The following is a 72,089-nucleotide window of genomic DNA, read 5'->3' on the forward strand; positions in this document are numbered from 1 at the left end:
ATTTGGTTGGGCCATGTTTCGATGAATGTGCACAGTTCTTGTTGCCACACTAGAGGAAGGATGTAGAATTTTTGAAGAGGCTGCAAGAGAGATTCACCAGGATTAGAGCATTTCACTATATATTTCAATGTAAACATGAAAAGTAAACTTGAATCTTCAATTCCTTCTGTCACCAACACTGTAAAATACACATGTAAATAATTTCTGACCTTGTGTTTTGGGAAAGTTCAGTCCAAACTATGCCATAGCTCTTCATAGTCAAACTACTGCGGTCACTGGGTGGAACGATATTGGACTCACCCTGGTATTAGTACTCACTGCTGCAGCCTCACTCACCTTATCTGGAAGCAGAAGAGAGAACAAGCAAGGCAGCCCACTTTCACAAAAACATAACAAATGAGCAGAAACAAGGGCCTACTGTCCTTCAAACCGACTCCACCATTCAACATGGTCATGTCTACTCCAAGGTTCAAAGGTTCATTTATTATCAAAGTATACAACTCTGAAATTCTTCTATTCTCTGAGTAGCCACAAAACCAAGAAAGAAAAGAAAGGCAGCACGATCTTCAACGCCGAAATCCCACCTCCCACACAAAAAAAATGAACAAAACAGATCAGGCACATCGACCTCCAAATCCTCCTCCCCCCACGAAACACAAGAACAGCAGCCAGGCTCTCCCCTCTCTGGTACAGGCAGCCAGCGCTCACCCTCTGCACTTGCTGCGATTCTTCAATCCCCTTTGTCACTTTAATCGGCAAGCAATGGGAGCTTCAATCAGCAAAATGGAGCCAAACATCTCCTTGGAGAATCTCACAGACTGAAGAGTGCCAGAACACACAAACGATCTCCAAACTGCTTGTCTCAATTTTGTTTTGGTACCAATTCCCCATAGCTCTCAGTTTCTTCATCTTTCAAATATTTATCTATCTCCAATTTAAATACTTAGCATGTCATGGCCTCCCCCACCCTTGAGACAGAGTAGTCCAGAGATTCACTATGTTCTGGAAGAAGACATTTCTATACGCCTCAGGTTTATAAAATTATGAGGGGTATACTTCAGATAGGGATAATGCAAGCCATTTTTTTCAACCCAGATTGGGTGAGGCTAGAATTAGAGGTCATAGATTAAGGGTGATAGCTGAAATGTTTAAGGGGAATATGAGGGGGTCCTTCTTCACTCAGAGGGTGATGCAAGTGTGGAACAAGCTGCTCACTGAAGTGTTGGGTGCAGGTTCAATTTCAACATTTCAGAGAAATTTTGCTAAGTGCATGGATGGGAGGAGGTATAAGACCATAAGACATAGACCAGAATCAGACCATTCAGCCCATCGAGTCTGTTCTGTCATTCCATCATGGCTGATTTATTAATCCTTCTCCACATAATCTTTGATGACTTAACAAACCTGTCTGAGATATTGGATTTATCATTAGTGACGATTTCAACATTTAAGAGAAATTTGGACAGGCTCATGAATGGGAGGGATGTGGAGGACTATGGTCGGTGGAACTAACCACAACAACAATTCAACATGGATCAGATGGGCCGAAGGATCAGTTTCTGTTTACATCACCAAGTCATCTGACACCCTTAAAGGAGACTTCTGTGATGGCCAGTACTCACCTGCTCTATCTCTGGATAGTAGTGACTGTCATTGGCAAGAAACAAAGTTGGGGCAATTCTTAAATCCTATCAAGATTACAACATAAAACCAGAAGGCATTTGGCCCCTCAAGTCTGCTCTGCCATTCCATCATGACTGATTTATTTTCCCCTCTCAAGCCCATTCTCCTGCCTTTTTCCTGTAATACTTTACACTCTGGCTAATCAAGAAATTGTCAACCTCCGCCTCCATTGCTAAAGACACCTCCACAGCTATCTGTGGCAATGAGTCCCACAGATTCACCACCCTCTGGCTAAAGAAATTCCTCCTCATCTCAGTTTAAAAGGGACATCTCTCTATTCTGAGGCTGTGCCCTCTTGTATCTGGACTCACCCACTATAGGAAACATGCTCTTCTTCTCTGTTTTATTTAGGTCTTTCAATATTCAACAAGTTTCAGTGGGATTCCTCTCATTCTTCTAAATTCCAGAGACTACAGGCCCAAATGCTCCTCATACGTTATTCTATTCATTCCCAGGATCATTTTCCTGAATCTCCTCCGGAAACTCTCCAATACCAGAATATGCTTTCTTATATAAGGGGCCCAAACCAGCTCAAGATACTTCAAGTGCAGTCTGATCAATGCCTTATAAAGCCTCAATATTGTTTAGAATTTGTTGCATCTTGATCACATCTTTAATTTAAAACAACACAAACATTAAAAAAGTAATAGTTTTACTATATTTTAATGTTTCTAATACACTTCTTTCATCCCACTCTCTTTGCATCCAGCCCCATTTAAATAAATGGAATTCTGACCCTAACTTTGCCTAACACCAAAGATTTCCTTCAGAGTTCTGGCACCTCTCGGCTTCCGATTTGGACATGAGGTTGGCAACTGTCACTCGGCTTATCTGGGACTTCCAGATGGTCGATGTGAATACAAGGTTTACTCACCTGGGGACAGCTGAATGCCAGCACCTCCCTCTGGAACAATTCAGTGTCTTGTTGATGGAATCTGTTATTCAAGTTTATGCTCTCAAACCTTCACTAAAGTATCATTGAAATATCATCCAATTTAAGAACCAAAACTTAAGTGAAATAAAATGCTGCTTTGAGCTATATGACAAATTTCTCTTTGTCAGGTTTTAGTTTCATTTTAAGCTTGTAAAAGCGTATCACTATGAATGAGATTTCTGTCCTATTTATTAACAATGGCAAAACAGCCTGCATAAGTCATTTGCTTGACAATGTTTCTTCTAAGTGAGTATGATAGAGAAAGAGATGTCAAAATGTGAATCAGGTTTATTATCACTGACATATTTTGTGAAATTTGTTATTTTGCGGCAGCAATGCACTGCAATAAAATACATTACAAATTACACACACAGTGGCCACTTTATTAGGTACACCTGTACGCCAGCTCATTAATGCAAATATCTAATCAACCAATCATGTGGCAGCAACTCAATACATAAAATCATGCACACATGGACAAGAGGTTCAGTTGTTGTTGAGGCCAAACATTAGAATGGGGAAAAATGTGATCTAAGTGACTTTCACCATGGAATGATTGTTGGTGCCAGATGGGGTGGTTTGAGTATCTCAGAAGCTGCTGATCTCCTGGGATTTTCGTGCTCAGCTGTCTCTAGAGATTACAGAGAATGGTGTGAACAACAAAAAAAAAATCATCCAAGGATCGATAGTCTGTGGGTGAAAGCATCTCATTAATGAGAGGTGACAGGAAGGCAACAGTAACTCAAATAACCATGCATTACAACAGTGGTGTGCAGAAGAGCATCTCTGACTGCACAACATGTTGAACCTTGAAGTGTATGGGCTACAGCAGCAGAAAACCATGAACATACACTCAGTGGCCTCACAATTAGGTGCGAGGGTACATAATAAAATGAGCACTGTGAGTATAAAAATAAATAAGTAGTGCAAAATGGAACAGCAATGATGAGATAACGTTCAATGGCAATTCAGAAATCTAATGGTGGAGGGGAAGAGGCTGTTCCTGAAATGTTGAGTGTGTGTGTGTGTGTGTGTGTGTGTGTGTGTGTGTGTGTGTGTGTGTGTGTGTGTGTGTGTGTGTGTGTGTGTGTGTGTGTGTGTGTGTGTGTGTGTGTGTGTGTGTGTGTGTGTGTTCTGGCTCTTGTGCCTCCTCTGTGATGGTAGTAATGAGAAGAGGGGACATCACACAGAAATCTACCCCAATCCTGCTAATCCATCTCCACTGGTATACCACGGCAGCAACCCATGGCCAACCTGACCAGTGTGTTTTGAGCCGTGCTTCTGTTCTGCAGTCCATATCATTGAGTGACGGTATCTGAATGGGTTTCACTATTCTTCATGCTACGGGGGGGTGATGTGGACAGACTGCACACAGAGAGAATGTACTGAAGATCTCAACCATAGAGATAACTTGGTTGGAACTCAAAAATATGAAAGGTGCAATTACACTGAAGGGATTATACTACAGCTCCCCTAACAGGCTGCAAGAGGTTAAGGGACAGATATGACCATAAAACACAGGAGCAGAATTAGGCCATTTGGCCCTCAGAGTCTACTGCAACATTCTATCACAGCTGATTTACTCTCTCTCTCAATCCCACTCTCCTGCCTTCTCTCCACAGCCTTTGAGACCCTGACTGATCAAGAACCTCTCAACCTCCACTTTAAATATGGCATTGTCATGGCCTCCACATCCTTCTGTGGCAATGATTTCCAGAGATTCATCACCTCAGAGATGGTTGCGAAGAAAAAGCATTTCAGGACATATATTGCATACATTTCTCTGACATTAAATGTACCTTAAACTTTTTCATTAAACTTTGAAACTCTGATTAAAGAAATCTCTGCTCAGCTCTGTTCTAAAGGGACATCCTTCTATTCCGAGGCTGTGCCCTGTGGTTCTTGACTCCCCCACTGTAGGAAACATCCTCTCCACATCTACACTACCTAGGCCTTTCAGTAAATTACTGGAGTTTGCAGGAAGGTACTAAAATGGAAGAGGCCAAATAATAGCAGGAGCAGAGGGGCACTGATTGATTGAGCACCCCACAGTCTTACATGTTAAAAACAAGAGTTCAAGATTGTCATGTTACGGGAAGAAGTAAGGACAATAATGATAACTTAAATTCAGATTCAAAATCAGGTATATTATCTCTGTTTTATATGTTTATATTTAAATTTGTTGATTTGTGGTGGCAGTATAGTGCAAACATGTTAAATTATTATAAATTATAAAATAAAATTAAATAAATAGTGCCAAAAAAGGAATAATGAAGCGCATTCGGATAGCAGATGTCTGGATGAAGAAACTGTTCCTGAGTGAGAGTCTTCAGGCTCCTGCGCCTCCACCCCCCCCCCCCCCCCCCGATTGGTAAGAGTCTCTAGCAATGAGTACCACCTTCTTGAGGGACTTCCTCTCGATGGTGAGGAAGGCTGTGCCCATAGTGGAGCTGACTATAGTCCCCTATAGTCTCTTGTGATCCTGTGCATTGGAGCTTCCTTACCTGACCTCAGGCCACCTTCCCCCTTTGGTCATCCTCCTGTGAAAGGCATTGTGGCTCTGTTAAAGTCAGGGCCAGGCTGGTATCCTCCAAATGACTGAACCACTGGGGGATAATGAAAACAAAGTGAGTCATGCAAACCTTCTGGGACATTTTCAGATTAAGCAGGAGCTAGCGTTGGGAGGTCTGAAAAACATTAAGGTGGATAAGTCCCTGCAACCTAATGGCTTATATACCAGAATTATGTAAGAAACAAGTGAGGAGATTTCTGTGACCTCACTAGAAACAAGGTCCTGGAGGAATGAAGGATACTAAATGTTGTGCCTTTGTTCAAAAAGGGAAATGGAGACATATCAGGTAATTATAGATTGCTGGGCTGAACATCCATGGTAGAGAGAACAGTGATAACGGTTGTAAGGCAGTGGGCAATTTCTGCATGGACCTTAGTAAGATATTTGACAAAAATTCAAAGTTCAAAGTAAGTTTATTATCAAAGTGTGTGTGTATATATATACATACATATACTGTATGTATGTGTGTGTGTGTGTGTGACCATATACAACCCAGAGATTCATTTCTTTGTGGGCATACTCAATAAATCAATAATAGAATCAATACACTAACTTGAGTTTTCAAATCATGTGCGAAAGATGATGAACCGTGTAAGTACAAAAAGAAAGAAATAATAGTAATAAATAAATAAATAATAAATATCAAGAATGTGAGATAAAGAGTCCTTGAAAATGAATCCATTGGCTGTGGGATCAGTTCAGTGATGGGGCGAGTGAAGTCGAGTGAAGATATCCCCTTTGGTCCAAGAGCCTGATGGTTGAGGGATAATAACTGTTCCTGAACCTGGTGGTGAGAGTTCTGAGGCTCTCGTACCTTCTTCCTGATGGCAGCAGTGAGGAGAGAGCATGTCCTGTGTGGTGGAGAGATGTTGTTTTCCTGCAATAGCACTCTGTGTAGATGTGCTCAATGGTGGGGAGGACTTTACCCATGATGGATTGTGCTGTGTCCACTACTTTTTGTAGGATTTTCTGTTGAAGGGCATTGGTGTTCCATACCAGGCTGTGACGCAGCCAGTCAATATACTCTCCACTTGTCAAGGTTTTAGATACATGCTGAAGCTTCACAATCTCCTAAGGAAGTAGAGGTGTCGTTGGGTTTTCTTACATGCTGGGCCCAGGACAGGTCCTCTGAAATAATAACACCAAGGAATTTAAAGTTGTTAACCCTCTCCACCCCTGACAAGCACTGGCTCATGGACATCTGGTTTCCTGTTCCTGAAGCCAATAATCAGCTCCTTGTTATTGCTGACATTGAGTAAGAGGCTACAGCATTATTTAACTAGTTTTTCAGTCTCCCTTCTATATGCTGATTCGTCATCACCTCTGATTCGCCCTACAACAGTGGTGTTAACAGCAAACTTAAACTTAACACTAGAGCCGTGCTTTGCCACACAGTCATCAGTGTAAAGCAAGTAGAGCAGGGGCTAAGCACACGGCCTTTTGATGCACCTGTGCTGCTGGAGAACATAGAGGAGACGTTACCAATCCCTGCTCTACTAGCTCTGCTATGGTAGATTGATTCTGAAAATAAAGAGGCATTGGATCTGAGGTGAATTGCAAGATTAGATTTGGAACTGGCTTGCTCATAGAATAGAGAAAAAAGGTGTGGAAGATTGTTATTCTAGTTGGGCATCCTTGAACAGTGCTTTTCTGTAAAGATCTGTGCTGGAACCTCTGTTCATGATATGTATCAACAATGCAGATGAAAATGTAAATGAAGGAGTTAGCAAGTTCGTGGATGACTCCAAGATTACCGAGTTGTGGACAGTGTAAAGGACTATCAAAGGATATAGCAGGAGATATCAGCAGGAAAGTGGCTGATGGAGTTTAATCTGTGCAAGTGTGAACTGCTGCACTTTGGGAGGTCAAAAGAAAAGAGAAAACATATAGTTAATGGTAGGCTTCTTAGTAGCATTGAATTACTGAGGGATGTTGGGGTCCGGGTCTGTAATTCATTGAAAGTGGCAATGTAAGTGGATAAGGTTATATAGCTTGCCTTTATTGGTTGGTGTGTTGAGTACAACTGGATGAAAGTCATGCTGCAGCTACATAAAACTTTAATCAGATTGTAGGAGTGTTGTATCCAGTTGTGGTCACCGCATTACAGGAATGATGTGGAGACTGTGGAAAGAGTTCAAGAGGATGCTACCTGGATTAGAGTGTATGAGCCACAAGGAGAGGTTGGACAACTTGGGTTGTTCTCCCAAGAGCAGAGGTTTCCAAGCTTTCTCATGCCAAGCACCAACACCATTAAGCAAGGGATCTGTTAGGAACTCCTGCCCTAGAGCATCAGAAGCTGAGGGGAACCTGACAGAGGTTTTCAAAATTATGAAAGGCATAGATAGAGTGAACAGACAGAATTTTTCCCTAGGGTGGAAATGTCAAACCTCAGAGGAAATGTTTTTAAGGATAAAGGGAGAAGTTCAAAGGAGATGAGTGTGATAAGATTTTTTTATGCAGAGGGTGGTAGATACCCCGGAATGGGTTACTAGGGGTAGTAGTGGAAGCAGATTTTGAGCAGGCTTGACAAATTCAAGATCAAGTTCAAGTGTAGCGTATATAACCAAACAAAATAACGTTCCTCCGGACCCACAAAGCATATATCACATACAGCACATAAAACAAAATATTACCACAAAAAGTTAATAAAGTAGAACCCAAAGTGCATGTAGCGTACATCACTGGTAAACAGTAAACAAAAAAACAATAAGTAGTACAGTAAACAATTCCTGTCTTTGAGACAAGACCTCAGTAGTGGCATGGTGTTCACTAGCCTCACAGTCTAAGGGGAGAAGCTGGTTCCCAGTCTGGTTGTCCTAGTCCTGATGTTCCTGCACCTCCTTCCTGATGGTAGCTGGTCAAAGCGATTGTGGGATGGGTGGTAGGGATTCTCAACAATGCTTCGGGCCATTCATGTACAGCTGTCCCTTCGTACACAGTAGCCCGGTGAATGTCACAGATATGGACGGGGAAGATCTCAATATCCTCTTGGCAGTTTTAATTATCCTCTGCAGGGTTTTGTAATCCAATACCTGGTGGCTTCCAATTCACACGATGATACAATCAGACTGGACATTCTCGCTGGTCCTCCTGTAGAAAGTGGTTAGAATGGGGACAGGGAGACTAGCATGCCTCCTACTGCTCAGAGTGTAGACACTGCTGTGCCTTTTTAACTAATGAGAAGGTTTTGGGGGTCCTGGTTATATGATCCATTATGCACACAGCAAGGAACGTTGTGCTCTTCACTCTCTCCACGGTAGAGCCGTTGATGTGCAATGGAGAATACACCTTCCTGAAGTCCAAAATCATCTCCTTTGTCTGGTGCACGTTGAGACTCAGGTTGTTGTTCTCACATCATGTGGCAAGCCTTTCTACCTCCTCTCTGTAGGCCGACTCATCATTGGTGCTGATGATGCCAACCACTGTCGTGTCATCAGTAAACATGAGGATGCAGTTTGAACTGGATCTGGCAGTGCAGTCTGAGTCAGCAGCAATGTTCCCTTAATTTGTAATAACCAGTGTGCGCAAAATCTTGTACTGCGCAATATTGTGCTCAGTGACAACAGCATGTACACACTGAATTTTTAAGAGGAAGTATATCTGAAGCTATTTTAAGGATAATAAATTATCAAGTCCAGTATGTTTTTCATTGTTTAAGGGAGATACAATAATACACATCGATGAGTCTTATTTCTCATACACGACACAACAGCATATAATAATATCAGTCTTTTCACATGTTAATAAAGTTGCTTGAAATGGTCAAACAACTTCTTCCCACTTGCAAATTCTCCAGCAACTTTTGCATCGTGACGAAACATGCTGGTAACACCAGTTTCTGTATAGTACATAGGAGACAATGGCACCTAATGGCGACTCCTTTGCTTGCATCTTCGGAAATCTTTGGTATCTTCAATACCAAAAATCGCAAATGCTCAAGTCCCTTATTTAACCTGTCTCAGTGTGGTGGTCTTTAGGACCCAGCGGAACCCCGGACTTTATTTAACCTGGCTCAGTGCGGTGGACTTTAGATCCTGGCGCAGCTCTGAATCCGCAGTGTTCCTGTTCACAAAAATAAATACGATCATGATTGAAAATAAGGTGGAAGTAATAAAGCGATCAGAAAGAGGTGAAGCACCATCGGTCATTGGAAAAGCGTTAGGCTACAGTCGGTCAATGATTGGAACAATTTTAATGGAGCATGTGAAAGGCCCTGCCCCAATGAAAGCAACGATTATTACTAAGCAACACAGTGGTATTGAAATACGTATGTTTCTTAAGTTTTATATGCATAGGTAAAATATATACTATATACTAAGAAAAATGTTTTACTAACTGACGCTAAATAATACTGGATGTACCTGTTCTGACTTCAAATCCAATTTAAAGATGGACTCAGGAACAGAACTCACTCATAACCCAGGGACTGTTAAATAATCTCTAGATTACTTATAATACCTAATACAATGTAAATTCTATGTAAATAGTTGTTATACTGTATTGTTTAGGGAATAATGACAAGAAAAAATAGTCTGTAAGTGCTCAAACAACGAGTGCTAGAGAGAGAACATCTGAGTTTTCCCAATCCGTGGTTGGTTGAATCCACGCATGCAGAAACCGCAGATAGGAGAACCGACTATATACATTTCTCTGACATTAAATGTACCTATTGACCTATTGAAGCATTTCTTGTAGCTGCACGTTCTTGACCTCATGAGCTTTCAGTGTAGCAGTTTCTACTGTTTCATTAAGCCATTCCGCTTTAAGACCATAAAACCATAAGACATAGGAGCAGAATTAGGCTATTTGGCCAGTCAAGCCTGTTTTGCCATTTAATCATGGCTGACACTTTTTCCCTTCTTCAGCCCCACTTCTCAGCCTTCTCCCCATAATCTTTGATGCCATGTCCAAACAAGAACCTATCAAGTTCTGTCTTAAATACACCCAATGAACTGACCTCCTCAGGAGCCTGTGGTAATAAATTCCACAAAGAGGATCTGCTGGAGCTTTTGGAAAGCATCACCAGGACCGGATGAGATGTACCCTAGGCTACTGGGGGAGGCGAGGGAGGAGAATGCTGAGCCTCTAGTGATGATCTTTACATCATCATTGGGGACAGGAGAGGTTCTGTAGGATTGGAGGGTTGCAGATGATGTTCCCTTATTCAAGAAAGGGAGTAGGGATAAGTTGATGGAAAAGGTCCTGAGAGGCAGGATTTATAAACATTTGGAGAGGCATAATATGATTAGGAATAGTCAGCATGGTTTGTCAAAGGCAGGACATGACTTACAAGCCTGATTGAATTTTTTGAGGATGTGACTAAACACATTGATGAAGGTAGAATAGTAGGTGTAGTGTATATGGATTTCAGCAAGACATTTGATGAGGTACCCCGTGCAAGGCTTATTGAGAAAGTAAGGAGGCATGGGATCCAAAGAGAAATTGCTTTGTGGATCCACAACTGGCTTGCCCACAGAAAGCAAAGAGTGGTTGTAGACAGGTCATTTTCTGCATGGAGATCGATGACCAGTGGTGTGCCTCGGGGATCTGTTCTGGAACCCCTTCTCTTCGTGATTTTATAAAAGACCTGGATGAAGAAGTTGAGGGATGAGTTTGTAAATTTGCTGATGACACAAAGGTTGGAGGTATTGTGGATAGTGTGGAGGGCTGTCAAAGGTTACAGCAGGACATCGATAAGATGCGAAACTGGGCTGAGGAGTGGCAGATAGAGTTCAACTCAGATAAGTGTGAGGTGGTTCATTTTGGTAGGTCAGATATGATGGCAAAATATAGTATAAATGGTAAGACTCTTGGCAGTGTGGAGGATCAGAGGGAACTTGGATCTGAGTCCATAGGACACTCAAAGCTGCTGCACAGGTGACTCTGTGGTTAAGAAGGCATACAGTGCATTGGCCTTCATCAACCATGGGATTGAGTTTAAGAGCCGAGAGGTAATGTTACAGCTATGTAGGACCCTGGTCAGACCCCACTTGGAGTACTGTGCTCAGTTCTGGTTGCCTCACTACAAGAAGGATATGAGGGCGCATAGAAAGGGCGCAGAGGAGATTTACAAGGATGTTGCCTGGATTGGGGAGCATGTCTTATGAGGATAGGTTGAGTGAGCTCCGCCTTTTCTCCTTGGAGCAACAGAGGATGAAAGGTGACCTGATAGAGTTGTATAAGATGATGAGAGGCATTGATTGTGTGGATAGTCAGAGGCTTTTTCCCAGGGCTGAAATGGCTAGTACGAGAAGGCACAGTCTTAAGGTGCTTGGAAGTAGGTACAGAGGAGATGTCAGGGGTAAGTTTTTTACGCAGAGAGTGGTGAGTGCGTGAAATGGGCTGTCGGTGATGGTGGTGGAGGCGGATACGATAGGGTCTTTTAAGAGTCTCCTAGATAGGTACGTGGAGCTTGGGAAAATAGAGGGCTATGTGTAACCCTAGGTAATTTCTAAAATAAGTACATGTTTAGCACAACATTGTGAGACGAAGGGCCTGAATTATGCCGTAGGTTTTCTATGTTTCTGTGTTTCTAAATTCACTACGCCCTGGCTAAATAAATTTCTCCACAACTCTATTATAAATGGATGCCCCTCTATCCTGAGGTTGAGCCCTCTTGTTCTAGACTCTCCCACCATGGATAGCATCCTTTCCATATCTACCCTGTCTAGGCCTTTCAACATTCAAAAAGCTTCAATGAGATCCTCCCTCATCCTTCTGAATTCCAGCGAGTACAGACCCAGAGCCATCAAACATTTGTTGTATGATCATTTCACTCCTGGAATCATCCTTGTGAATCTCCTCTGAACTCTCCCCAATGCCAGCACATCTTTCCTTAGATAAGAAGAGTTCATAATACTCAAGATGAGGCTTCATCAGTGCTTTATAAAGCTTTAGTGACACATGCCTGCTGTTTTATTCTAGACCTCTTGAAATGAATGCTAACATTGCATTTGCCTTCCTCACCACCGACTCAACCTACAAGTTAACCTTCAGGGTATTCTGCATAAGGACTCCCAAGTCCCTTTGCATCTCAGATTTTGGGATTTTCTCCCTGTTTAGAAAATAGTCTGCGCTTCAATTCACAGACCACTCCCATTCCGATATGTCTGTCCATGGCCTCCTCTACCGTCAAGATGAGGCCACACGCAGGTCAATGGAGCAATACCTTATCTCCCACCTAGGTAGCCTCCTACCTGCCGGCATGAACATTCAACTCACAGACCTCCGTTGATACCCCTGCCCCCCCTTACCCCATCCCTATCTATAATTTTAGTCTGGTTCTCTATCTCTCTCTCTTTTCCCCCCTCACTATAATCTCCCCCCAGCTCTACCTTTCTTTCTCTTTTATTTCCTATAATTCTCCACCTTCCCCCTAGCCTATTTCCCTCCAGCCTATCACTTCCCAGCTCTCTACTTCATCCCTCCCGCCACTTCTTATCCCCCCTCGACCATCCCATGTTACTTCACTCCTGATGAAGGGTTTTGGCCCAAAACGTCGTCACTACCTCCTCCCATAGATGCTGTCTGGCCTGCTGAGTTCTGCCAGCATTTTGAGTTTTTAGTGAATCAGTAACTTCTTCAATAAAAACAATATAAATAAGCCAGTTCTAAAATCTGCAGACAAATCATTGCAAACTCCAAGTTGTCAGCACTGTATGCATCAGAAACTGGGAAAGGAAATGTAATTGTGTACGATCGTGAAATATACTGAACATCAACGATGTAATGTTGAAACTAAAGCACTGGTGAGGTCTCACTTGGAGTATTCTGAACAGTTTTGGCCCCATATCTTCGAAAGGATGTGCTGAAACTGGAGAGGATTCAATGGAGGTTCACAAAAATGATTCCAGGATTGAACGGTTTGTCATATGAAGAGCATTTGATGGCTCTGGGCCTGTATTCACTAGAATTCAATTCATTGAAACCCATGAAATAGTGAAAGGCTTTGATTTAATGGATGTGTAAAGGATGTTTCCTATGCTTGGAGAGTCTAAGATCAGAGGACACAGCCACTGCAATCTCACAATTCCTCCATCTCTGCCACATCTGCTCTCAAGATGAGGCTTTTCATTCCAGGACGAAGGAGATGTCTTCCTTTTTTAAACAAAGGGGTTTCCCTTCTTCCACCATCAACTCTGCTCTCAAACGCATCTCTCCCATTTCCCGCACATCTGCCCTCACCCCATCCACCCGCCACCCCACTTGGGGTAGGGTTCTCCTTTTCCTCACCTACCACCCCACCAGCCTCCAGGTCCAACGTATAATTCTCCGTAACTTCCGCCACCTCCAACAGGATCCCACTACCAAGCACATCTTTCCCTCCCCCCTCTTTCTGCTTTCCACAGGGATCGCTCCCTACACGACTCCCTTGTCCACTCGTCCCCCCATCCCTTCCCACCGATCTCCCTCCTGGCACTTATCCTTGTAAGTGGAACAAGTGCTACACCTGCCCTTACACTTCCTCCCTTACCACCATTCAGGGCCCCAGACAGTCCTTCCAGGTGAGGCAACACTTCACCTGTGAGTCGGCTGGTGTGGTATACTGCGTCTGGTGCTCCCGGTGTGGCCTTTTATATATTGGTGAGACCCGACGCAGACTGGGAGACCATTTCGCGGAACACCTATGCTCGGTCCGCCAGAAAAAGCAGGATCTCCCTGTGGTCACACTTTTTAATTCTACGTCCCATTCCCATTCTGATATGTCTATCCATGGCCTCCTCGACTAATGAATCCACACTCAGGTTGGAGGAACAACACCTTATATACCAGCTGAGTAGCCTCCAACCTGATGGCATGAACATTGACTTCTCTAACTTCCGTTAATGCCCCTCCTCCCCCTCTTACCCCATCCCTGACATATTTAGTTGTTTTTTTTTTCTCTCTCTCTGCCCATCACCCTGCTTGTTCTCCATCTCCCTCTGGTGCTCCGCCCCGCCCCCTTTCTTTCTTTCTCCCTAGGCCTCCCGTCCCATGATCCTTTCCTTTCTCCAGCTCTGTATCAGTTTCGCCAATCACCTTTCCAGCTCTTAGATTCATCCCACCCCCTCTGGTCTTCTCCTGTCATTTCACATTTCCCCCTTCCCCCACTACTTTCAAATCTCTTAGTATCTTTCCTTTCAGTTAGTCCTGATGAAGGGTCTCGGCCCGAATTGTCGACAGCACTTCTCCCTATAGATGCTGCCTGGCCTGCTGTGTTCCACCAGCATTTTGGGTGTGTTGTTGCCACTGCATAGAGAAGGTTCTTTTAGAATGGAAGTAAGGCCAGAGAGTAATGAATCTGTGGAATTCTTTGCTACAGTAATCAGTAACAAAATTCCTGGACACTCAAGCACCATCCTTGTCATCACAAGGAGTTTATAGATAATTGCTGAAGGGTTTACTTTGTGTATGCATATTTACTTTTTGTACATGTATTTATTCACAGACTGAAGGATAGCTTCTATCTCACTGTTATAAGTCTATTGAATGGGCCTCTTGAACGATAAGATGGACACTTGACTTCTCAGTCTACTTTATCATGGCTTTGTCTGACTGAACGGCACTTTTTCTGCAGCACTTTATTCTGCACTTATTATTGCTACTCCCTGTGCTACTTCCCTCCACTGATGTGATGAAATGATCTGTATGGATGGCATGCAAAGCAAAGTTTTTCACTGTAGCTCAGTTCAGTGATTTAATTGATGAAGGATATCAGTGTCATTAATCTGCCTTGTCCTTGAACACAGCCATTCTGAGTCACCCACTGCACTGTAAGACAGTAGTCACAGATATGCCAGTTAGGGTGAAACGTTGGATTTTACTCCTTATGGGGCAGAAGAAAGAAAGAATAACTTTATTTGTCATATGTGTACTCTAAAATATCAAAACATATAGTGAAGATCATAAGACGCAGGAGCAGAATTCAGACCACTGAGTCCGCTCCGCCATTCCATCATGGGCTAAAATATTATCCCTCTCCTGCCTTCTCCAAGTAACCTTTGGCACCGTGTTAATCAAGAACCTATCAACCTCCATTCTAAATAAACCCAAATACGTTGTTTGCAACAAATCAAATCAGCGAGGATTCTGCAGGGCAGCCCACAAGTGTCGCCTCGCTTCCGGCGACAACACCGTATGCCCAGAACCTACTAACCTGAGCCCAAACGTCTTCTGCAATAAGGGAGGAAACCACGCAGGAACTGAACAAAATGTACAAATTCCTTACAGGGGGTTATTGAAGCCCAATCTGTGATCACTGACACTGTAAAATGATGCGCAGGCCACTCCACTACCACAGGCAATCCAATCTTTTCATCCAGGCCATATAATTCTGGATGATTTTTTATTGAAAAAACATTCCTTAAATTTAAATGTTGTGGTTAAATTTGAACTTGCAATCCTTTTCTTGTGGATACAAGCACAGAGACTTGACAGCAATGCGACAGCAGTCTGCTTCGGTTGCATTCATCAGAGGATGTGTCACGTTCAGAGATGTGTGTATCTCTGCTTCAAGCAGTTGAAGTGGAAAAGTCACAGGCTTTAACTACTTAGTCTTAGCGGCTGCTTCTGTATTCAGAGTGATGCACTGGATAGATGATTCTATACTGCTATCATCCAGGAAACCTTCAAAAGGCCATGCCTCAAAAAGGCAACATCCATCATTAAGGTCCCCCATCACGCAAGACATGCCCTTTTCTCACTGCTACCGTCAAGGAGGAGGTATAGGAGCCTGAAGACACAGACTCAACGTTTCAGGAACAGCTTCTACCCCTCTGCCATCAGACTTCTGAATGGACATTGAACCCATGAACACTTCCTCACTATTTAGCACTATTTATATATTTATTTTTATATCCTTATTGTCGTTCATAGTTTCTATTATTAAGTACTGCACTGTATTGCTACAAAATCACAAATTTTGTGATATATGTTGGTGATATTCAATCTACTTCTGATCTTATAACATTGAAAGAAGCTATTCAGCCCATTGAGATGATGCTAGCTCTCAGAGCAAGTCGATCCATCCCATTGTTCCGTTTGCTTCCCTGTAAATGAAACTGTTTCACGTGTCCATCAACCTTCCTCTGATTCTCCCATCACCCTCCCACAACACAAACAATTTACAGCGGCCGATTCGGCCTTCAACTTTGGATTTGACAGGACACTGGAACATCCAGGGCAAACCCAAACAGTCACAGGGAGTTCACGCAAACTCCACACTGACAGTACCTGAGATCGGGATTGAGCCTTGGTCACTGCTGTGCTAACTGCTATGCAACTGTGGCACCTCCAAATGCATTGTTAGGAATATCTGACAAGAACTTATATAGCAAGCTGATAGTGCAATCACTCAAAACGAGTATGTTGTGCTTCTGAAGGGTTGTCTATTAGTGGGTCCTCAGGTGACTGTGAGGATGATGTGGGAAACACATAGTTAGGGTGGATTCCTTGAATGGAGAACACCTGTGCATGACTTTAGTTAGCATGGGGAGATTAATGCAACGACAGCCACCACACGGTCCTTGACGGATTGGGATAGGGTCCAATGGAATGGAATGCAAGCGGACTGGAGACAGTTTACTGCTGCAGCCCTCCTCCGCCTACACTGCCACTGTTGTGCCTTGGCTGGATCGCTCTTTGTCAGGAACCTCCCCTTTAACTTTGGCACCATTAATGACCCGACCAGGGACTAAACACCAGATCATTAAGCTGCAGACAGCATGCCTCTCGGAATCTCAGGATCTCACCAGCTTCTCCACCATGAAAAGGTGACAGATCTTCAGACAAGTTAGCAAAGTTAACATTGCCAAAATATATCACAAGTCCATACCAGCACAGGAGATGATTATTCAGCCCATTGGTACAATGCAAACCTTCTAAGAGTACAGGGCAACTGGATTCACTCCCCTGTTCCTTCAAAAACTGGTTGAATTCACTTTTGAATGATACTTTATTGGCCAAGTATAAATTAGATCAGCTTTACTTGTCACATGTGTGTGAAAATATCAAAACATAGAGTAAAATGCATCATTTGCATCAATGACCAGCAAAGCCCAAGGGCATGTTTGGGGCAGCCTGTAAGTATCATGACACATTCCGGTGTTAAGATGGCATTTCCACAACTTACCAACCCTTACCTGTTAGTCTTTGGAATGTGGGGGGAGGTGGAACCAGGATGCCAACGTAGTCATGAGAAGCGTGCTAACTCAATACGGACAGTGGCCAGATGTGAACCCTGATATCAGAGCTGGCAGGCAGTAGTGCATAGTGAAATATTGATATAGCACTGTATTAAAAAACAGTAGGATTAACACGTACTAGAGAGAGAAAGGGTGATGACCAGGCAGAGGAAGTCTACAACAAGTGCAAACCAGCTTGAATCACAAGCTATAGGTGAGCTATAGTAAACCCATGCTTAGTTACCAGCCTAACAACAATCCCATAAACTCCAAGGCAGAAACTTGCCATTGTAGATACAAGGTAAAGAAGTAAATGCACGTGGCTCAGGTAACACAGGAGGTGCTCGAGCTGGACAATAATGTAGCTTATAAGCACCAAAACTTGACACTGCAAAAGACTTACCTCATTCTACGTATAGACAGGATAGGCAGAGCAGAGATAATGGGGGAATAATGAAAAATCTGGATCGGTGCATGTTTGTCCCAGGACAAGTTACTCTCCTGTTGATAATACACCCCAGCTTGCAATAAAGAGAAAGTTTATTGTGAAGATAAACCCCAGACTCTTGGGTGAATTCTTTCCATCTACAGGAGTCACTCTCAAACTATAGAATAGCCACATAGACAACTTCAAAGTTCAAAGTAAAGTTATTATCAAGGTATGTACATTTTTGAATGGCAGTGTGGAGAGGCATCTCTCCCAAAGGAGGTTTAAGGCACTCGTTCCTTCCGCTAGCCTGTGGGTCACCCTTGGGCAAGGTGTAGCATCTGCTTAGCCCCCCACCCCCCGATCAGGGTCACGTGAAGTTAAATGGGAGCGGATGGTCCTATGAGCAGCTGGAGTACGTCACGTCCTGGTTATGTGACCACAGGCACCATTCTCTGAAGAATATTGATAATGCCTGGGCTCACCCATCTTATATGGTCACGCCCAGAAGAAGGCAATAGCAAACCACTTCTGTAGAAAACTTGGCCAAGAATAATCATGATCTTAGACAGATGGAAGACCATGATCGCTCACGTCATGTGACACCGCATACAATGATGATGATGATACATATTTTACTATATACCACCCTAAGATACATTTTCTTGCAGGCATTTAGAGGAAAATAAAATAGAATAGAATTTATGAAAACTATACATAAACAAAGTCTGACAAGCAATGAATGTGCAGAAGAAGACAAACTGTGCAAATAAGAAATAATTGATACTGAGAACATAAGCTGTGGACATGTGCGGAGTCTTTGCAAGTGAGTCTGTAGGTTGTGGAACCAGTTCACTCTTGAGGTGAGTGAAGTTATCCGCGCTGGTTCAGGAGCCTGATGGTTGATGGGTAATTACTGTTCCTGAACCTGGTGGTGTAGAACTTAAGGCTCCTGTGCCTCCTGCCTGCACATTCTGAGAAGATTGTGAGAGGGGCAAAGACACCTGAGGAATTAACAGGACTGAAAAGGCTAGAGTCACAGAGCACTAAAACAGGCCATTTGGCACACTATTCTATGCTGATCATCAAGTATATACTAATGCCATTTCCTGTACTTAGTCTATAGCCTCAGTGCGTTGGAAATGCTTGTGCTTGTCTCGTAGCTTCACAGACGTTACAAAAACTGGTGGTGGTGTGGATAATGTAGAACGTTGCCCAAGAATACAGCGGGATACAGATCAACTGCAGATGTGGGCAGGGAAATAGCAAATAGACTTTAATTCAGTCAACTGTGAGGTGTGATGAAACCATAAGACATAAGGACAGGTGAGGCAATTCAGCCCCAGCAACTCAGTTCCACCATTCCATCGTGGCTGATTTATTTATTTATTTTCACTTATTTATTTAGAAATTCAGCACCAAATTGGCTCTTCCAGCCCTTTGAGCTGTGCCACCCAGAAACCCCGGGTGACCCTGATTAACCGTAACCTAATCGTGGGACAATTTACAATGGCCATCTGACCTACTTGGTACATCTTTGGACTCTGGGAGGAAACCAGAGCACCCAGGGAAAACCGACGCATTCCACGAGGAGGATGTATAGAGCCTCCTTACAGAGGACACCTGTAATGAACTCTGCACTCCGACGTCCTGAGCTGTAATAGCGTCACACTAACCACTAAGCAAATGTGGTAACCTCTCAACCCAGTTCTCCTGGTTTCTCACCATAACCTTTAACACCGTTACTAATGAAGAACTTATTAACCTCCACTTGACTTGGCCTCCGCGACCGTCTGTGGCAGCGAATTCCAGATTCACCGTTAATCTTTGGAAGATTCAATGTAAATGGATGAACACAGTTAATGGCGAGACCTTTAATGGTTCTGAAGTGTAGAATCCACGTAGCTCAACACAGGGTGGACTGAAGTCCCATGAACCTGAGGTGGCTCACTGAAAGTGGCTGTACAAGTTGATAGGGTAGTTAAAAAGGGTAAGGCACACTTGCCTTTATTAATTGAGGTACTGAGTTCTAGAATCAGGTAGTTGTGTCACAACTTTATAAGAGTTGGATTAAGCTAGGCGGCACCTGGAGTATTGCATCTGGTTCTGGTCACCTCAATATAGGAAGAATGGGGAGGCTTGGGAGAAGGTGCAAGGCGAAGTTTAGCAGGATGCTAAGAAGAGAAGTTGTACAAACTTGCTTTTTTTCCTCCAGAGCAATAGAGGCAAAGGGGAGCTACGGCCAAAGTCGATTAAATTTTGAAGTGCATAGATAGAACACCAGTTTCTTTTTTTCCCAGGGTCAAAATGTTCAATACTATAGAGAGCACACATTTAAGTTGAGATGAGCAAGTTGGAAGGAGATATGTAGAGCAAGTATTTCTTAACATAGAGGGTGGCGGGTGTCTGGAATGCACTGAGAGGAGTTATAGTGGAAGTAAATATGATAGAGGCATTAAGAGGATCTTAGACAGGTACAGGAATGAGAATGGGGGGAACCTCATAGAAGTTTGTAGGATCATGAAGGGTATGGAACAATTCTGGGGGTCGAGGATCCAAAGCCGAGGGCACGGGTAAGCTGGCGGAGATTTAAAAGAAAGCTGAGAGGTAGCTTCTTTACACAGAGGATAGTGAGTACCTGGAACGAGCTGCCAGAGGAAGTGGTCGAGGCAGGTACAATTGCAACATTTGAGAGGCATTTGAATAGGCACATGGAAGGGAGGGGCTTGGAGGGTTTTGGTCTGAACTGGGATGAACAGGGAAGATGCTGTAGTCAGATGAAGGGCCCGTTTTCACACTGTATTACTCTCTGAATACTCAGAGAATAGAGGGTATGAACTTGTGCAGGCAGAAGGGACTTGTTCAGTTCGGCTTTTAATTACTTGTTTGATCAACATGCCACAACACCATGGAGGGAAGAACCTGTTCCAGCACTGTACTCTTCTATCTATCTGCTTGCAAGCCCAGTGGGTTCAGCGGGAAGGAGGGATTAGGTCAGCTCACTCTCCTCATCTGAAGGGTCACAACAAGGTGATGCCGTTCGATGGTAAAGGCCAGAGTGTGGCCAGAAGTGTCCCTCTCAGGGTGAAGGAACACGATGGCAAAAAGCAACTGGTGTTGGATATATATTCTATGAGTCTGCCTTCGCCACTCTTCGAGGCATTCCTGGTGCTCACCATAGGATGTGTTTATCCTCATCGGGCTTCTGTTTCTGCTCAGCACTTTATAGTTCACAAATTTCAAAGTAAATTTATTATCAAAATACATATATGTTACCATATACTACCATATAATTCATTTACAGGTGAAGAGAAGTACAATGGAATTTTACAGGCGCTTACATAAACAGACAAAGCCCGATAAATAACAAAAGGGCAAAAGACTACCTGTTCATTAAAAATAATGCTGAGAACATAAGTTGTAAAAAGTCCTTGCAAGTGAGTCAGTAGGTCAGAGAAACAGTTCAGAGTAGTTCTGAATGAAGTTATCCATTCCAGCAATGGATACCAACATTAGCTACATAGACTGTTCATTATTTTACATACGTACCTGTACTGTACTGTTTACTGTTCACCTGCACTGTGCACTTCATCAGCATTTTCAGTTACATTTTATTGACTTATTTGTGGCAATATTTTGTTTTATGCGCTCTGTGTGATATATGTATTGTGGGTACCGTTGTCTGGAGGAATATTGTTTCATTTAGTTGTACATATGTACTATCAGATGACAATAGACTTGAATTTGAACTTACCTCAGTCACCTCTCATTCTCTCTGCTCTAAGATGAAACCCCAGCTTCTGCACCGTTCCATGAAGGTGTTATCAACCTGTAAGCTATAATGTTGACTGACATTTGAAGGTATACAGGTAAAATCTTGGCCATAGGGCTAGAGGATCGTCTAACAGAAGGAGGGAAGCTAAGAGATGAAAGATGGCAAGGGGATCCCATAGCTCGGAGCAGCAGAGGGATGGCAGCTGGTGATAGTGAGATTACATTCAGAATTCATTTGGATTCCCTAGTTCCAAGAGTGGATATATCTTGGAAGGTGCAGAATTGGTGGAGAGTAACACACACAAAATGCTGGAGGAACACAATAGGTCAGGCAGCATCTATGGAGAGGAATCTCTGCATTGATATAACAGCAAAGTGCAGTTTCATAAGTGCCATCTCCACTGAAAAATCTATTGTTGAAATTGGTTTATTATTGTCACATGTACAGTACAGTGGAAAACTTATCTTATATACTATTTATACTTTCTTATAGTATACATTGAGGTAGTACGTGGCAAAACAAAAACAGAATGAAGAATAAACTGTTACAATTACAGAGGGATACAGTGCAGGTAGACAATAAAGTGTGCGATCATAAAGAGGTAAATTGTGAAGTCCAGAGGCCATCTTATCATGCTAGGGTCCCACTCAGTAGTCTTATAACAGTGGGTAGAAGCTGTCCTTGTGTGAGACACACAAAATGATGGAGGAAAGCAGCAGGTCTGGCAGCATCTATGCAGAGGAATAATCGTCCATGTTGCAGGCCGAGACCCTTCATCAGGACTGGCTGGCAGCATGTGCTTCCAGGCCTTTCTATCTTTCACCCAATGTCGGGGGTGTATGGTGTCTTTGATCATACTGGCTGCTTTACTGAGGCATTGAGGAAGATAGACAGAGTCTATGGAGTTGGTTACCTTCATATGTTGAGCTGTGTTCACAACTCTATTGCCTTACCAAGCTGTGATGTAGCCAGACAGAATGCTCTCTATAGTGCATGAATAAGAATTGTTAAGTGTTGACAGCAACATGCTGAATTTCTTTAGCCCCCCTGAGGAAGCAGAGGCATCAGTGAGCTTTCTTGCCCATAGCATCTATGCTGTATGCATGCATTTTTGTACGGTAGTATTCAAGAATACATCTTAAATCTTAAAAAGATGGATGGGGACTTAAAATATTGATGAATAAGAGGAATGAGAGCCAATGTAGAAGAGAAAACTTTCAAAATGTTACCTTAATCTGATTACTCACATCTGCAGATTGCAAATGTATATGGTTCCAACAGGGAACTTTAATCTCCTCCATCATTGCTGGAAATGGGTCACACCTTGCATTTCTTAAAGGAGAGAATCTTCCATGACTAAATTAAATACTGACTGGTATTGTGGAGTTTTTAACACAAGGAATTCAGCTCTGGATTATTGAATGCAGTAACATCAGAGGTACTGACCCATCCAGCCATGGTTCAGTTTAGGAAACTGCTGCCTTTTTTAAATTATCTCTGTGATTAATAGTCCCCTAATCACTCTGCTATTATAGTTAACAGTTCAAGGCATCTTAATCACTATCCTCCCATTTTATTTGAAGGGTGCCAATGTGAAGTGAAGATAGCTGCTGAACTTAGTTGTAAATTAGCTAATGAATTTGGCAATAAAGATGCTGCATTTCACTATTTGCATTTCTGATCAATCGGCAGTGAAATATTGGATTTTCATTGACCGTGATTATGCCATTAAGCTCCCAGTTAAAATCACTATTCTGACTCTCCCTTCATCCAGTCTTAGACATAGAGTCATAAAGTCATTCCACATGGGAATAGGGCCTTCAGCCCAAATCATCCATGCCAACCAAGGCGTCCATCCAAGCTAGCCCCGCTTCAAAGGTCAATTGAATTGAATTGACTTTATTACTTACGTCCTTCATATACATGAGAAGTCAAAATCTTTACATTACGTCTCCATCTAAATGTGCAATGTGCAATTTATATTAATTTGTAATAAATAGTATGTACAACAGGATAGTGAATATAACATAGAAATACAGTTGTATCAGCATGAATTAATCAGTCTGATGGCCTGGTGGAAGAAGCTGTCCCGGAGCCTGTTGGTCCTGGCTTTTATGCTGTGGTACCGTTTCCCGGATGGTAGCAACTGCAACAGTTTGTGGTTGGGGTGACTCGGGTCTCCAATGATCCTTCAGGTCCTTTTTTCACACCTGTCTTTGTAAATGTCCTGAATAGTGGGAAGTTCACATCTACAGATGCACTGAGCTGTCTGCACCACTCTCTGCAGAGTCCTGCGATTGAGAGAAATACAGTTCCCATACCAGGCAGTGATGCAGCCAGTTAGGATGCTCTCAATCGTGCCCCTGTAGAAAGTTCTTAGGATTTGGGGTCCTATACCAAACTTCTTCAACCGTCTAAGGTGAAAGAGGTACTGTTGTGTTTTTTCACCACACAGCCGGTATGTACAGACCACGTGAGATCATCCTTGGTGATGTTTAGGCTGAGGAACTTAAAGCAGTTCACCCTCTCAGCCCCAGATCCATTGATGTCAATAGAGGTTAGCCTGTCTCCATTCCTCCTGTAGTCCACAACCAGCTCCTTTGTTTTTGGGACATTGAGGGAGAGATTGTTTTCTTGACACCACTGTTCTCTGTGGGCTGCCTCATTATTATCTGAGATTAGGCCAATCAGTGTAGTATTGTCTGCAAATTTAATTAGCAGATTGGAGTTGTGGTTGATGACACAGTCATGGGTATACAGAGAGTATTCACAGTTCAAAGTAAGTTTGTTATCAAAGCATGAATATGTTATCATATATTACTCTGATTCATTTTCTAGCAGGCAAGCACAGAATTAATGAAAAACTACAAACAAAAACTGACAAACAACCAAAGGGAGAAAGCAGATACAATGTGCAAATTTTTAAAAAATTAAAATAAAACTGAGAACATGAGTTGTAGAGTCACTGAAGGGAGTGATAGGTTGTGGAATAAGTTTTGTGTTGAGGTAAGTGAAGTTATTCATGCTGGTTCAAGAGCCTGACAATTGAATGGTAATAACAGTTCCTGAAGCTGGTGGTGGGGGACCCAAGGCTCCCTCTCGTACCTCCTTCCCAAAGCAATGGTGAGAAGAGAGCACAGCCTGGATAGTGGAGGTCAGCATTTAGAACATGGAGCACATTACAGGCCCTTCAGCCCACAACGTTGTGCCAACCATATAACCTACTCCAGAAACTACCTAGAATTTCCCTAGCACAAAGCCCTCTGTTTTTCTAAGCTCCATGTACCTATCTAAGAGGCTCTTGAAAGACCCTATTGTATCCACTCCCACCAACACTGCCAGCAGTGCATTCCACTCACCCACCACTCTGTGTGAAAAACTTACCCCTGACATCCCCCTGTACCTGTTTTCAAGCACCTTAAAACTATGCCCCTTTGAGTTAACCACTTCAGCCCTGGGAAAAATCTTCTGGCTATCCACAAGATCAATGCCTCTCATCACCTTGTACACCTCTATCAGGTCACCTCTCATCCTTCGTCACTCCAAGGAGAAAAGGCCAAGTTCACTCAACCTATTCTCATAAGGCATGCTCCCCAATCCAGGCAACATCCTTATAAATCTCCTCTGCACTCTTTCTATGGTTTCCACATCCTTTCTGTAGTGAGGCGACCAGAACTGAGCACAGTACTCCAAGTGGGGTCTAACCAAGGTCTTATATAGCTGTAGCATTACTTTATGGCTGTAGCTCTTGAATTTAATCCCATAGTTGATGAATGTCAACAAACCATATGCCCTGTTAACAACACTACCAATGCAGCAGCTTTGAGTGTCCTCTGGACACAGGCCACAAGATCTCTCAGATCCTCCACACTGCCAAGAGTCTTACCATTAATACTGACATTCTGTCTTCTAATCTGACCCACCAAAATGAACAACTTCACACTTACCTGGGTTGAACTCCATCTGTCAAATCTCAGCTCAGTTCTGCATCTTATCGATGTTCCACTGTAACCTCTGACAACCCTCCAGACTATCCACAACACTCCCAACCACTGTGTCATCAGCAAATTTACTAACCCATCCTTCTACTTCTTCATCCAGGTCATTTATAAAAATCACAAAGAGCAGGGGTCCCAGAACAGATTCCTGAGGTACACCACTGGTCACTGACCTCCATGCAGAAAATACGAACCATCTATAACCACTCTTTGCCTTCTGTGAGCAAGCCAATTCTGAATCCACAAAGCAAGTTCTCCTTGGATCCCATGCCTCCTTACTTTCAGAAGGAGCCTTGTTTGGGAACCTTATCAAATGCCTGCTGAAATCCATATACACCACATCCACCACTCTACATTCATCAAAAATGTTGCTTCAAATAATTCAATCAGGCTCATAAAGCATGACAAAGCCATGGTGACTATCCCTAATCAGATTATGTCTCTCTAAATGCTCATAAATCCTGCCTCTCAGGATCTTCTCCAACAATTTGCCCATCATTGAAGTAAAACTTACTGGTCCGTAATTTCCTGAGTTATCTCTACTCCCTTTCTTGAACAAGGGGACAACATTTACAAGCCTCCAATCCTCTGGTACTTCTCCAGTCCCTATTGATGATGCAAAGTTTATTTCATAAAATGATTTCCTTATCATCTTGCTTTTCACCTTATACCACCTCATATTCCATTCACTTTTATTAATTTAACCTAATCTTTCCTCACTCCCCTATGCAAGAGTGAAATTCATATACTACCGTAGATTCCGGACTACAGAGCGCACCTGATTAAAAGCCGCTGGCTCTAATTTTAGAAATAAAATCATTTTTTTAATTGTAAAGGCCGCATCGGATTTTAGGCCGCACCGGATTTTCGGCCGCAGGTGTCCCACGTTGTAATATGAGATATTTACACAGAAAGATATTACACGTGAGGATTTTTTTAACTTTTAATTAAATCCATATGGTAACAAAAACAAATACATATTGCAAATGCTTTTTTTCGAACCGTGCCCGTACGCGGCTACTTTTAAATATACGTTGCGTATACTTCTTTACTGAACAACATTCCAATATCTCCTAACGACTGGTAAAAAAATATATATATTGCAGCCTACCAGGAAAAGTTATTGATACCTTTAACTTAAAAGCAGAGTTCGCTCAGATCCAAAGCCGCTCGCGTAATGCGCTCCCCCCCTCCGTCCCGTTTCATCGCAAACGGCATTTAAAAGCAGCGTTCGCTCGGATCCAAAGCCGCTCGCGTAATGCGCTCCCCCCCTCCTTTCCGTTTCATCGCAAACGGCATTTAAAGGCAGCGTTCGCTCGGATCCAAAGCCGCTCGCGTAATGCGCTCCCTCCCTCCGTCCCGTTTCATCGCAAACCGGCATTTTCCCACAAGACACCGCGAAACCGGGTGTGACGTCATAGCATCCTGCGATGTAGTACAGAAAACAAATATAGTTTAAACTAAGTAGGCAGCACAATGCTTCGAGTGTTTTCCATGTTGATGAGGGTGAGTACAAATGACTGATTTACAATAATTTAATTGTGAAAGTGCGCTTGATTTATCGTACAATTTCATTGGACCTCTGTGAACTACTCATCAATTTTATTGGTCTACTGTTATGAGGCAAAATGTTTACGAGGCGGCATGAAAAAAATCATGCATTAGCCGCTTCGGATTATTGGCCGCAAAGTTCAAAGCTGTTCAAAATGTGGGAAAAAAGTAGCGGCTTAAAATCCGGAATCTACGGTAATTTATTACATAGTATAATAATGACCCATATATTCAAATTTATATTGACACTATTATCAAAATGAATAAGAAAAATAGTGATAGAAGCTTAACATGAAAGAGAAGAATAGGCTGTAGAATGAAATTGCAACAAATGACTTTAATGCTGCTGTGAAATTATGCATTTCTGCATAAATCCAATTATTATGTGTAAGGTCAAAAACAAGAAATAGAAGGGACACAGAAGGTTTAGGGTTTCACTAACATGGACAAAAGGCAAATAAAAGGTAAAAGTAACTCAGTAACATCACTGGACTAGTGGCCTTCATAACTGTGACTAGAAAATATAAAGAATTTGCACAGGAACAGAAAGCACATCTTACAAGTTGTTAATGATGTGAAACATGTGATACTAGGTCACATAATGAGATATTAGGACAGAAAGTACAAATCACAAAAAGAAGTAGTATAGGGGCATAGGGAAGGTATTGATTAAATGATTAACGTGCTGGCAGCTGAAGATTTGACTGTCAATTCTGACAGAAGAGGATATAAGGCAATGGAAGAAAGAAAAGAGGGAGGAACACCAAAGGGAGGTGAGAAAATGACAAGTGGAAATGGAAATGGAGGATGGTGAGGGGGGGAATGGTGAAGGAGAGGGGGGTGGCTGTCCTCTCCAATCAGATCCTTTCTCCAGTCCTTATCTCTTTCACCGATCCACTTCCCAGCTCTTTTCTTCATCCCTCCCCCCTTCTATTTTCACATAACACCTCATGGTTCTTCCTCCCTCCCCACACTCTTTTTACTCTGACTGCTCATTTCTTTTTCCAGTCCTGCTGAAGGGTTTTAACCCGAAATGTCGACTGTACTTTTTTCCATAGATGCTGCCCACCTGCTGAGTTCCTCCAGCGTTGTGTGTGTGTTGCCTGGATTTCCAGCATCTGCAGATATTCTCTTGTTTGTGATTAGGAAAAACAAATCTACTTTCATTTTTCAATTTTTGAACAGCCTTTGAGCAAACCAACCTCCAAGAGCTATCCACATGTCCACTATCACGTGACTGTAGCACTGTACTTGTCTGCTTCCATTTTTGACATTTAAGTCAGAACTTGGTTCACACACACACAAACCAGTTATTCTGATGCCCAAAGTATCAATTGCATCGCTGTTTTCCTATAAATGCCTTGCTAAAGCATTGAGTTTCTTTCGGCTAAACAATAAAATGAAAAAAATACACAAATATACATCAAACTATAAGTCGACCAAGGAGCGCTGCCACAAGAAGTGTTTAATTGGGGGGGGGGGGGGGGACTCACCGATGGAGGTAAGAAGGTCAGAGAGACAGAGAGACAGACAGACAGACATACTTTATTGATCCTGAGGGAAATTGGGTAATTGGGTGTGAGGGGAATGGTGAAATGCATTTGAGAATAAACTGAGGCGAATGGGCCGTCTAGACGATCTGGACCTCTCACGGGGTTAGTTTAGAAGCGGGATTTAATTCCTAAGTAGGCCCGAATGAATGTGGCATCAGAGAGCGATCCTCACACTCCCAAGGTATTGAATATTTCACAGCCAGAGTCAACACCATTTTGTGATGAATGAACAAAGAGGAAAAATCGGCAGGCATCCTCGTAGAAAACGGTCACTCTGCAGCTGAAGAGACCTAGGTATCTGGGGGAATGTGTGAAGGGCAGGGGAAACTGAGGAGGATTACTATTTTCAATGCAGACCAAAACAGAACGAAATGGGCGCAGCATGTATGCGTAGAGAGGAGATGGTGTGGGGATGCAAATAAACAAATAGAGTAGAATGGAATGCCAGTTTGTGTTAATGTTGCGCATCTCACTGGGGGAAAATCCCAGGGTACATTACAGGATCGGTTGTCAGACAGATTTCACGTGTTCTGTTAAACTATATTCCGCTCTATTACCATGCATCAGCCTCTCCACATTAAACAGAGTCGTGTACAGGCATTCTGCATGAAGGGAATCTGCCATAGCATCCCAAGTTAAGTACTGTGGTGAACAGCAATTAGCAAAGGAGACAGTCATCTGAGAACCTACCAACAGACAACCCCTGTTGGAGAACATCTTACTGGAATTGAGTGATCGCACTACAACTACTATGTTCTATGTCCGAAGTTGAATTATAATTGCTGACTGAATGTACAAGATTTGAGAATATGGTTGTCACAAAGTTAAGGGATATCTCATGTCTCCTGGCACACCTAATGCATGGTTCAGTCAATGGCCATTCTGAACAGACAATAGATAGTGTTCTCTTCTGATGCTCCTCCAAACTGAGCTGATTGTGATAAACCTTAGTTGCGAAGTGAAGCTGAAGCTTAGATGTTACTGATTAGATGGGAGGGATTCCATATCCCTGTGGAGGTGCTGCAGAATAGCCATGGGAACACCATCAAAACCTTCTCAAAGTCAATGCATTTTATTTAGAATCTCAGTCGCCATTCTGAATATTTCTCCATTCATAATCATTAAAATCTGATCTGCGTATCCAGTTTCTTTCCTATCAAAACTCCAGAATGGACCCGTCATATTCTAAAAAAAATGACCTCTTAATCTCAAGAATGTGGCATCCATCATCTTCCAGCTCATCAAACTGTTATAAAATGGAAAAGCTCCTGGTAAGGACAACAGGAATGTAGAATTGTTCGAAGTAAATCGTGAGTTAGCAGCACCCACCCAGGCCTAGCTGTTCACATCACTCTGGTGGAGGATAATGTATTAAATCAAAGGACTGATAAGGTTATAATGCAGATTCCCAAGGAAGGATTATTTAGTAACTATAAGCGGTGGTGTACAACAGATTTGTCTGTGTGTTGTAAGGAATTGTGTAAGGTCATAGCACAGTGAACACTAGAGGAAGTTGCAAGCATTCACAGTATTATGTTGGTACTAGTATTGGTTTATTATCATCACGTGTATTAAGATAAACGAAACAGATTTTGTTTGCCTGTCACCCAGGCAGATCATTTCATTCTTTAGTAAAAAATTAGAATAGAATTCAGTATATGATGTTACCATCACAAAGAAGTATCAGAATCAGAATTAGGTTTATTATCACTGGTATGTGACCTAAAATTTGTTAACTTAGCAGCAGCAGTTACATATCAATTATGTATATTGAATAGATTATTAAAAATGTGCAAAATCAGAAATACTGTGTATTAAAAAAGTGAGGTAGTGTCCAAAGCTTCAAAGTCCATTTAGGAATCAAATGGCGGAGGGGAAGAAGCTGTTCCTGAATCACTGAGTGTGTGCCTTCAGGCTTCTGTACCTCCTACCTGATGGTAACAGTGAGAAAAGTGCATGCCCTGGGTGCTGAAGGTCTTTAATAATGGATGCTGCCTTTCCGAGACACCACTCCCTAAAGATGTCCTGGGTACTTTGTAAGCTAGTACCCAAGATGGAGCTGATTAGATTTACAACCATCTGCAGCTTCTTTCGGTCCTGTGTAAATAGTACACTGAAGTAAATGGTCAAATAAAATACAAGGGTGGGTTGGAAATCAGAATCAGGTTTATTATCACTTACTTCACTCATTGGCACTTTATTAGGAACAGGAGGTACCTAATAAGGTGATCTTTGGCTGTTTCCAGAGAGGGTGCCAGTTCCTCAGGGAGAGAGGCGCCTTTTCTTGATGTCACATCATTCAATGTATCAAGCGTGCATAGAAGGCACTCAGCCGATCGGGAAAGGAGGTGTCACTGTCATTAATGCACAGGGTGGACTTGGAATTAGTTATGGTTTCTATAAGCACCGCTTGCCCCTGGTGCCACAAAAGTGTCTGCAAACTTCCTGTGCGTACTCACGCTTTGCCTTCCCGATAGCGCGGAAGAGCACGGCTCTTGCTGACCTGGAGTCATCCTGTCTCGCGATCTGAAGGCAGCGTCCCAATCCCGAAGCAGTGTGCGAACCTCTGCAGTCAGTCATGGTTTCTAGTTTGTCCTGGCAGTGTAGTGTTTAATCATGGCAACATCCTCAGTGCGCTTTCCACCCACAAAAAATGGTGGATACAGCCCAGTGCGTCACAGGAAAAGCTCTCCCCACCATTGAGCACAACTACAAAGCACGGTGCCGCAAGAAAACAGCATCTGTCATCAAGAACCCCACCATCCAGGCCAAGCTCTTGTTTCACTGCTACACCACCATGTTCAGGAACAGTTATTGCTCTTCAACTATCAGGCTCTGGAGCCAGTGTGGATCACGTCACTGACCATAACACTAAACACAACCTGTGGACTAACTTTGATGGTCTCATGTTCTCACTATTTGTTATTATTACTTGTACAGTGCGGCTTCTTCTGTATGTTGGTTTGAGTGTAGAATCTCAGTGATCCTTATGTATTTCTTTGTTCTACTGTGAATGCCTGCAAGAAGATGAATCACAGGGCAGTATACAGTGACACATACACACTTTGATAATAAATTTATTTTGAACTTTGAACTAGTGCAAAGAGAACAAGAAGTAGTGAGGTAGTAATCAGGGGTTGGTTCATTGTTCAGAAACCTGATGGTGGAAGGGAAGGTGCTACTCTTAAAATGCGTAGTGTGTATCTGCATGCTCCTGTACCTCCTCTTTGAGGGCAGTGATGAGGAGAGGACACGTCCAGGGTGATGGGCATCCTTAAGGATGGATAACACCTTCTTGAGGCATCTCATCAAAGGAAATCCTGGAATAATTCTCTGACTTGCTCTGCCTGGCACAACTCTTGTTCTTCGATTGTTGACAGAAAATGTTCTTGTCCATCCATGGTGAGTTTACTTTTTGGTGACATACTTGCATCATTTTGCAGAAGATTTTTGTTTGCCACAAGTGGCTTTATCATCCATGAGTATTCCTACATGGGTTGCTTGACTTTTCATGCAGTACTTTCTCTCAGTTGCAGTACTGCTCATGGTATGTAAGACCATAGCATACAGGAGCCGAATTAGGACATTCAGCCTATCAAGTGTGCTCTCCCATTCAATCGTGTCTCATAATTGTTTTCAATCCCATTCTTCCACTTTGTCCTTGTCACCTTTAACCCCCTTACCAATCAAAAACCGAAGAATCTCTGCCCTTCGAACACCCAATAACCTGTCCTCCACAGCCTTCCATGGCAGTGAGTTCCACGGCTGAAGAAATTCTTCCTTATCTCAGTCCTAAAGGGACATCCCTATTTTCTAAGGCTTTGCTCTTTAATCTATCTGACCCTTATTTTTGAAATTCTCCCAAAGAAATAAACTTCCTCTCCACATCCGTCCTGCCAAGACTGTTCAGAGTGTTATAGATTTCAATCAATTTAAATCTTCCCTTTCCATGATTTCCTTCAGAAGACAATCTGCTCATTCCTGGCATGTTCTAGTAAACCTTCTCTACACTGCCTTGGCTACATTAATTTCTTCCCTTAAAATAAGGAAAACAGTTCTATGGAAGGTAGTGCAGATATGTCATTACTAATGTCTCATATAACTTAAGTTCTATGCTCCATATAACTGAATGTGGCTTCAACTCCCCAGCAATAAAAAATAATATTCTGTCAGCCTTGCTGATTACTGACTGCACCTGTATACTAGTCTCTTGTGAATTCTAACTCTCTCAGCATCCCAGCTCTCTGCAATCTCTGCCATTTCCATGAAATGCTTCTTTTGTAAGTTTTGGCTGCAAAATTTGGACAACTTGACCTTTCCCTTCATTATATTCTGATGTTTGCCTCCTTACAACCAATCTGTACTCAAACACAGAACTTGCTGGCCATTCAGCACATCATTTGGTGCCTACCTTTTAACCTACCCCATGATTATTTTAAACCTTTCCACCCACATAGCCCTCCATTGTTTTCATCAATAAAATTCCTTTTCTCGCTTTTGCAACTTGTTTGTAATACTTTCATGCACTCTCCTTTTCTGTATCCAGGGTAGAATGGGGTTTCTGTCCAGTATCTCAGTCATGTCTTGTTCAGGCCTCTACTGCCACGATGAGGCCAAACTCAGATTGGAGGTACAACATTTCATATTCCATCTGCGTAGCCTCCAATCCGATGGCATGAACATTGAATTCTCCAACTTTCGATAATTTCTCTTCCCTCACTCTTTCCCTCTTTTTCTATTCCCCATTCTGGCCACCTTGTTGTGTATATAATGTTTCAGTAATATTGTAAATATATTGTTTCATTAATCATTATTTGTTATTTACATAATTCATTACATGTAAAAGTAATTAATGGCCACTACGCCACTATGCCACTATGTCGTAAGGGCAGGCCTCACTAAAACGTAAAAATTTACATGCATCTCCTGGGCTTTTTTGCTTTTCTTACAATTAGTTTTACATTTTTGAGTTACAAAACATAACAGAGGCATTGAAGAAGTTTTAAACAAACCCAAGATGACTACCTACCTCATGAAGTGCAGCAAGACATTGGAATTTTTAAAGAAAGCAGTTCAGCACTTGTCTCTTTGTAAGTGGGAAGAGAGAGATAGTTGAGTTAAAAGACAGGCAGAAAAAACAGACAATATATGGGGTTTATAAGCAATAAACATCACATGATGATAACCAGAAATTTTAAAAAAGCAGAAATGGTTTGCTACATCGGAAAGATAGATGCATTTGATTACACAAGTGATAACTCGATATTGTACACTGAGCAAATTGAGCAGTATTTTGAAGCAGATGAAAAGCAAGAGCCAGTTTTACTGAGTGCATTGGGTTTGAAACATTCGTTTTGCTTAGAGGTCTAACTGCTCCAACCAAACCAGCCAAAATGAGCTTTGCTGATATTGTGAAAGTAATGCATGAACATTTAGAACTGAAACCATTGTTGATTGTGGAACATTTAGGTTTCATAAGCAGAATTAAAAAGAAGGGGATTCCAATTCAGCGTACATGGCTGAATTGAAGAAGTTGGCTGAATATTGTTAGTTCAGTGATGAGCTTAAGAATACATTGAGAGATCATTTAGTTTGTGGAATCTTATGAGAAAACGTTCAAAAACAGCTCCTAACTGAAGCATAACTCACATTTAAAAGAGCAGTTAAAATCACTGTATCAATGGAAACAGCAGACAGAGATGCAATTGAATTGAAGTCATGGATGAAAGTGAGTGTGAACAAAATTGCAATGTCAAAATAGAAACCAGCCTGGCCGAATAAATTCTTGTTACTGTTGCATCAAGGTCTTACCTACATCAGATCAATGCAGATTTAAAGGCAAAACTTGCAGAAAATGCAACAAAGTAGGACACATACAAACAGCATGTCAGGCAGACAAAATCCCTCCCATCCAATCAGGACTGAACAGGGAAGAGATAAAGATAAAAAGTCAAGTTGCAGTTTCAAAAAGAGAACTAATCTGCGTGCTGTTGATGACAAATCTGATAATGGTGAAAATCACATGAGACAAACAATACAGCTAACACCAGAAATAAATGACAAAGTATTTGGAACTAAAGCCTACAGATATCCAACTAAGAACTTATACTGGAGAAGAGGTAACTCCTGTGGGAATGGCATTCATGACAGTGAAATACAACAACCAACAAGCCACAGTGGGCTTGTACATGATAAAAATAGGATGGTCAGCATTGGGGGGCAGGGTTATGGTTGTTTCAGATAACCACAATTGATTGGAGATCCATCCACCAGTTGCATGTCACTTCCATGCAATAGAGTCAAATAAAAGTGTGTAACACTTACCCAACAAGCTGGTATATGTCTAGGGGAAAAGGAGATCCAGCCACTCACCAACTCCACCTCCCGTGCACGCAAGTGCTGTGAGAATCAAGTTTATGCCGCGCGCACACACACAATATCAAACCCACACCAGATACCGTTATGGAATATACTTTAAAGATTTTACTAGAACTAAATGAGTACTAACAATACAGTATGTATGAAGGAAAAGAAAATAAAGTAAAAGGCGCCAACTTATCAGAGTTCAGTCAGTTTAGTGCACATCGTTGGAGCTCAACCATTGAACCATTCAACCCCTCGTCACTTTCCTCTGACCTCCACGTCCTTGAACCTGGGACCACCCTGGTGGTCAACCAAGCAGTAAAGCGTACGTCCACCTTCTTCAGCGTCTTCTCCCCGACTCCATGAAAAGACCGTGAAAACCTCCCAGCTCCCAGCCCCACAAGACAAAATAACATTTCTCCATTGGTTAACAAATGGATACAATCTCGTTATCAGCAAGTCTAAGGCTAAACAACTGCGAAAGAAAGCACTCATCATAACAAAGAAGCATTCCTACTCTTAACAAAGCAAAGAAGCCATTTTAAAAACACAAAATGCTGGCAGAACTCAGCAGGTCAGACAGCATCTATGGGAGGAGGTAGTGACGACGTTTCGGGCCGAAACCCTTCATCAGGAGTGACTTAATGTAGGATGGTCGAGGGGGGATAAGAAGTGGGGGGAGGGATGAATTAGAGAGCTGGGAAGTGATAGGCTGGAGGGAAATGGGCTAGGGGAAGGTGGAGAATTATGGGAAATATGTGACAGAAGCCATTTTGATTAACATACACAGTACATTGTACAAGTGAATTAAGAAAGGTATTGGATGTTGTCACAGCAGTGTTCAACTCAAACATACAGTATCAAGAGTAAAATAGTGTTAAATGAAAATGCCACATTCAAGTTCTACAAAGCCCATTTGATTCCTCAAAACATTCATGATAAAGTAGCCATTCAGCTAGATTGCATGGAGACTGAAGGAATTCTTTTCAAGATTGACTGGAGCCCATGAGTAAAGCCTTTGGTCCCAGCAACCAAGAAGATTGGGTCTGTCAGGATCTGTGGTGATTTTAATGTCACCATCAACACAGTACTGAAAGTAGGTCATTACCTTCTGCCCAAGAAAGAAAATGTTTTTGCAAATCTTTTCTGGTGGAAAACACTTCAGCAAAGTGGATTTAGCTGAGGGCTACCTACAAATGGGGATGGAAGAAGAGTCTCAGTGTTTTTCATCAAAAACACTCACAATGAGTTTTATCATTATAATCGGCTTATTTCTGGAGTAGCACCTGCACCTGGACTCTGGGAGAAAGCTATGGACCAGGTGCTGCGAGGCTGCCCAGGCACCTGGATGACAGTATTGTTACTGGTGAGGATGAAAAGGAATATTTCCAAAATCTCAGGACAGTGTTAAAAAGATTAGAAGATTATGGGCTCAGAGCACAACGCAATAATTCCTTAAACTAGTGGTCACCAACACATCGATCGCGATCGACTGGTCAATCTTTGAGACTTTCCCAGTAGATCCCGAAAAAAATGAAAAATAGAAACACAAATACTGTTGAAAGATTGTTTCCGGGTTGCGGGGTTTTCGTTCCGTTCTTTCTGCCCAGTGCGCATGCGCATAGCTCCCCTGCACTACACTGTGTAATTCAGTGGACCCCAACCACCGGGCCATGAGGAAACAATGAGTCAGCTGCACCTTTCCTCATTCCCTGTCACACCCACAGTTGAACTTGAATGCACACGAGGTCATCAGCCACCTAAACGCAGTGATACCCTCGCGCCAGTGTTCGCCTCGCGCAGCTGGCGAGAGCCGCTGATGCTTCTGTCCCGGAGTGAGGCCGGTGGGAAGTGCCGATGCTACTGTCCCGGAGTGTGGCCGGTGGGAAGTGCCGATGCTACTGGCCCGGAGTGAGGCTGGTGGGAAGTGCCGATGCTACTGGCCCGGAGTGTGGCCGGCGGGAAGTGCCGATGCTACTGTCCCGGAGTGTGGCCGGCGGGAAGTGCCGATGCTACTGGCCCGGAGTGTGGCCGGCGGGAACCGCCGATGCTACTGGCCGGGAGTGCGGCCGGTGGGAAGTGCCGATGCTACTGGCCCGGAGTGAGGCCGGCGGGAACCGCCGATGCTACTGGCCCGGAGTGTGGCCGGCGGGAAGTGCCGATGCTACTGTCCCGGAGTGTGGCTGGCGGGAATGGCCGATGCTACTGGCCCGGAGTGTGGCCGGCGGGAAGTGCCGATGCTACTGTCCCGGAGTGTGGCCGGCGGGAAGTGCCGATGCTACTGGCCCGGAGCGCGGTCAGATGGGCGCTGCCACTGAACCCGTTTAGCACACCAAATGTTCATGGGGAACCCAGTGCTAAAATATTCGCAGACGACCTAATTTGGGCTCAAAGTTTCTTAAGTATCAGAGCAGCTACCTCGCTGCGATCTAATGAAACAAACTTTTCTTGGCCAATGGATCCTACAAGGGGGGGCTGGCATGGGCCTGTCGCTCTCCTCGCTTGCTCTCCAGACTGTGACCGCCGTGGCCCCGGTATGGGGACCTTCGGCCCTGACCTTGTCCTCTCACCCCACCCACGACCAGCCCCATCTGACCAAGGCGTCTGGCGACGGGCAGGCAGAGCCTGGAGTTCGGGCCCGGAGGCTGTCTAATGAGGCAATGAAGCCCTCAAAACTGCTTCGGTACCCTGAGTCCAAGCACCCTGCACTTAAAGACAAATCTACTGAGTTTTTTCAGCAGAAAAAACGTGAGCAGCGTGGGACAACAGCTAAGTGCCGAGAGTCGCGAAAACTAAATTGCTTCGAGTATCACTGTATTTCCATCGTGTTTAACACCACCAGAAACCAGAAAAATTATTTTAATTAAAAATTATTTTAATAATAATTTTCTTTAAACCAGAAAAGACCTCACACTGTCTCAGGTCTACATGGTCACCCAAAATGGCTGGAATATGCAGAAGAAATTCCAGATCCCCCATTTTTACTGGTGACAGGATGAACTTGCCCTTGACAGGGGTCTAGCACTCCTGACATGCCCTCTTCTACGGTGATGAGATCCGTTGTAAATTGTTTGACCACTTTGTTGAGCACCTCTGCACCTTTTGCCGCAAGCCGAACTTCCCAGTGGCCAAACATTGTAATTCTGATTCCCATTCCCATTCCAATGTGTTGATCCATGGCTTCCTCTTGTGCCAAGACGAAGTCACCCTCAGAGTGGAGCAACAACACCTTCTATTCCCTCTCCATACCCTCTAACCTGGTGGCATGAATATCGATTTATCCTTCCGGTGAACAAAAATTTCTTCTCCCAAACCTTTTACTTCTTCTCACCTATTACTTTCCCTTGGGGCCCCTCCCCTTCCCTTTCTCCTATTGTCCACTCTCCTCCCGTATCAGATTCTTTCTTCTCCAGCCCTTGACTTTTCCCACCCAGTTGGCTTCACCATCCAACTAATCTCTTTCCCCTCCCCCAACCTTTTAATTCAGGTGTCTTCCCACCCCCCACTTCCCAAACCCACAATGGATGTGGGCTTGATTGCAGCACTTAAGAGAAATTTGGACAGGAACATGAATGGGTGGGGTATGGAAGGCTATGGTCCTGGTGCAGGCCCATGGGGCTAGGCAGAATAATAGTTTGGCATGACTAGGCAGGCCCAAGGTCTGTTTCTGTTCTGCAATGCCCTATGACTCTATGACCATAAACTCGACACCTTAAACACTTTAACTTGGGCAAGTCAACCCCAGAAATGCTGTGCGCATCCAGGCTATCATTCCCGACCCTCTGTTAGCAAGAAAGTTTGCAGAAAAGGCCACATTTGTCATAGTTATGGTTTTCACTGCTGTAAACAATCTACTAAATAAACAAAACAACAGTAGATAAACTGGTCTTCCTTTGACCTAGAGATAGAAGATAAATTAGGACATTAACACAGCAGGTAATCAATTAACAATCAACCAGATGAAAAGAGCTTTAATAAATCCATTCAAGAGCTTGTGTCTTAAGGCTGATTTCAAGACCTGTTTAAGTGATCAGACATCACAGTTATTCATCACAATCACAACTGACATTTTTACGCACACCATTGGGAACCTTACAACAAAATGAATGATAGGTTGGCCAAGATTTTACAAGTGTGGCAGACTTTCTTGTCAGCCTTATCACAACATGCCCTCCCACCTGTTGTGTCATCGATAAGCACAGATAACTTACACGCTCTCTCTTCACCAGACCATTAATGTTAATAGCAAATATTTGAGGGCCAAGATTTGAATGGGTACGTGTGAGAAAACTACCGTAGATTCCGGACTACAGAGCGCACCTGATTAAAAGCCGCTGGCTCTAATTTTAGAAAGAAAATCAATTTTTTACTTGTACAGGCCGCACCAGATTTTAGGCCGCACCGGATTTTCGGCCGCAGGTGTCCCACGTTGTAATATGAGATATTTACACAGAAAGATATTACACGTGAGGATTTTTTAACTTTTAATTAAATCCATAAGGTAACATTTACAAATACATATTGCAAATGCTTTTTTTCGAACCGTGCCTGTAACGCGGCTACTTTTAAATATATGTTGCGTATACTTTTTTACTGAACAACATTCCAATATCTCCTAACGACTGGTAAAATATATATATACTGCAGCCTACCAGGAAAAGTTATTGATCGCCTTTAACTTAAAAGCAGCGTTTCGCTCAGATCTAATGCCGCTCCGCTGCTTGCCCCCGCCGTCCCGTTTATCGCAAACGGCATTTTTCCCACAAGACGCGGCGAAACCGGGTGTGACGTCATAGCATCCCGCGATGTAGTACAGAAAACAAATATAGTTAAAACACTTCTAACTTTAACTAGAAAATGAATTACTAAGCGAAAATATTATAAACTAAATAACTGCCATAAAGGCAGCACAATGCTTTTCTTCGAGTGTTTTCCATGTTGATGAGGGTGAGTACAAATGACTGATTTACAATAATTTAATTGTGAAAGTGCGCTTGATTTATCGTACAATTTCATTGGACCTCTGTGAACTACTCATCAATTTTATTGGTCTACTGTTACGAGGCAAAATGTTTTTGGCGGCATGAAAAAAATCATGCATTAGCCGCACCATAGTAAAGGCCGCAGTGTTCAAAGCTGTTCAAAATGTGGGAAAAAAGTAGCGGCTTATAATCCGACATCTATGGTAGTTACAGGGAATATGTGGTGAACTACATATACCTGTCTGGACACCCCCCCCCCCCCCCCACCGCTGACTGCTCCTGTGGCTCCTCCCACTGACCGTGGCTCCTCCCACGGACCCCGGTATAAAGACGATTGGGGACACCGCCCCGGCCTCAGTCTCCAGGATGTAGTGTGGTGGTCAATTGCTGCTTGTTCTTTCTTCCAGTCAATAAAAGCCTTTATCTCGCCTCACGTCTCGGAGAGTTATTGATGGTGCATCAGAATGGAACTGGATTCCCTCTATATTTTGCGCTGCCTCAGTAAAGCAGCCAGAATAAACAAACACCCCAGACATTTCCTCTTCCTTCTCCCATACAAAAGCCTGAAAGCACTAACCACCAGGCTCAAGAACAGCTTCTATCACATTGTTATCAGACTCTGAACCAACCCCATTTTACAACAAAATGGACTCTTGAACTCACAGTCTGCGTTTGTATAATTTTGCACTTTATGTTTTTCCCTGCCCGGCACTTTCTCTGTGGCTTTTACACTTCATTCCATATTGTCCTTGTTTCCTTTGTTCTTCCTCAATGCACAGTGTGATGAGCTGATCTGTATGAACAGCGTGCAAGACCAGACTTTTCACTGTAACTTATAAATCATACCAAAACCAATTCATAAACTCCATCCACCAAATGACCCCTTTCTATCCTGAGGAAAAATGATGGAATTTTAATCTCTCAGCCGCTATAGAGAGATTTAAATGTGCCTTTGTGTGTCCAGGCCTCTTTCAATGCTAGTCCACAAATTTGAACAGCAGAGTGGAAATGTCAAATACTGAGGAGAGAGGTTTAAGGAGAGAGAGGGGAGGTTTAAAGGAGTTATGTTCTTTACATACAGAGTGGTGAGTTCCTTGGGGCAGTGCTGGAAACTGATATAATGGCAATGTTTAACTGCCACTTAGACAGACAGGTGAAGAGAAAAGAAATAGAGGGGCAGGCAGAGGGGATTGGTACCATGGCTGGCACAAACATGGTAGGCCAAAGGGCTAGTTACCATGCTCTGCTGTTCAGTGCTCTACATTTCATCTCTGATCCTTTACTAAAGAAAACTGTAATCTTTTCAACTATTCATGCCACTTATTATGTTTCCTCTATTATTTCAAAGTCATTGTGTTTTCTTCTAAGACCATCTCTATGTCCTTTCCATAATATGAAGTATTTACTCTCCTGCATGTCTGGTCAAACCAGCCTTTGAAACTATTCTGATAAACCTTAACTGATCCTTTTGTTTTGTCCTGGAAATGGTCTGTATTCTTCCTGTGCAGGTTTAATTGTCTTGAGTTAATCTCAATGGATTCTGTGAACCATTTTATCTGAATGTTCTTCCTGAAATCCTGTATGTTTGGGACTTGTGAATAGACCCTGAGGTGCGGGGATTTCATTAGAGTAATTATGGAATAGTTAATCTTGATTATTTAATGATAATGATTGGGCTGGTAATTAGAGTTCTTCAGGACTTCACATTGAGTCTTTAACTGTATATTTTCTTTATTAATAATATTAGGATGGGCATCAGGAGCAAAATTATTACATTTCAAATGCCACAAAAGTGTGCACCAAGGTTAGCAGTAAAGAGATTAGTAGATTACAAAGTGATTTACATAAATTAACTAATTTATGTAAATTGGCTTGTAACTGACTCAAAAATCACAAATGTAACATGATATGGAAAGTCTTGTATTATATATGCAGAAGGTGCAATGTCAGACAATAGCTATCTGTTCCAAATTCACTATTTTGTCTTAACATGGGGGAAAAAGTCAAGAAACACTCTGTAGCCACATTATTAGCTACAGAAGTGAACCTAATAAAGTGGCCAAAGGTGTGGAACCCAGCATGGTCTTCTGCTGCTGTAGCTCGGCGTGTTGTGCGTTCAGAGATGCTCCTCTGCACACCACAGTTGTAACACATGGTTACTTGAGTTACATCCAGTCAGCTTGAGCCAGTCTGGCCATTCTCCTTTGACCTCTCTCATTAACAAGGCATTTTCACCCACAGAACTGATGCTCACTGGATTTTTTTTTACAATTTTTTGCACCATTCTCTGTAAACTTGAGACTGTTGTTCATAAAACTCACAGGAGATCAGCTGTTTCAAACCCCCCCCCCCCCAATATTATTAGTCTCGGAGTGGTAGACCCTTTGGCCCAATGTGTCCATGCTGACCAAGGTCAAGTTGAAGTTTATTGTTATTCCACCATACCGATGTATACAATTAAACGAAACATTGGGGCCAAGGTGTAAGACACAGTGTCTCCAGTCAGACATGCACATATAGTTACAATACAACATTTGTAGTTATGTCACAATTCATATAGTTATGATAAAGCACAATACAGTCTCTGGGTGGCATGACCCAAAGACTAGTGTGCATGGGTAGTTGTTCCAGAGCCATGTTTCTGGAAGAATAAGCACACAGCAATTCCCCATCTCATGCTGGGTCAGTTGAAGACGGAGGTAAATCAATTTGTTTTCCAGAGAGTGAATATTGCAGAGTAGTACTGACAGGGAAGCTGCAAGGGTTAGCTTTTAACCTAGCACTGATTCCAGTGTGCTCCCTAACACTCCTTCCGCTGCCTCCTCCCCTGGGTGGCTGTAACAAGCGAGGCTGCAGTGTGAGAGCCTAGTCTGTGCAATAACCCAAGGCTATGCAGTCCCTTTGCTCTCAGTCTCACTAATGAACCATACTTACTGAATTTTGTATTATTAATGTCTAACAGAGTCTTACAATCATAAGACAAATATGTAAGACCCGGGTGGCCGCTGTGACTAAGCACACTAGCATTGTACCGGAATGCTAACCTGTGTTAGTCCCATTTGCCTGGCTAATTATAAAGTAATATAAGTTACAAAATATAGGAGCAGAATGAATCCATTCAGCCTATCGTCTGTTCTGCTATACCATCATGGCTGATTTATTATCCCTCTCTACCACATTCTCCAGTCTTCTCCCTGTAATATTTCATGTCCTGACTAATAAAGAACTGATCAATCTCTGTTTTAAATATGCTCGACAACATGGCCTCCAAAGCTGTCCATGGCAATGAATTCCAAGGATTCACCACCCTCTGGTGAAAGAAATACCTCCTGATCACTGTTCCAAAGAGACGTCCTTCTCTTCTGACGCTGTGCTCTTTCATTATAGACTCAACTATTACAGGAAACATCCCCTCCACATCCATTCAATCGAGACCTTTTAATATTCGTTAGGTTTCAATGAGATCCTCCCTCATTCTTTTAAACTCCAATGTCTACAGGCCCAGGGTCATCAAAAGCTCCTTATAAATTAGCCCTGTCATTCCCAGAACATTCTCCTAAACATCCTCTGGACCCTCTCCAATGACAGCTCTTCTTTTCTGAGACGTGGGGCCCAAAAGTGCTCACAAGAAACCAAGTGTGGTCTGATCGATGCCTTGTACAGCCTCAGTATCACATCCTTCCATTATACACCAGTCTTCTCAAAATGATTACTTCCTTATCACTGACTCAATCCACAAGTTACCTTTGCACTTCTGTTTATTGAAATTTATCCCCATTTAATAAATAGTCTACACTTTTATTCCTTATACCAAAGTGCATGACCATACATTTCCCTGCGCTGTATTCCATCTGCTACTTCTTTCGCATTCTACCAATCTGTCTAAGACTCTCTGATTCCTCAGCACTACCTCCCCGTCCACCAATCATCCACAAAACTGACCACAAAGCCATCTATTCTGTCATCCAAATCATCGACATATAATGTGAATAAAGTGGTCCCAGTACCAACCCCTGCAAAACACCACTAGTCACTGGCAGCCAACCAGATTAGGCCCCCTATACTCTCACTCATTGCCTCCTGCCTGTTAGCTATTCTTCTATGAATGCTTGTATCTTTTGCATAATACTATGGGCTCATATCTTGTTAAGCAGTCTTATGCGTGGCACTTTGTCAAAGGCCTTTTAAAAATCCAACATCAACTAACTCTCCTTTGTCTATCCTGCCTGTAATTTCCTCAAAGAGTTCCAACAAATTTGTCAGACAAGATTTTTCCTTAAGGAAACCGTACTGACTTTGCCTATTTTGTCATGTGCCTCCAAGTACCATGAGACCTCATCCTTAACAATCACCTCCAACAGCTTCCCAACTACTGAGGTGAGACTAACTGGCCTGTAATTTTCTGTCTTATGCCTCCCTCCTTTCTTACAGAGTGAAGTTACATTTGCAATTTTCCAGTATTCCAGAACCATTCCAGAATCTTGTGATTTTTGAAGGATCATTACTAATGCCTTTTCAATCTCTTCAGCCACTTATTTCAGAGCCCTGGAATGTAGTCCATCTGGTCCAGGTGATTTATCTACCTTCAGTCCTTTTCAACTTCTCAAACACCTTCTCCTTAGTAATGGCAACTACACTCACTTCTGCTCCCTGGCCCGCTTGAGTTTCTGGCATACTGCTGACATCTTCCACAGTAGAGACAGATACAAAATACTTATTGCTGTCATCTGTCATTTCTTTACCAGCCGTTTACTACCTTTCCAGCTTCATTTTCCAGTGGTCCAATATCCATTCCAAACTATTCTTTTATTCTTTATATATCTGAAGAAAAATTCTTTGGTGTACTCTTTTATACTATTGGCTAGCTTACCTTCGTATTTCATCTTTTCTCACCATATTAGTTGCTGTCTATTGGTTTTTAAAAGCTTCCCAACTTATTAATTTTCAACTAATTTTTGCTATACATCCTCGCTTTTGCTTTCATACTGACTTTGACTTCCCTTGTTAGCCACATCCTCCCTTTAGAATACTTCTCATCTTTGGTATTTATCTACCTTGTGCCTTCCATTGTCCCCAGAAACTCCAGCCATTGCTGTTCTGCTTACTAGTGTCCTCTTCCTATCCACTTTGGCCAGCTCCTCCCTTATGTCTCTATAACTCCCCTTACTCTACTGTAATACTGATACATCTGACATTATCTTCTCACTCTCAAACTGCAGCGTGAATGCTATCATATTATGATCACAGCCTTCTAGGGGCTCCTTTACCTTAAGCCCCCTAATCAAATCTGCTCTATTACACAGCACCCAATCCACAATTGTCCTCTAAACTTTTCCTATCCACATACCTGATATTCTAGCATAAGGTCCAGTAAAGAGTTATTGATCCTTCCATGGGAATTTTAAATCCTTATTGGTGGAAAGAGAAAAATGGTGGAAAGCTGCTTCAGGAGACTCACAGGACATGACCACTGAGGTGAGGTGAACTGGCCTGTAGTTCTCTTTCTTATACTTCCCAATCAGCCATCTCGCTTGCTTTCACTAGGTGACTGAACTTTTTCCTGGACTGATCTGGACCTTTGGAAACAGGTGTTTTTATTTCCTCATCTGCTCACTATGCACAATGTCAGTTCCAAGACTGCCTTCCACCCATGCCTAGCCATCTTTCTCTGCAAAACAAACTCCTCAGAATGTAATGGATGAGTTCAGTGATGTTGATTGAGGACTACTGTAATTATTGACCTGCGCATTATTACTTCCAAGCTGTGGAAGAAAATGAAAGCCAGAGTCTTTAATATTCAATTTGACAGACAAATGAAATAAACCATTGCTCTTAGTAGTGAGATCACTCAAGTCAAATATGATGTATTCCTGAAGGGATTATTCCCATTGGGGAGAATACCTGTGCATGACTTTACTTAATGTGGGGAGGCTGATGCATGGACAGTCACCAGATGGACCTTGACAAATTCGGGTCAGGGTCCAGTGACCTGGAATGAAAGATGACTAGAGACCATTCCCTGCTGTAGCCTGCCCTCACCTTCACTGTTGTTCTGATGTGTCATTACCTTCCGCCAGCTCCACTGCTGAAGTCTTGGTCAGCTCACTGTTTGTATGGAACCTCCCACTAGAACTTACCACCATGGGTGACTCTACCAGGAGTTAAGTGACAGATGGCTAAACTCCAGATGGCATTGCTCTCAGGAGCTCAGAAAGACACAAGTCCCTCCACCATGCCAAAGTGACAATCCTTGGAGGGCAACTGCTCTGAGTTCAAAGGTTGGAAGATGAGAGATCTGCATCAAGGGTCTTAGGCGTGGATATTACCTCCGTAATCCACTTATTCTTCATACTATAGGTACCAAACAAACAGCTCCTGCAACCAAATTGAGTTAAGTTTCTCAAGCAGCCTTGTTGTGGGTATTGCTTTATTGGTGTCACATACAGTGAATAGCTTTTTTGTTCCTTTTGCCTTCCAGATAGACCACACCAGGCATAATTACGCAGACGATAGACAATAGACAATAGGTGCAGAAGTAGACCATTGGGCCCTTCAAGCCTGCACCGCCATTTTGAGATCATGGCTGATCATCTACTATCAATACCCGGTTCCTGCCTTGCCCCATATCCTTTGATTCCCCTATCCATAGGATACCTATCTAGCTCCTTCTTGAAAGCATCCAGAGAATTGGCCTCCACTGCCTTCCGAGGCAGTGCATTCTACACCCCCACAACTCTCTGGGAGAAGAAGTTTTTCCTTAACTCTGTCCTAAATTACCTACTCCTTATTCTCAAACCATGCCCTCTGGTACTGGATCCTCCCAGCATCTAGAACATATTTCCTGCCTCTATCTTGTCCAATCCCTTAATAATCTTATATGTTACAATCAGATCCCCTCTCAATCTCCTTAATTCCAATGTGTACAAGCCCAGTCTCTCTAACCTCTCTGCGTAAGACAGTCCAGACATCCCAGGAATTAACCTTGTGAACCTACGCTGCACTTCCTCTACAGCCAGGATGTCCTTCCTTAACCCTGGAGACCAAAACTGTACACAATACTCCAGGTGTGGTCTCACCAGGGCCCTGTACAAATGCAAGAGGATTTCCTTGCTCTTGTACTCAATTCTCTTTGTAATAAAGGCCAACATTCCATTAGCCTTCTTCACTGCCTGCTGCACTTGCTCATTCACCTTCAGTGACTGATGAACAAGTACTCCTAGATCTCTTTGTATTTCTCCCTTACCTAACTTTACACCATTCAGATAATAATCTGCCTTCCTGTTCTTACTCCCAAAGTGGATAACCTCACACTTATTCACATTAAACGTCATCTGCCAAGTATCTGCCCACTCACCCAGCCTATCCAAGTCACCCTGAATTCTCCTAACATCCTCATCACATGTCACACTGCCACCCAGCTTAGTATCATCAGCAAACTTGTTGATTTTATTTTCAATGCCTTCATCTAAATCATTGACGTAAATCGTAAACAGCTGTGGTCTCAATACCGAGCCCTGTGGCACCCCACTAGTCACCACCTGCCATTCCGAAAAACACCCATTCACCGCTACCCTTTGCTTTCTATCTGCCAACCAGTTTTCTATCCATGTCAATGTCATCCCCCCAATGCCATGAGCTTTGATTTTACCCACCAATCCCCTATGTGGGACCTTATCAAATGCCTTCTGAAAATTGAGGTACACTACATCCACTGGATCTCCCTTGTCTAACTTCCTGGTTACATCCTCGAAAAACTCCAATAGATTAGTCAAGCATGATTTACCTTTGGTAAATCCATGCTGGTTTGGCCCAATCCTATCACTGCTATCTAGATATGCCACTATTTCATCTTTTATAATGGACTCTAGCATCTTCCCCACTACTGATGTTAGGCTGACAGGTCGATAGTTCTCTGTTTTCTCCCTCCCTCCTTTCTTAAAAAGTGGGATGACATTAGCCATTCTCCAATCCTCAGGAACTGATTCTGAATCTAAGGAACATTGGAAAATGATTACCAATGCATCCGCAACTTCCAGGGCCACCTCCTTTAGTACCCTAGGATGCAGACCATCTAGACCTGGGGATTTGTCAGCCTTCAATCCTATCAGTCTACTCATCACCGTTTCCTTCCTAATGTCAATCTGTTTCATTTCCTCTGTTACCCTATGTCCTTGGCCCATCCATACATCTGGGAGATTGCTTGTGTCTTCCTTAGTGAAGACAGATCTAAAGTACTTATTAAATTCTTCTGCCATTTCTCTGTTTCCCATAACAATTTCACCCAATTCATTCTTCAAGGGCCCAACATTGTTCTTAACTATCTTCTTTCTCTTCACATACCTAAAAAAGCTTTTGTTATCCTCCTTTATATTCCTGGCTAGCTTGCGTTCGTACCTCATTTTTTTCTCCCCGTATTGCCCTTTTAGTTAAGTTCTGTTGTTCCTTAAAAATTTCCCAATCATCTGTCCTCCCACTCACCTTAGCGCTGTCATACTTCCTTTTTTTTAATGCTATGCAATCTCTGACTTCCTTTGTCAACCACTGTGGCCCCTTTCCCCCCTTTGATTCCTTCCTTCTCCGCACCTTGTGCATTATTCCCAAGAATACCTGCCATTGCTGTTCCACTGTCTTTTCTGCTAGGATATCTGTCCAGTTAACTTTGGCCAGCTCCTCCCTCATGGCTCCATAGTCTCCTTTGTTCAACTGCAACACTAACACCTCCGAGCTACCCTTATCCATCTCAAATTGCAGATAAAAACTTATCATATTATGATCACTACCTCCTAATGGCTCCTTTACTTCAAGATCGCTTATCAAATCCTGTTCATTACATAACACTAAATCCAGAATAGCCTTGTCCCTGGTCGGCTCTCGTACAAGCTGTTCCAAGAATGCATTCCGTAGGCACTCTACAAACTCCCTATCCTGGGGTCCAGCACCAATCTGATTCTCCCAGTTCACCTGCATGTTGAAATCCCCCATAACTACTGCGACATTACCTTTGCCACATGCCAATGTTAACTCCCTATTCAACTTGCACCCAATATCCATGCTACTGTTTGGTGACCTGTAGACAACACCCATTAGGGTCCTTTTGCCCTTACTGTTCCTCAATTCTATCCACACAGACTCCACTTCTCCTGATCCTATGTCCCCCCTTGCAAAGGACTGAATCTCATTCCTCACCAACAGGGCCACCCTACCCCCTCTGCCCACATTTCTGTCCCTACGATAGCATGTATACCCTTGTACATTCATTTCCCAGGTCTGATCTCCCTGCAGCCATGTCTCCGTTATCCCAACAACATCATAGTTACCCATTCGCACCTGAGCTTCAAGCTCATCTGCCTTATTTCTGACACTTCGTGCATTCAGATATAGAATTTTTAGCCCATTTCTCCTCTCTCTGTTTGAATCTCTGCCTATTGTGCTTAACCCAGCTCCCCGAACACCCATCGGGCTATACGCCCCTAGAATTTTGTTGTCCTTCCTATATGTACTTATTCTTTCTGCACATTTAACTCCATGTTCCATCACACCATCCCTCTGTACATGTGTCCTCCTTATCACTTGTTCCGCCTCACCTTTCTCTACTACACACTTAATATTCTGGAACCGTGTAGTCCCCACCTGTCCTTTATTCTTCATCTCGCTATCCTCTCTCACATTCTGGATCCCCGCCCCTTGCAAATTTAGTTTAAACCCCCCCAAGAAGCACTACCAAACTTCCCTGCAAGAATGTTAGTACCGCTCCAGTTCAGGTGTAAACCGTCCCTTCGGAACAGATCTCATCTTCCCTGGAACAAAGCCCAATTATCTAAAAACCTGAAGCCCTCCCTCCTGCATCATCCTCTCAGCCACGTATTAATCTGTATAATCTTTCTGTTCCTTGCCTCACTCGCACGTGGCACAGGTAGCAATCCAGAGATTGTTACCCTGGAGGTCCTGCCCTTCAGCTTCGTACCTAACTCCCTGAACTCCCTACGCAGGACCCCCTCTCTCATCCTACCCACGTCGTTGGTCCCTACATGGACCACAACATCTGGATTCTTGCCCTCCCTCTCGAGAATAACCTGCACCCGATCTGAGATTTTTACGATGGGAGTAAAAAGAAAACAAAATGCAAAATATAGTGTTATAGTGACAGAGAAAGGGCAGACAAGTAAAATGAGAGGGCATGACAAGGTAAACTAGCAGATCAAAAATTCGTAAAATCATCAAACCTGCTCTCGCCCATCTCCTCATAGTCAGATCAAGAACTGAAGGCCATAAGACTGTAAGAGTTAGACAATTTGGCCCATTGAGTCTACTCCACCATTCCATCATGGCTGATTTATAATCCCCCCCAAGCCCATTCTCTTGCCTTCGAGACTTCAGCTTTTAGTGATTCAGAGACGCAGTCAAGGGTATGAAAAGAGTGAGATGGAAACTGCCTTTAAGTGTGGCATCACATACTTCTGTATCTTCTGCCCAATAGGGAGACCGGAGAAGAGAGACTGACCTTGTGTCCTTGACTATGTTAATTGCCTTCCCAAGGCAGCAGGAAATGAAGTCATCAGAACTCATGAAGGAATAAACTGCCCAGTAAAAATAATAGTTTGTAAATGATGTAGAGTGTGAAATTCACCAGTGTTTCCACAGCAGGGAATACCACGCTGGGATCACTCAATAATAACACGTAACCATTAGAGTCTCCGATAGGAGGTAATAGTCCTACACTTCCATGCAGTTTCTAACTCATTACAAGTTCAAGAAAGCAGTATAAATGAATTTAGATATCGGCCTCTCTGCCTCTTCCCAACCTTGGCAGTGTCCTTCAACTGTGTTTTTTTAATAAAATCTGCTGGCAAGATTAAATTCATGCACTGTACTGTTTTAAAAAGTACTGTATAAAGCTTTCATTATTGTACTTTTAAATGATTGAATTCCAGGAATATACTGTATAATCTCTAAATAACTATTTATGATGAAGTATTGCTACAGATCACAGACATCATTTAAATGAATCGAATCAATACTCAACCAATAGAATGTGTTAGAATCCTCAATTAACAGTGATATTTGCATGAATATGTGCTTGATAACATGTGCATTTAAATAGTATTCTGGGCTAGATCTTGCACTTTATACAAGTTTGACTGAAGGGCCAGTTTTCATGTTGTGTGACTCCATGACAGTGGCTGGTTCACATGTAAATCCCGTGGCATTGTTTATTGCGCCTGCTGCTCCCATTGTGGCCTCCTCTGCATCTGTGAGGCTGCACACTAAATGGACAACCTTTCACCAAGTACCTTCACTCCATCCAGCTTGGTTATCTGGAACTCACAGTTGCTGACCACTTGAAATCTCCTTCCCATACCCCCCACCAATATCTGTCCTCAGCCTCCTCCTGTGCCAAACTGAAGCTAAACACAAATTTTAGGAACAGAAGTTCATGTTCTAACAGGGTGCTATACAGTCTGGTAGCACTAACACTGAATTCTCCAACTTTTAGTTACAGCTCACCTGCTGTCCCTTTTCTCTCGTCTCTCTCTCTTTCTGATCCACCTCAAGTTCAAGTTCAAATATTTTGTCAGTATACATGTATACTGCCAAACAAGATAATTTTCCTCCAGATCACGGTGCACTACACAGGACATATATCTCACACACATAACACTTTTACTCAAATAAATCAATAATTAATAAGGTCCATATACAAGTTAGGAAGTAAACAGTATAACACTGCTGGTGCTTCATATGTGATGAGACCTGATGAGGCCAGTGAGTTCAGTAGTCTTATGGCCTGGGGCAAAGCTGTTTCCCATCCTAGCAGTTACAGTGGGAGACAGAAAAGACATGTAAAAAGGGCAATGCTACGATAGTCATGACGGATTTCAATATGCAGGTAAATTGGAAAACTCAGTTTGGCGCTGCATCCCAAGGGAGGGAATTTGTAGAATACCTATGAGATGGCTTTTTAGGGCAGCATGTGGTTGAGACCACTAGGGGAAAGACAGCCCTAGATTCAGTGCTGTGTAATGAACCAGATTTGATTTGGGAGTGCAATTGAAGGAACCCTTTGGAATTGACCACCATCAAGAATGCCTACCGTACTATTCCACACCCTCACTTTGGGAAGTCTGATCACCTAGCTGTACTTCTACCCCCTGAGTATAGGCAGAGACTCAAGACCACAGCACCAGCAATGAGGACCAAGAAGGTATGGATAAGGGAAGCACAGGAGCGCCTACAGGACTGTTTTGAATCGGTGGACTGGACTGTATAAAGGGATTCATCTTCGAACCTGGATGAGTATACCCCATTTGTTATCGACTTCATTAAAACCTGTGTGGATGAGTGTGCGCCTATGAAAACTTGCAGTATATTTCCAAACCAAAAGACATGGATGATCCAGGAGGTACATCGTCTGCTGAGCGCTAGATCTGTGGTATTTAATTCTGGTGACGCTGGTCTGTGCAAGAAAACCAGGTATGACTTGCAGAGGGACATTTCAAGAGCTCTGAGCAAGGTTAGAGGCAATATCGGATGTACGACAACTCTGACAGGGTTTAAAAGACATTACCTCCAACAAAGCGAAATCCAATAGTATGAATGGCAGCGATGCTTCACTACCAGATGAGCTAAACCTCTTCTATGCCCACTTTGAAAGGGAAAACACAACTACGGCTGTGAAGATCCCTGCTGCACCTGGTGACCCTGCGATCTCTGTCTCGGAGGCCGATGTTAGTCTGTCTTTAAGGAGGGTGAACCCTTGCAAAGTATCAGGCCCCGATGGTGTACCTGGTAAGGCTCTGAAAACTTGTGCCAACCAACTGGCAAGAGTATTCAACGCCATTTTCAACCTCTCACTGCTACAGATGGAAGATCCCACTTGCTTCAAAAAGGCAACAATTATACCAATGCCTAAGAAGAATAATGTGAGCTGCCTTAATGACAATCATCCGGTCACACTCATATCTACAGTGATGAAATGCTTTGAGAGGTTGGTTGTGACTAGACTGAACTCCTGCCTCAGCAAGGACCTGGACCCATTGCAATTTGCCTATTACCACAATAGGTCAACAACAGATGCAATCTCAATGGCTCTCCACATGGCCGCACCACCTAGATAACACAAACACCTATGTCAGGATGCTGTTCATCGACTATAGCTCAGCATTTAATACCATCATTCCCACAATCCTGATAGAGAAGTTGCAGAACCTGGCCCTCTGTACCTTCCTCTGCAATTGGATCTTCGATTTCCTAACCGGAAGACCACAGTCTGTGCGGGTTAGTGATAACATATCCTCCTCGCTGGTGATTAACACTGGCGCACCTCAGGGTCTGTGCTTAGCCCACTGCTCTACTCTCTGTATGCACATGACTGTATGGCTAGGCATAGCTCAAATACCATCTACAAATTTGTTGATGATACAACCATTGTTGGTAGAATCTCAGGTGGCGCTGAGATTCTACAGGAGTGAGTTATGCCAACCAGTGGACTGGTGCCTCAGCAACAACCTGGCACTCAACGTCAGTAAGACGAAAGAGCTGATTGTGGACTTCAGGAAGGGTAAGATGAAGGAGCACATACCAATCCTCATAGAGGGATCAGGAGTGGAGAGAGTGAGCAGCTTCAAGTTCCTGGGTGACAAGATCTCTGAGGATCTAACCTGGTCCCAACATATTGACAGTGACTGTTGAAATGTGAGTATTATTAAAAGTAAGTTAATACTAATCGGGGAGCTGTTGGTAGCAAGAGGCGGGGTCCGAGGTTGGCGGGGTCTTTACTTCCACTCTTTTTACTCCCAGTATGCATTGTATATAGTTCCACCACCCATGCCGCATGGGGTACCTGGAAGCCTCTGTATTGTAAATATCATTTGTCGTCCCAGATAAAGATGTTCTTTTGGCCATCAAGTTGTCGAGTGGTCTTTTTGTAAAGTAGAAGTTACCATATATCTTTGGTGATGAGGTAAACTGGTTTTGTGGATGGGTCGGCCCCATTTTCGATCAGGAGCTGTGAGCGGTCGAGGAGCCTCGTGTTCGGATGGCTGCGTTCGGAAGGGTCGGTGTGTTTGATGAGCAAATCGAGGAGTGGCCAGAGTATGAGGAAAGGTTGGGCCACTTTTTCTGTGCTAATGGAATTACTGAGGAGGCTAAGAAGCGCTCTATTCTCCTGAGTGTGTGTAGGGCAAAGATGTACAAGCTGATACGGAACTTAGCTACGCCACGGAAACCAGGAGAAATTCCATACGACGAACTGATCAAGCTCGTAGAGAACGACCACAATCTGCAGCTTTCAGTGATAGTTCAACGGTTCAAGTTTCACAGCCATGTCCAGAAGCCAGGTCAGTCTGTGGGTGATTTTGTGGCTGAGCTTTGGCAGCAATCGGAGCATTGTGAATTCGGAGCCGTGTTGGATGACACGCTCTGTGATAGATTAGTATGTGGCATTAATAATGATGCTGTACAATGCTGCTTGTTGGGGGAAACCCCACCGTTGACTTTGAAGAAGGTCCTAGAGATTGCTCAAGGCATGGAGTTGGCTGCTAATAATGCCAAGGATATACAGACAGGATATGGGGGGGGGTTGCAGTCAGCGGCAGTGCTCCAAGTCAGGAGGGAGACTGGTAGACAGAAACAGTGGGTGGAAAGTTTTCCGTGTGGAGGAATGCACTATGCAAATGTTTGTAAATTCAAAGATACTGTCTGCCATGCTTATGGCAAAATGGGACATTTAGTTAAAAAGTGCAGGAGCATAAGGGGTGAGGTTAAGCCTGGGCAGGGGAAAGCTCAACAGACTCAGGCAGCCACACACCACCTAGGAGAAGCAGATGAAGAGGCAGCGTGTGCCTACAACATGTTTGGGGTGGAAATGGATGAGGGACTACCTGAACCATATTATGTCACAGTCACTATCAAGGGAAAGGACATTAAGTTTGAGATTGATTCAGGGGCTTCTGCATCGGCCATTAGTGAAGAGACCTACAGGAGGACATGGGGATCCAACCTGCCTCCCATCAGACCATCTAAGTTCCAGCTCAGGACCTATACGGGGCAGCCCGTACCTCATTTAGGGGTGTTATATGTGGATATTTCGGCCAGGGGACAGAAGGCTGAAGCCAGGCTGGTGATAGCTAAGGGCAGTGGGCCCAGTCTTGTGGGCCGCGGTTGGCTTTGCAAAATCTGGCTCAACTGGCCTGAAATTAAGTATGCATGCACGACGGAGGACATTCTGCAGAGGTGTAGTGACGTTTTCAGGGATGAGCTGGGCACACTGAAGGCCGTGACCGTGAAACTCTATGTCGACCCTGAGGCCACACCACATTTTTTTAAGTCCCAGTCAGTGCCCTGTGCCATGAAAGGCAAAGTTAAGATGGATCTGGTACGTTTACAGGGGCTGGGCATCATTGAGCCCATCCAGTTTTCAAGGTGGGCGGCTCCCATTGCTCCAGTTTTGAAGGCGGATAAAACGGTGAGGATATGTGGGGACTACAAGCTTACGGTGAATCAGGTCTCTAAGCTGGAGGAGTACCCATTGCCACGGGTGGATGACCTGTTTGCGACCCTGTCAGGGGGTAAGCTGTTCACAAAGCTGGACCTGAGCCACGCCTACCAACGGCTGCTGCTCGATGAAGATTCAAAGGAGTACGTCACCATCAATACACACAAGGGATTATTCAAATACAATCGCCTGGTCTTTGGAGTGGGGTCTAGCCTTGCCATTTTCCAAAGGATAATGGACTCTTTGCTGCAGGGGATTCCGCATGTAGCAGTGTATCTTGATGATATTTTGTTCACGGGAGCCACGGAGGGGGAGCATCTGGCTAATTTAGAACAGGTACTGAAGAGACTCTCAGATGCAGGGCTGCGGTTGAAATGTGGAAAATGTGTGTTCCTGGCTCCGAGTGTGACCTACCTGGGACACAAGATTACAGCTGAGGGGCTCTGCCCAGTGGAGGAAAAAGTGAGAGCTATCAAGATGGCCCCAAGCCCCAAGAGTGTCACTGAACTCAGATCATTTTTGGGCATGGTGAATTATTATGGCAAGTTTCTTCCAGACCTCTCAAAGGTTTTAGCCCCACAAGAAAGTGAAAGAACTCCTGCACTCAGCGAAGCTGCTTGTTCACTATGACCCAGACAAGGGGATCACCCTTTCATGTGACGCTTCGCCCTATGGAGTCGGGGCAGTTCTTTCACACGTGATGGAGGACCGTTCAGAGAAGCCTGTTGGTTTTGCTTCACGTACCCTGACGGCTGCTGAGAAGGGATATTCACAGCTAGACAAAGAAGCTGGCCATAGTTTTTGTGGTCAGACGTTTTCATCAGTACTTCTATGGACATGCATTCAGAATTTATACGGACCATAAACCACTGATGAGCCTTTCTAGGGAAACCAGATGAATCCCACCGCTAGCCTCAGCCAGGATACAGCGTTGGGCTCTCACATTGTCAGCCTACCAGTATACTGTAGTGTACAGAGCGGGTGGGGATGATGCAAATGCCGATGCGCTGAGTCGACTCCCTTTACCTGAGACACCTGTTACTACATATGTGCCTCCAGAGACTGTGTTTTCACTGGAGAGGCTGTCCGTGACACCTGTAAAGGCGACCCAGATCAAGCAATGGACAGAGAGCGACCCAGTCCTGTCTCAAGTCAAGACTTTTCTTTTACAAGGTTGGCCCAGAGTTGTGGAAGGAGAGGAACTGAGACCTTATGCCAAACGCAAGACCGAACTGGGTCTGCAGGATGGTTGCATTTTCTGGGGGGCGAGGGTCATCGTGCCTCCCTCGGCCATTCACAGATTGTGGAGGAAATTCATGAGACTCACCCAGGGGTGTCTTGAATGAAAAGCCTTGCAAGATCCTACATCTGGTGGCCAAGAATGGATCAGGATCTGGAGAACAAGGTAAGATCATGCTCGTAATGTCAGACCAATCAGAACATGCCACCACCAGCTCCATTGCACCCATGGGAGTGGCCAGTCTATACCTGGTCTAGGCTACATTTCGACTTTGCTGGCCCCTTTATGGGGCAGATGTTTCTTGTAATGGTAGATGCGCATTCCAAATGGATTGAAGCTCACATCATGAGCAACATCACAGCCCCCTCAACTATAGACAAACTCAGGCAAGTGTTTGCAGTCCATGGGTTGCCTGACACTCTGGTCACTGATAATGGCCCGACGTTCACCAGTGAGCTGTTCGGTGAGTTCATGCGACAGAATGGCATTCGTCACATTCCGACGGCCCCTTTCCACCCAGCCTCAAATGGTTTGGCTGAGCGGGCTGTTCAGACAGTGAAGGAAGGCCTGAAGTGCATGACAGGGGACTCTTTTAGTACCCGGCTTTCACGTTTCCTGTTTAAATACTGCCTCACTCCACAGAGTATGACTGCACACACTCCAGCAGAGATGCTGATGGGGCATAGGCCTAAGTCAAGATTGGACCTGCTGCGCCCGGACATGAAGGCAAAAGCGGAGAGAAAGTAGGAAAAGCAGAAGGAGGGACATGATCAACATGCGCGAGAGAGACAGTTAGAACCTGATGACAATGTCTATGTGAGAAACAATCAGCAATGGCTACCTGGTGTTATTCTTAAGCAGAGTGGTCCAGTCTCCTATGTTGTTAAACTGACTGATGGGCGTGTTTTCCACAGACATCAGGACCATGTGTGCCTGCGTCATGATTCCGGCTCAGAGGTAGACAGTTCCATGGAGTTTCCAATGATGAGACAGACTACTAGGGAAGCATGTCCACCAGTGACTTTGCTCGAGGGAGAGACGCTGGCAGAGGGGGCAGAGTCCCCTGAAGAGGATGGACCTTCTCACACGGACACACAGACCCCTCTCGTGTCCCCAACATTAGATCCACCCAAAACATCCTCACCAGCAGTGCCTGCTGGGTCACCAGGGGTAGTACGTAGATCGCAGCACCCTTGCAGACCTCCTGACAGACTGAATCTTTGATTGGATATTTTCTTTTGTTGTTAGATTGAATGTTGAATTTGCCATGTTTTTAGGTGCTTTTGTATTGGTAACCTGTTGCTAATAATACCACTGTTTTTATTTCCCAGTTCTTCTATATTTGGGGAATGTTGGATTTTAAAGGGGGAGAAGTGTTGTAATGTGAGTGTTATTAAAAGTAAGTTAATTCTAATCGGGAAGCTGTGGTAGCAAGAGGCGGGATCCAGGGTTGGTGGGGTCTTTACTTCCGCTCTTCTTACTCCCAGTATGCATTGTATATAGTTCCTGCACCCATGCCGCATGAGGTACCTGGAAGCCTCTGTACTGTAAATATCATTTGCCGTCACAAATAAAGATGATCTTTTGGCCATCAAGTTGTCGAGTGGTCTTTTAGTAAAGTAGAAGTTACCACAGTGACTATGTTTCATTAGGAGTTAGACGAGATTTGGTTTGTCACCTAAAACAATCAAAAACTTCTGTAAATGTACTGTGGAGAGCATTCTGACAGGCTGCATCACTGCATCACGGTGGGTGGAGCTACTGCACAGAACGGAAAGAAGCTACAGGAAGCTGTAAAATTAGTCCGCACCATCTAGGGTACTAGTCTCCGTTGTACCCAAGACTTCTTCAAGGAGTGGTGCCTCAGAAAGGCAGCATCCATTATTAAGGACCCCCATCACCCAGGACATGCCCTCTTCTCATTGTTACCATCAGGAAGAAGGCACAGAAGTCTGAAGGCACACACTCAGTGATTCAGGAACAGCTTCTTCCCCTCAGCCATCCAATTCCTAAATGGACATTGAACCCATGAACACTGCCTCACTTTTTTTAATATATATTATTTCAGTATTTGCACTATTTTTAAGCTATTCAACAAACACACATTTTTATATAGTAATTGATTTACTTATTTTTTTTCCTGTTTCTATATTATCATGTATCGCATTGAACTGCTGCTGCTAAGTTAACAAATTTCACTACATATGCCGGTGATAATAAACCTAATTCTGGTGGATTCTGAATTCTATCACCTGCTAGAAAGAGAAACCAAGCTCTTAAGTAACTAATTTTGCTCCCAGATGAGCTCAATGCCTTTCATGATCACTTTGACCAACAAAATATGCAGGCACCTTCACAAGCTCCCACAGCCCCTGACGACCCAGTGATTTTGGTCTCTGAGGCCAATGTACGAGCATCCTTCAGAAGGGTGAACCTGTGGAAAGCATCTGGCCCAGATGGGCTTCCTGGCTCAGTACTGAAAACCTGTGCTGATTAACCGGCTGGAGAGTTCACTGAAATCTTTAACTACACACTTCAGCAGTCAGATGCAAGCTTCAATGATACCAGTGGCCATGAAGAACATGACAATCTACCCCAATTGCTATCCGTTGTGATAAAGTGTTTTGAGAGATCAGTGATGAGATATGTCAACTCCTGCAAGAGAAGGGACATGGATTCACTCCAGTTTGCCTACCATCTTAACAGGTCCACAGTAGATTCCATTTCATTGGCTCTTCACTCAACCCTGGAACATCTGGCCAGTAAAGATGTATACATTAGTATGTTCTTCATTGACTACAGCTCTGCATTCAATACTGGCATCTCCTCAAAACTAATCAATAGGTTCCAAAACCTTGGCCTCAATACCTCCTTGTGCAATTGGATCCTCAATTTCCTTATTGTATACCCCAGTCAGTTCAGATTGGCAACAACATCTCCATTAGCACTGGTGCACCACAGGCTGTGTGCTTATGTGACAAGTTAAAGGATAAGACACTAAAGATCTGTTAAGTTCAAAAATTGTTAAAAACAGTGAAAACATGTTAGAAAGGGCTAAAATACTAACAGGTATTTAATTCATTTCATTGTTTCTTTCATTCTTTATTGTGTAAAGTTAAGCCCTGATAGTATTATCAGTGATCTGCAGAGTAGCCTTGATCTGCTAGCCAGAGGTCAACTGCTTCTAACTCCACCCACATACCCAGGGGACATCACGGTACTTTCTTCACTTGAATAAATTCTCAATGAGGAAACCACATCACATCTTTGTCGTGATTATCTCTCCCCGTTTTTCAGGGGCGCAACACTTAACTCCCTATTCTACTCACTACATACATATGACCGTGACGGTAAGCGCAGTTCCAATGCCACATTTAAGTTTGTTGGTAACACCACTGTCGCTGACCGAATCAAAGGTGGTGACAAATCAGCATTTAGGAGGCAGATTGAAAACCTGGCAGAATGGTGCCACAAAAACAACCTCTCAATCAATGTCAGCAAAACCAAGGAGCTGATTATTGACTACAGGAGAAAACCAATAGGCAGTCCTCATCGGGGGATCAGAGGTGGAGAGGATAGCAACTTTAAATTCCTTGGCACTATCATTTCAGAAGATCAGTCTGGGTCCAGCATGTAAGTGCTGTTATGAAGAAAGCACAGCAGTGCCTCGACTTTCTTAGAAGTTTATGGGGATCTGGCATGTCAAAGATGTGTTGTCATTGGAGAGAGCCCAGAGGAGATTCACAGGGACGAGTCCGGGAATGAAGTGGTAGCTTTGGCCCTGTACTCACTATAATTTAGAAGAATGCATGGGAATCTCATTAAAATTTGCCAAATGTTGAAAGGATTAGATGGGGTGGATGTGGAGAGGATGGTTCCTATGGTGGGGCATCCAGAACTGAAGGGCACAGCCTCAGAATTGAGCAGCCGACCTTTTAGAATAGAGGTAAGGAGAAAACTTTTTAGTCAGAGAGTAGTGAATCTGTGGAGTGCCACAAACTGTGGTGGAGGCCAAGTTCATGGAATTTGATCGTTTCCTGATTGCTCAGGGCATCAAAGGATAGGGCAAGAAGGCAGGTGTGAGGGGTTCATTGGAATACAAGATCAGCTTTGATGGGCGTAATAGCCTAATTCTGCTCCTCTGTTTTATGGTCTTATGTTATCTAAATTTGACAAACTTGGGAAAATGTGCAGTGGAGAGTATACTGACTGGCTGCATCATGGCCTGGTAAGAAAACATCAATGCCTTTGAATGGAAAAGCCTACAAAAAATACTGTCCAGTCCATCAGGGGTAAAGCTCTACCCACCAGAGAGCCCATCTACATGAAGCGTTGTCACAGGAAAGCAGCATCCATCATCAGGGACCCCACCGCCCAGGACATGCTCTGTTCTCGTTGGGGCAATCAGCAGGAAGCTGCAGGAGCCTCAGGTCCCACACCACCTGGACCAGGAACAGTTATTACCACTCAACCAACTGGCTCTTGAACCAGGGGAGATAACTTCACTCACCCCAACACTGAATACTTCCTATAAACTATGGACTAATTTTCAAGGAGTCTTCACCTCATGTTCTCAATAGTTATTGCTTATTTATTTATTATTATTATTTTGCTTTTTTTCTTTTGTATTTGCACATTGGTTGTCAGCCTCGCTATGTGTGTTTTTCATTAATTCTGTAGTGTTTCCTTGTATTTACTGTGAGTGCCTGAAGAAAATGAATCTCATATGTGCGATGCCACATACCTTTATGATAAATTTATTTTGAACTTTGAACTTTGAACATTGCGTCTGCTCCACTATTCTATCTTGCCTGATTTATTATCCCTCTCAACCTCTTTCTCCTGTCTGCTCCCCATAACCTTGGACACCCTGACTAATTAGGAACCTATCAACCTCCACTTTAAGTGTAGTCAACGACTTGGCCTCCAAAGCCACTTGTGGCAATGAATTCCACAGATTCGTCACCCACAGGCTCAAAAAACTCCTCCTCATCTCTGTCCTTCCATTCTGAGGCTGTACCTTCTGGTCCTGGACTCCACCCACTATTAGAAACATCCTGTCCACATCCAATCTACCTAGGTCTTTCAATGAAATCCCCCTTCATTTTTCTAAACTCCAGTGAGTACAGGCCCAGAGCCATCAAAGCTCCTCATACATTAACTGTTTCATTCCCAGAATCATTCTCATGTACCTCCTCTGGACCCTCTCCAATGCCAGCACATCTTTTCTTAGATAAGGGACACAAATCTGCTCACAATACCCTAGTTGTAGTCTGACCAGTGCCTTATAAAGTCTCAGCATCACATCCTATTTCTTATAATCTACTCCTCTCAAAGTGAATGCTAACACTTGATTTGCCTTCCTTAATATTGACTCACCCAGCAAGTTAATCTTTTGGGAATCCTGTAGAAGGATTCCTAGGTACCTTTGCACCTCTGATTTTTGAATTTTCTCCCCATTTAGAAAATAATTTATGCCTTTATTCCTTCTCCCAAAGTACATGACCATAAACTTCCTATTTTATATTCCATCTGACACTTTGCCTGATCTATCTAAATCCTGCAGACTCCCTGATTCCTCAACACTACCTGCCCCTTCTCCTATCTTCATGTAATCCATAAACTCGGCCACAAAGCCATCAGCTCTGTTTGCAGGTTATTGAAGAGGTCCCAGTACCAAGCACACGGCAACAAAGTGTATCGAGCTGACACAGCTGATACACGGCGTGGATAAGATAGAAGTGAACTCACAGAAAATAGTGAATAATGAGAAATGTATCATTTTCAGATTGGAAACAATAACCTCAAGCCTCAGCAATTTATAATCTATATAGATATATATTATATCTTGGAAGAAGAGAATGGGTGTGTTGTGGTAAATTCAGGAATGATTTCTGTTGACCATGCTGTACGAAACACAAGAGTTAGCTGTTGTCCACTTCTCCACACAACCCCTTCCCGTTCTTCCCCTCCCCACCTTGTTTCCATCCACCTACCACACTTTACCCACTGGATCTCCTCTCTCATCTGGTTCCATCTGCCCTTCATCTCTCCCCGATGGTTCTCATTATCACCCACCTCACTGTCCCTGCTACAGAGAGTTAGCCTGCAGGTACAGCAAGTAATTAGGCAGATAATGGAACGCTGGCCTTTATTGCAAAGGTTTGAAATATTAAAGTCGAGAAGTTCTAAGTGTGCCCCTGGAGTACTGAATATTTAATAAAGAAAGTACTTGAATTGCAATGTTGAATCCTGGGAAGAATGGGTTGATATATAAAGGATGGCTTTGTAGATTGGGTCTATACACTTTGCAGTTTAGGAGAGTGTGAACTGATCTTATTAAAATTGGCAAATTAGTAGTTTGGTTTATTATTATTGCATGTACAGAGGATGCTGAAAATGTTCTTGCATACCGTTCGTATAGATTAGCTTGTTGCAGTGATGTATTGAAGTAGATTAAGATATAATAATAATTTATTTTATTTGATTTGATTACTTATAGAGATACAACACAGAATAGGTCCTTCCATCTCTTCGAGCCAAGCTGCACCAGATCCCGATTTAATCCTAGATTAATCACAGCACAACCTACAATGACCAATTAACCTACCAACTGGTATATTTTAGGACGGTAGGAGGAATCGAGTGCACCTGGAGGACACCCACGCGGTCACAGGGTGAACGTATAAACTCCTTACAGACAGCGGCAGGAATTGAACCAGGGTCACTGACACTGTAAAGCATTGTGCTAACCACTACGCTACTGTGCCACACTTAATAAGGTCCTTTTATCTAAGGAAGGATGTGCTGGCGTTGGAGAGGGTAGAGATGAGGCTCACAACAATGATCCCAAGAATGGACGGGTTAACATGTCAGGAAGGGTTTGGGCTATGGGCTTGTACTCATTGGAGTTTAGATAATGAGAGGGATCTCATTGAAATCTACCAAATATTGAAAAGCCTAGACATGGAGAGGATGTTTCCCATGGTGGGGGAGTCTAGAACCAAAGGGCATAACCTCAAAATAGAGGGATGTCCATTTAGAACAGAGATTAGGTGGAATTTCTTTATTCAGAAGGTGGAGAATCTGTGAAATTCATTGGCACAGGTGGTTGTGTAGGCTGTGGTATCTTCTACTTTACAAAAAGACCACTCGATAACTTCATGGCCAAAAGAGCATCTTTATCGGGGACTGCAAATGATATTTACAATACAGAGGCTTCCAGGTACCTCGTGCGGCACGGGTGGAGGAACGATATACAACGCATACTGGGAGTAAGAAGAGCGGAAGTAAAGACCCCACCAACCCCAGATCCCGCCTCTTGCTACCAACAGCTCCCCAATTAGTATTAACTTACTTTCAACAATACTCACATTACAAGACTTCTCCCCCTTTAAAATTTAACATTCCCCAAATATAGAAGAACTGGGAAATAAAAACAGTGGTATCGTTAGCAATAAGTTACCAATACAAAAACACCTAAAAACATGGCAAATTCAACATTCAATCTAACAACAAAAGAAAATATCCAATCAAAGATTCAGTCTGTCAGGAGGTCTGCAAGGGCACTGCGATCTACGCACTACCCCCTGGTGACCCAGCAGGCACCGCTGGTGAGGATGTTTTGGGTGGATCTAGTGTTGGGGACACGAGAGGGGTCCATGTGTCCGCGTGAGAATGTCCATCTGCCCCCTCTGCCAGTGTCTCTCCCTCGAGCAAAGTCACTGGTGGACATGCTTCCCCAGTAGTCTGTCTCACCATTGGAAACTCCATGGAACTGTCTACCTCTGAGCCGGAATCATGACGCAGGCGCACATGGTCCTGATGTCTGTGGAAAACACGCCCATCAGTCAGTTTAACAACATAGGAGACAGGACCACTCTGCTTAAGAATAACACCAGGTAGCCATTGCTGATTGTTTCTCACATAGACATTGTCATCTGGTTCTAACTGTCTGTCTCGCGCATGTTGATCATGTCCCTCCTTCTGCTTTTCCTGCTTTCTCTCCACTTTTGCCTCATGTCCAGGCACAGCAGGTCCAATCTTGACTTAGGCCTATGCCCCATCAGCATCTCTGCTGGAGTGTGTGCAGTCATACTCTGTGGAGTGAGGCAGTATTTAAACAGGAAACGTGAAAGCCGGGTACTAAGAGAGTCCACTGTCATCCACTTCAGACCTTCCTTCACTGTCTGAACAGCCCGCTCAGCCAAACCATTTGAGGCTGGGTGGAAAGGGGCTGTCCGAATGTGACGAATGCCATTCTGTCGCATGAACTCACTGAACAGCTCACTGGTGAACGTCGGGCCATTATCAGTGACCAGAGTGTCAGGCAACCCGTGGACTGCAAACACTTGCCTGAGTTTGTCTATGGTTGAGGGGGCTGTGATGTTGCTCATGATGTGAGCTTCAATCCATTTGGAATGCGCATCTACCATTACAAGAAACATCTGCCCCATAAAGGGTCCAGCAAAGTCCAAATGTAGCCTAGACCAGGTATAGACTGGCCACTCCCATGGGTGCAAAGGAGCTGGTGGTGGCATGTTCTGAGTGGTCTGACATTACGAGCATGATCTTACCTTGTTCTCCAGATCCTGATCCATTCTTGGCCACCAGATGTAGGATCTTGCAAGGCTTTTCATTCGAGACACCCCTGGGTGAGTCTCATGAATTTCCTTCACAATCTGTGAATGGCCGGGGGAGGCATGATGACCCTCGCCCCCCAGAAAATGCAACCATCCTGCAGACTCAGTTTGGTCTTGCGTTTGGCATAAGGCCTCAGTTCCTCTCCTTCCACAACTCTGGGCCAACCTTGTAAAAGGAAAGTCTTGACTTGAGACAGGACTGGGTCCCTCTCTGTCCATTGCTTGATCTGGGTCGCCTTTACAGGTGTCTCGGACAGCCTCTCCACTGAAAACACAGTCACTGGAGGCACATATGTAGTAACAGGAGTCTCAGGTAAAGGGAGTCGACTCAGTGCATCAGCATTTGCATTATCCCCACCCGCTCTGTACACGATAGTACACTGGTAGGCTGATAATGTGAGAGCCCAACGCTGTATCCTGGCTGAGGCTAGCGGTGGGATTCATCTGGTCTCCCTAGAAAGGCTCATCAGTGGTTTACGGTCCGTATAAATTCTGAATACACATCCATAGAGGTACTGATGGAAGCGTTTGACCACAAAAACAATGGCCAGACATTCTTTGTCTAGCTGTGAATATCCCTTCTCAGCAGCCGTCAGGGTACGTGAAGCAAAACCAACAGGCTTCGCTGAACGGTCCTCCATCACGTGTGAAAGAACTGCCCCGACTCCATAGGGCGAAGCATCGCATGAAAGGGTGATCTCCTTGTCTGGGTCATAGTGATCGAGCAGCTTCACTGAGTGCAGGAGTTCTTTCACTTTCTTGAACGTTTCCTCCTGCTCTTCACCCCACTTCCACTTAGTATCATTGTGAAGCAACTTATACAGTGGGGCCAAAACCTTTGAGAGTTCCGGAAGAAACTTGCCATAATAATTCACCATGCCCAGAAATGATCTGAGTTCAGTGACGCTCTTGGGGCTTGGGGCCTCCTTGATAGCTCTCACTTTGTCCTCCACTGGGCAAAGCCCCTCAGCTGTAATCTTGTGTCCCAGGTAGGTCACACTCGGAGCCAGGAACACACATTTTCCGTGTTTCAACTGCAGCCCGGCATCTGAGAGTCTCTTCAGCACCTGTTCTAAATTAGCCAGATGCTCCCCCTCCGTGGCTCCCGTGATCAAAATATCATCAAGATACACTGCTACATGTGGAATCCCCTGCAGCAAAGAGTCCATTGTCCTTCGGAAAATGGCAAGGCTAGACGCCACTCCAAACACCAGGCGATTGTATTTGAATAACCCCTTGTGCATATTGATGGTGACGTACTCCTTTGAATCCTCGTCGAGCAGCAGCTGTTGGTAGGCGTGGCTCAGGTCCAGCTTTGTGAACAGCTTACCCCCTGACAGGGTCGCAAACAGGTCATCCACCTGTGGCAATGGGTACTCCTCCAGCTTAGAGACCTGATTCACAGTAAGCTTGTAGTCCCCACATATCCTCACCGTTTTATTTGCCTTCAAAACTGGAGCAATGGGAGCCGCCCACCTTGAAAACTGGATGGGCTCAATGATGCCCAGCCCCTGTAAACATACCAGATCCATCTTAACTTTGCCTTTCATGGCACAGGGCACTGACCTGGGCTTTAAAAAATGTGGTGTGGCCTCAGGGTCAACATAGAGTTTCACGGTCACGGCCTTCAGTGTGCCCAGCTCATCCCTGAAAACGTCACTACACCTCTGCAGAATGTCCTCCGTCGTGCATGCATACTTAATTTCAGGCCAGTTGAGCCAGATTTTGCAAAGCCAACCGCGCCCACAAGACTGGGCCCACTGCCCTTAGCTATCACCAGCCTGGCTTCAGCCTTCTGTCCCCTGGCCGAAATATCCACATATAACACCCCTAAATGAGGTACGGGCTGCCCCGTATAGGTCCTGAGTTGGAGCTTAGATGGTCTGATGGGAGGCAGGTTGGATCCCCATGTCCTCCTGTAGGTCTCTTCACTAATGGCCGATACAGTAGCTCCTGAATCAATCTCGAACTTAATGTCCTTTCTGTGGTGAACTAGATATACCTGTCTGACTGCTCCTGTGGCTCCTCCCACAGACCCTGCTGACTGCTCCTGTGGCTCCTCCCACAGACCCTGCTGACTGCTCCTGTGGCTCCTCCCACAGACCCTGCTGACTGCTCCTGTGGCTCCTCCCACAGACCCTGCTGACTGCTCCTGTGGCTCCTCCCACAGACCCCTGCTGACTGCTCCTGTGACTCCTCCCACAGACCCTGCTGACTGCTCCTGTGGCTCCTCCCACAGACCCCTGCTGACTGCTCCTGTGACTCCTCCCACAGACCCCTGCTGACTGCTCCTGTGGCTCCTCCCACAGACCCCTGCTGACTGCTCCTGTGGCTCCTCCCACAGACCCCTGCTGACTGCTCCTGTGGCTCCTCCCACAGACCCTGCTGACTGCTCCTGTGGCTCCTCCCACAGACCCCTGCTGACTGCTCCTGTGGCTCCTCCCACAGACCCTGCTGACTGCTCCTGTGGCTCCTCCCACAGACCCCTGTATAAAGGCGACTGTGGTCTGCTGCTCTCCCTCATTTTCCCAGGATGTAGTGTTGTTCTTCAGTCAATAAAAGCCGATATCTCACTTCCTAAGTCTCAGCGTGAGTTATTGATGGTGCATCACTTTCCCTTGATAGTGACTGTGGCATAATATGGTTCAGGTGGTCCCTCATCCATTTCCACCCCAAACATGTTGTAGGCACACGCTGCCTCTTCGTCTGCTTCTCCTAGGTGATGTGTGGCTGCCTGAGTCTGTTGAGCTTTCCCCTGCCCAGGCTTAACCTTACCCCTTATGCTCCTGCACTTTTTAACTAAATGTCCCTTTTTGCTACGAGCATGGCAGACAGTATCTTTGAATTTACAAACATTTGCATAGTGCGTTCCTCCACACCAAAAACATTCCACTCGCTGTTCCTGTCTACCAGTCTCCCTCCTGACTTGGAGCACTGCCGCTGACTGCAACCCCCCCCCCCCCCCCCATATCCTGTCTGTATATCCTTGGCATTATTAGCAGCCAACTCCATGCCTTGAGCAATCTCTAGGACCGTCTTCAAAGTCAACGGTGGGGTTTCCCCCAACAAGCGGTGTTGTACAGCATCATTATTAATGCCACATACTAATCTATCACGGAGCGTGTCATCCAACACGGCTCCGAATTCACAATGCTCCGATTGCTGCCAAAGCTCAGCCACAAAAATCACTCACAGACTGACCTGGCTTCTGGACACGGCTGTGAAACTTGAACCGTTGAACTATCACCGAAGGCTACAGATTGTGGTGGTTCCCCACGAGCTTGATCAGTTCGTCGTATGGAATTTCTCCCAGTTTCCGTGGCGTAGCTAAGTTCCGTATCAGCTTGTACATCTTTGCCCCACACACACTCAGGAGAATAGAGCGTTTCTTAGCCTCCTCAGTAATTCCATTAGCACAGAAAAAGTGGCCCAACCTTTCCTCATACTCCGGCCACTCCTCGATTTGCTCGTCAAACACAGCGACCGTTCCGAACGCAGCCATCCGAACACGAGGCTCCTCATCCGCTCACAGCTCCTGATCGAAAACGAGGCCGACCCATCCACAAAACCAGTTTACCTTGTCGCCAAAAATGTGGTAACTTCTACTTTACAAAAAGACCACTCGACAACTTGATGGCCAAAAGAGCATCTTTATCTGGGACGGCAAATGATATTTACAATACAGAGGCTTCCAGGTACCCCTTGCGGCCTGGGTGGAGGAACTATACACAATGCATACTGGGAGTAAAAAGAGCGGAAGTAAAGACCCCGCCAACCCCAGATCCCATCTCTTGCAACCAACAGCTCCCCGATTAGTATTAACTTACTTTTAATAATACGGTACTCACATTACAACAGAGGCCACATCAGTGGGAGTATATCGGGATTCTTGATTAGTCAGGGCATCAAAAATTACAGAGAAAATGCAAAAGAATGGGGTTATGAAGAATAATAATTCAGCCATAGTAAAATTGTGGAGCCTAATTCTGCTCCTATGTCATGTGGTCTTATGGTCTAATAAGAGAGTTGCAGTCAGAGAAAATGCAGACAGAAAGACACAAGGCCACGAGGTGAACTGTGAGGGCAAGTGTCCATCTTATTAAGGCTTTCAATAGTCTTTTAACCTTAGGATAGAATCTGTCCTTGAGCATAGTGGCACATGCTTTTGGGCAATTGTATCTTCTGCCGAATGGGAGAGGGGAGAAGTGAGTAAGATCTTTGGTCATGTCTGCTTCACAGAGGCAGCAAGGAGTGTAGACTGCAATTAGGTTAGATTAAAATAGATCAGGTATTCACCTACAGTGAAATGTGCTGTTTGCATTGACAACCAGCATAATCTGAGGACATGCTAGGGACAGCCTGCAAGTGCCCCTACACTTCTGGTGCCAGCATACCATGCCTGCAGTGACCAGCAGAACAACATACAGCAAAACAAACATAACAACAGCGAAACAAATCCCTTCCTACATCCAAACCGGCTCTCGCCCTCAGAGTCCTAACTTCGGGGATCACAGATCTTCATCCTTCGTGCCTGCCAAGCTGTTCTCTGAGCTCGGGGATTGCTGGTGTCCGACACCCAGTCTTGCTGACCAACCTTCTGCCTGCAAGCCCAAGAATGGCTGACGTTGGGTGACACCGGCTTCATCGTCAGGGACTAGCAACTTCCGTCCGTGAGGTCGGCGGAGGGGATCCAGTGGAATGTCTCAAGGAGAGTGCAGGTGCTCCGTCTGAGGCCCTGCCCAGAAACCATCAGGAAAGATTAGGTGCTCGATCACAGAACACACCCTGTCTATCAATGAGTCCTCTGGCCAGGAGAGTTCCAACCTGCTCAGCCTTGCTTCTGATGTGATCAGTAATTCAGCATGCAGATGCAGAAGGTCCAGACACTGTCGAAAGTTTGGTACAATGAGATGAACTCCTGACCTTGCAAACTACCTCATTACGATCTCGCATCCTGCTTTCTACCTTCCACAAAAACCGCTGGAGGAACACCGGGGTGTCCCTCCCCCCCTTATTTGTGACATTTACTGGGTGTGTTGTATGCAAAGGGTCCAAAACATTGCTGAGGATCCCGGCCATTCATCCCTCAACCTCTTCGACCCACTACTGTCAGGACGGAGGTACAGGAGCATCAGGGCTAGAACTGCCAGTCTGGGTAACAGCTTCTTCCCCCAGGCTGTGAGACTAATAACTACCCTGCCAGCAGCAAGGTCTCATCACTAGAACAGCTAGCTGCTTACAATTTACTGTACTGCTTACCTGCACTGCACTCTGAATTATATTTTATTAAGTTATTTTTGGTAATATTTAGTTATATGTGCTACGTGTGATACATAGTTTGTAGGGACAGCGTGATCTGGAGGAACGTTGCTCAGTTTGGTTGTATGTGTGTACAGGAAGATGACAATAAGCTTGAACTTGAACCTCTCTGCACTTTATCTGTAGCTGTTATATTGTATTCTGCATTCTGTACTGTTTTACCATGCACTGTGTAATGAATTGATCTGTATGAACATTGTATCTTGTTACTGAGATATAATAAGCAAGACAAGCTTTTTCACTCTACCTCAGTAGATGTGCCATCTCTAATTTTAATTCCAAGTCCACAGTTCACAGGGGAAACAGCCAGTGGCTGTCTGTCAAAAGCTGTCAAATATTGAAAGAACTAGACAGAGTGGCTGTGGAGCGAACGTTTCCAATAGTGGGGTAGTCTAGGGTCAGAGGGCACACAATAGAAGGATGTCCCTTTAGAACAGAGATGAGGAGGAATTTCATTAGACAGAGGGCTGTGAATCTGTGGAATTCATTGCCACAGACAGCTGTGGGGGTCTTGTCAGTGTGTGTATTTAAAGTGGATCTTGATTAATAATGGCATCAAATGTTATAGGGGAAAGTCAGGAGAATGGACTTCGGAGGGATAATAAATCAGCCATGATAGATTGCCTGAATGGCCTAATTCTGCTGCTATATCTTATGGTCATATGGTTCATGGGTTTGTTGCCTGGATATCAAAGCATTCTGACATATATGCTAAGTTTTTCACCCACATTGCCCACCAGAAGCAGACATCCTGAACACCACTGAATGTTTTGAATTCTGATTGGTCAGTCCTTTCATAACCAAAATATTTCTTCTTGGACATTAAAGGGCATTCCACCAATTAATCTCAATACCATCGTTATGCAAATGAACATAAACCATTATCAGTGAATTCATGCTAATTGACTGAAATTCCCTGAGTTAATTAGCAGACTGACATAAGGCAATAATTATGAGCCAAGTTAGAGAATACATTTGCTCAAACCTTAATTCTAGCTTCTAATTAATGTGAAGAGTTAGCATTAAGCAGCTGCATAAAGTATTAAAGTCTGCATAAGAAAGTCTGCAGTTGTTATGAGACACAAAAAGTTGAAAGCAATTAATTACAATGTTTTCTTGAATTTATTTATTGATATATATATATTTTAATCTCTTTGTTGAATGTGGAAGTATAAGGAAGATCTGCATGGTCTGCCCTTTAGTTAGTGAAGAGGCTATTGCGCTTATAATCTAAGAAACGTGACTCACAGTTTACACAGAATCCACTGCAAACAAGTTGTAAGTTCTAAGACGTTGATTGAATGAAATATTGGCTAATGTACCCACCATTACTTTATTGTTCTTCAAAAGAGTGTTGGGGATCTTGTATACCTACATGAGAAGGGTGGGGTATTCC

The sequence above is a fragment of the Hemitrygon akajei genome, chromosome 2, assembly GCF_048418815.1.
Source record: "Hemitrygon akajei chromosome 2, sHemAka1.3, whole genome shotgun sequence".
Lineage (NCBI taxonomy): Eukaryota > Metazoa > Chordata > Chondrichthyes > Myliobatiformes > Dasyatidae > Hemitrygon > Hemitrygon akajei.